The 72,089-nt window shown below is 37.6% G+C and overlaps 2 protein-coding genes and 1 pseudogene across 2 annotated transcripts; all 3 read left to right on the forward strand.

Annotated features, from left to right (window-relative positions):
• Positions 1-18,690: 18,690 nt before the first annotated feature.
• Positions 18,691-19,403, forward strand: LOC123594586 (annotated as a pseudogene).
• Positions 19,404-35,957: 16,554 nt separating this feature from the next.
• On the forward strand, positions 35,958-37,497 carry LOC123594572 (melanoma-associated antigen B10-like). Its single transcript, XM_045471378.1, has one exon. It carries the CDS (start codon positions 36,010-36,012, stop codon positions 37,054-37,056), a length of 1,047 nt encoding a protein of 348 aa, XP_045327334.1. The 5' UTR covers positions 35,958-36,009; the 3' UTR covers positions 37,057-37,497.
• An 8,490-nt stretch (positions 37,498-45,987) lies between these two features.
• Positions 45,988-47,641, forward strand: LOC123594563 (melanoma-associated antigen B10-like). Its single transcript, XM_045471363.1, is given in 3 exon segments — positions 45,988-46,104; positions 46,478-46,760; positions 46,763-47,641. Coding segments are annotated over 2 exon segments (1,113 nt in total). The 5' UTR covers positions 45,988-46,104; positions 46,478-46,526.
• The last annotated feature ends 24,448 nt before the right edge of the window (positions 47,642-72,089 follow it).

Below are 72,089 nucleotides of genomic sequence, written 5' to 3' on the forward strand. Positions count from 1 at the left end.
GAGCAGGTGATGGAGGTACTGTGAGAAAGGCAGTCTCTGGGAAGAGCGAGGGCGGGCTGCAGGAATGGGAGATGGAGAGAGGTGTTAGAGCCAGATCACGCGATCAGCTCCGGTATTGTAGGCTTGGAATAAGTGTGATGGGCTTTTGAGAGTTTTCTTTTTTGCTTTTGTTGCTTAGCTTTGTTTCTTAACCAGAATGTCGTATTTTTCATAAACAGTGCACAGCGTCATTATATTTAGGACTGACAACTTAATCTCAAGGCATACATACTGAAGCATAACCAGGTCTCATTTGCATTCTGAATTTAATAAAAATAGGATGAAATATAAATAAAGTGTATAATTTTAAGACTAGCAGTTTATAGCACATGAATTTGGTCACAAACATGTATTTCACTTAGAATATGCCGCACTCTATATCAAGCAAATAGGCAATTTCTCCAGCCTTTAATCACATTGCCTGACAGGTGACAGACATGTTCTGTAAAAAATGTAATAAAAAACCTTTAGAAAACATATTTTTCTTAAAAAAGAAATTTTCGAGTCAGTGTAGTTGGTGCTGAAGAAAGATTTAGGTTCAAAGATCTTTGTCCTAGTATGATAAAAGAAAATTTGACAAAATGTAAATGCTCAGCAATAAGGCAATAATCAATATATTGTGCTATTTTGTATCATGAAGTATTACCGTGACAGTGAATGTTCAATATTCAACATTCGAAGTTTAAAATAAAGGAATGAAATCTCTGTGTTTTTTGTTTTCCCTTTCAGGTTAACCAAGCTGTCAAGTTTGATTCTTCAAAAAATTCATCTTTTAACTTGACAATTCCAACATTTGCTTTTTCCAATGTTACTATTATTGATCTTAAATTCAGAAATACCAACACTAGTCATTGATTCATTTGAGGTCTTTTAGGATACTTCCTAGATTACTTTTGTCTACATGTACTTCATTTTATTTTATAACTTGGAGAGCTGAGTAAGCAGTCACAAGGACTTCCTGTCCCCGTTAAAGCAAAATGTACTATTAGTCCTGTCTTTCCCTCAACATTTGTGGATATATGTATCCAAAAAGCATGTCAAGGCCACATATTTCTGAGTTTACTCCCTTCTGATTAAACAACAGAATATTCTTTCAATAGCTCAGTTTTGAAGGGAGAAGATCTCACTTGTTATCAGTTTTATTTGCTCTTACTCGATTTTTCCTTTTTTCCAGTTGTCAAGTCATATTATATTGAAGATATGAGTGCCATGCCAGTCTCTGGAAGTACTGTTCTACCTTATCACTTCATTCCAATATTATTTTTTTTTTAAATTTTTTTTGAACGTTTATTTATTTTTGGGGCAGAGAGAGAGCATGAACGGGGGAGGGGCAGAGAGAGAGGGAGACACAGAATCGGAAACAGGCTCCAGGCTCTGAGCCATCAGCCCAGAGCCCGACGCGGGGCTCGAACTCACGGACCGCGAGATCGTGACCTGGCTGAAGTCGGACGCTCAACCGACTGCGCCACCCAGGCGCCCCCATTCCAATCTTATTTTATCTCCCTCTCTGTATTAGAAGTAAAATTGCCAAACATCCATTTCTGAAATTACCACTATATTTAACCATTGATAAATTTATAATTTAATGATAATTTATAATTATAAACTTATAATTTTATTTATAGCATAAATGAAAGTTACATATTTTCTTAGATGTTTGTATGTTATTGGTAGTAGAATGTATGGCTCTAAGAAAAACAAAAGATAAATTTTAAGTTTTCTTTCTCTGAAATGAATAGTAAATTGACCATTCAATATCTGTGTAAACTGTAAATATGTTATTGCTAAATTTGCCTGCATCTGTGCCATATGTTCTGGCATTAAATCTTGGAGTGATAAAATCAAAAGACTAAAGGTTATAATATTTAGTAGTATTACCTACGAGAAATGCACTAGGAAATGAAACAACAATGAGGAAAATCGACGTAATTACTTCTTTTTCTGTTTTGGGCAGTATTTCACAAAAAGAAGGACTATAAAGTAGATGTAAGATCTCAGCTCTATAGATATCTGTACCATGAAGACTCAGCTATAATTAGGCATCTGCACCAGAGAAAAGTCAGAGAGATTCTTCACGGCAGAATATTTCCTATGTAATGTATAATTTTAATTTTCCAGTAACTGCTTAAGTGACAATGAAAGGTAGTATGTGTTATAATGGTTAACAGAACAGCCTTTGGAGCCAGCCTTCCTTAGTTCAAATCCAGGATCTGTCATTCACTAGCTGTTTGACCTCTCTGCCTCAGCTTCTCATCTGTAAAATGGGAAAGGCAATAATATACTTTTAAATGTTTCTTTGTTTTTGAGAGGGAGGGAGACAGAGGATGAGTGGGAGAGGGGCAGAGACAAAGGGGGACAGAGGGTCCAAAGAAGGCTCTGTGCTGACAGCACAGAGCTCGATGTCGGGCTTGCACCCATGGGCCGCAAGATCATGACCTGAGCCAAAGTTAGGATGCTTAACCAACTGAGCCACCCAGGCGCCCCTGGAATGACAATAACATTATGCATTTCATAGAGTTTTCTCAATGTTAAATGCGTTACTAATGTGTATGAGCACTGGGAACTATGGCTGACAATGATAGTGTTCTTTAAATATGGGCTATTATTATTATGACCCCTCTTTTTGTCACCCATTCATTTTTCTCATATTTCAGGAGTATTACCTCATGGTGTGCTGGAGAAAATTTCAGAAAACAAATCAAACAGAAACACAAGAAAATATACTGCTGTAACCAGACATTAGAAGATTTTACTGACAGTAGAGAATTATTCTTATATCCAATTCCAAAAGCATCTAAGCAAAAAGGCTAGCTTTTGTTTTGTTTTAAAAGCTCAGTTTAATGTAAATCTGGTCAGAATAAAGATGAAAGAATATAGATTTGGTTAAACTACAAAAACACTAAAATGTTTGGTCTCCTTTCCCATTCATCATCTAGAAGTAGATTATGTCATGATATGCCTTTATTCAATGCTCTTGAATTTTCTCCAGTCTTTTTATACAATCTAAATTTCAATATCAGGGATTATTTTTTTTTAATTTTAATTTTTTATTTATTTTTGAGAGAGAGAGAGAGAGAGAGAGAGAGACAGTGTGCACGTGGGGGAGGGGCAGAGATAGAGGGAGACACAGAATCTGAAGCAGGCTCCAGGCTCTGAGCTGTCAGCACAGAGCCCAACATGGGGCTCGAACTCACAAACCATGAGATAATGACCTGAGCCAAAGTTGGATGCTTAATCAACTGAGCCACCCAGGCGCCCCTTGACTGGGGATTATTTTAATACAGGCATAGCTATAACTGACACATGATCTTATTTTGTGTTTTTAAAAGTTCTTGGGACCCCAAATATAAAGTAATTTCTCATTTTATCAATTAATATGCCAAACCAACAAAGATAATTTATGTGGTGAGCTTTATTCAAAACATACTGCCTAAATAAGGTATAATGTTACTTTCATCTGACATGATGGAAAGGGAATATGTCACATCAACTGGTTTTTTAAACCATATATTGTATGCATCCTCATGGAGATTTTATTCTGGTGTCCAAAGTTTCCTGAAATTTGATATGCATACTAAAAAATAATTTGTTAAAATTGAGTAAAATGAAATCCCATTGTAACAACTTTACATTTTTTATATATGTATTTGTTCACTCTAATTTAAAACTAATAGAAAATCACAGTAAAATTTTTTGAACATTGCAGCCACTATTTCGAAAAAAATAACCCTAACCTAAAAATCACCTTACACAGAAAGCAACTTATTGGCAGTAAATTTATTTCTAGATTATTGATCTATCCATTAATTTCTCTGAATATTCATATTGCTATCTCATCTTGGGTTCCTAACAACATATAGTCATTTCCCCCTGCTTTTCTAAAATTAAATGTTATTCCATGACTATTTCTATGCTATTCTTTATTCTCAGAAAACTAGATTATATGGGTTCCGTGATAATTTGAGACTCCAACCTTGTGTGCTTTTTCATATTTCTTGGACTATCTCCTTCTTTCACTTTCTTGGGTGGTGGACAAGCTATTCCTTCCTCTTTTTTTTGAATTTGCATGAAACAGTACATTGTGAAGAGCAGTATCCAGTTTCCAGAGTGTGCACCAAATTAGCAGGGGATTAGCTACCCTTTGGTCAACTTTGGCCAATAGGAAATAAGAAACAGAAGAGAGCAGGGCATATAAGTACCCCTTTTTTCTGTCTTCAGTGGGCTATTCTCAGGACTGGTTACCCTTCAAGAGAGGTCTCATATGCTAAGTGAACATGCCTCCAGAGCTATTTGATCTCTTTGTGGCTTAGCTGAACCAGCAGCAAAAGCAGGAATGTACTGTTTGACATTGCTTTAGATCTTAACTCATTTCCTTTTTTTTCCTTACCCCCACTGCACTGGGCTGACACCTCCCAAGTGAAATTTAAGCAAATTAATCCTTTCTTCAGATTCAATTTTCTTAAGAAAATTAATTTTTCTTAATTTATTTAAACCTTTTCATTTTTTTTTTTTTTAGAAAATTTTTTTTTCAACGTTTATTTATTTTTGGGACAGAGAGAGACAGAGCATGAACGGGGGAGGGGCAGAGAGAGAGGGAGACACAGAATCAGAAACAGGCTCCAGGCTCTGAGCCATCAGCCCAGAGCCTGACGCGGGGCTCGAACTCACGGACCGCGAGATCGTGACCTGGCTGAAGTCGGACGCTTAACCGACTGCGCCACCCAGGCGCCCCTAAACATTTTCATTTATTGGAGATGCTATTTCTGTTGTTTTGCTGTTATAAATTTTTAGCATAATAACATAATGGTTATTTTGTGCATGTCATTGACTGCATTTCTTTGTATTTCACAGGACTGATGAGAAATGCCCTTGTTAAGGCTCTTAAAATATTCATTGTAAATGGATATTTCAAAAAGGTTATGCTTTTACATATACATACCCACAAAAAGTCAAAAGAATGTTCATTGCTGAAAATGTGTTTTTAACTTTAAAATTTGCTAATCCAATGTTCCTAAGTGGCATTTATTACTGAGACTGAATATTTTTTCATATATTTCCTGGTCATCCATATTCTTTCATAAACTGTGACTTCACATTCCAATTATTTACATGAAAGTTAGTTTCTGTTGCTTTATAAATATTCTTTGATAATGATAGCATCCTTTACTGATTTTGACAAAAATATATTTCATATGTTTATATTTGCCCTTTTTATGGTATTTAAAAATAATTACATTTAACAATATATACCATTCTGTCACCTCCCATTGTGCTCACATATAGAAAATTTTTCCTCACATACTAAATATGAATATTTGCATATTTTTCATGAAAAATAGGTCTCTATTTATTACTTTTCTAAGTATCCTGGCAATTTTTACTTAATAATATTTCCTTTCCCTACAACTCTTCTAGTCTGTGTCAGGAACTTCTCTTTGTCATAGTACATTTGTTCATCATTGGACTGGTATACACTTTAATTAAGATAGTTTTAGATACATCTAGGTTCAAACCTTATCAAATTATGTTTTATTATGAAGATAATAAATGTACATGTTAAAGAAATTATTACAGAAAAGACTAAAATAAAAAAGTAAAACTCTTCCTTTCACTCACACACAATTTAGAGTCATCCACAGTCAATGGTTTCTGAGTTTAGTTCTCATGGTAATTATCATTCTAACTTCAAAAATAGTTTTATTTACCAAATATAAAATATGTACAGTTTCTATTGTCTCTTCTCCATTGAAGTAGAGGATGTATGACATTTACATTACTTCCCACCTGTCTTCAGACTATTTTTAGTTCTTCTGGTGGTCTTGTTTTTTTTTTTGTTTGTTTGTTTTTTAATTTAAATCTGCCTGAATTTGCATTTCTTAATATCTCACCTCTAGAAAATAACTCCCTGTTTTAATTTTTATTATTTTTATTATTTTTTTAAATTTATTCATTTGAGAGACAGAGAGAGAGAGAGGGGGGGAGAACAACGGGGGAGGGGCAGAGATAGAGGGGGAGAGAGAGAATCCCAAACAGGCTCCGTGCTGTTAGCACAGAGCCCATTGTGGGCTTGAACCCACAAACCGTAAGATCATGACATGAGTTGAAGTCACAAGTTGAATTCTTAACTCACTGAGCTACCCAGGTGCCCCAATAACACCCTGTTTTTTAAAGAGAGAGTTATAATTAATATGTTTCCTCCTTTGTACCCCTCTTTTCCATACTTTATAATTTTTGTTCATCATGTATTTTTGATGTGACATTTATAACATTTACACTCGTTTCTCTATAATTTTAAAAGACTTTCTCTATGTGTTGATATTAAAGCATAAAAAAGCAATAAACAGTACTTTCCATTCAAATATCCAAATGTATATCATAGAATTAAGTAGTACAACTGACCAGTCTTTGAATCTATTATTATTTTCTGTGAAAGGAAAAGAAAATACAATGCACATTTAATGGGTTTCCTTTAAATTTATTTTTAATTTTCTTTAATTTTCTAGGTCATACTCTGATGTCAGTGTTTTTTATATTACGTGTTGCCATTTTTCTTGGATATCTTGTTTTGCTGAAATGTCTTTTGGGCAACTTTTTCATAGGTATTACATTTCTCTGTTCTTAAGTGTCTGAATATATATTTATTTTACCTTCATGCCTTGGTGAATGATATACTGGGTATAGAATTCTAGTTTCAAATATTTTTCATAAAAAATTAAAGATACTGCTTCATTTTTTTGAACATCTTGTGCTTTTTTTTAATATGAAATTTATTGTCAAATTGGTTTCCATACAACACCCAGTGCTCATCCCAAAGGGTGCCCTCCTCAGTACCCATCACCCACCCTCCCCCCCCCCGACCCCGCATCAACCCTCAGTTTGTTCTCATTTTTTAAGAATCTCTTATACTTTGGCTCTCTCCCTCTCTAACCTCTTTTTTTTTTTTCCTTCCCCTCCCCCATGGACTTCTGTTAAGTTTCTCAGGATCCACATAAGAGTGAAAACATCTTGTAGTTTTGATGAAAAGTTACCTCCCTACACTTCTTTCTTTGCAAATAAAACTTCTTTTCCTCTATTAAAATCTGTAGGATTTTTATGTTTTTTAATTTCTATTTATTTTTTAAATGTTTATATTTTAGAGACACAGATCACGAGCTGGGGAGGGGCAGAGAAAGGGAGACGCAGAATCCTAAGCAGGCTCCAGGCTCTGAGCTGTCAAAGAGTTCAATGCGGAGCTCAAACTCACAAACCGCGAGATGATGACCTGAGCCGAAGTCGGACGCTTAACCGACTGAGCTACAGAGGCACCCCTGTAGGATTTTTATTTTTAATGTTGATGATGAAATTTTCTAAGTGATGTCTTATTTTATTTATCCTACTGGGAAGCGAGTGGACCCTTTATATCGAAACATTTATATCCTTCCATAATTCTTTCTTCAGTTAATTAGTTCTTCCTTGCTCTGGAGTTACCGTTTCATACTTTTCCTTCACTTTGTCTCAATTATCCTGAGAGTTTTCTAGATCTACAATTCAAACATAAGTTATGTACATTTATAATTTACTCAGTCCATTGAATTTTAAATTTCCAAAAATGTAGTTTACATCTCAGATCTTTTGGTTTTCATGGCCAACTATTCTTGTGTCACAGAAGCAATCTCAGTTGTCTCCCAGGATGTGAATTAGATTTAATTTATTGTCTGAATTATTTTTCCTCTGAATTTTTTGATCCTTTAATTCTGTTATTCTGTTTGTTCTTTTTTTGTCCATCTCTTCACGTTTTGTGTTTTCCTCAAGTGTACTGTCATAAATGTTGATCTATTAATATTTGTAAATGAAGTAATGCATTAATTGGCATCGGTACATAGCATGCTGGGTTCCACAATGGTGGTGGCCATATTTCTCCAATAGAACTTTTCCATAATTAAGTCTGACCACTGATTCTGTAGAAGTAAACATGTTTTACTCTGTGGCACTTATTGACCTCTATATGGATGGTGAGCAGGCAAACAGGCCCAAAGTCTTCCTTCCTAATTGCTAAACCAAAGAGCTTTACTATGAGAACGAAAATCACAAATAATATTTCTAGTTTTTGTCCAACACCTTCTTTTTCATAACCCCTCGAGGACTGTCTCAACTTCAGTTTAGCTTCCTTCCCAAGTCACAAAATACTTACTAGTAACCTCATCCCAGAACAGACTATTTTATCTAGAATTTTTCGTAGGCTTCATTCTGAGGGCAAAATTCAATAAAGCCAGCTGTTGTGTTTATGAGCCGTAGACAGAGGAGCACAAACATCCCGGGTGTTATCAATAAAGTTTCCTAAAATAATTATCTTGAGGATTGACCCACAGCTCAGCCTGGCTTAGATTGTTGTTGACTCTTAGCTTAGTCTTCCCAGGGTTTCCTTGAGAAGATCTGCTTATTTGTGGTGTCAGCTTTCACTTCTGGCACTTCTGAATTTGCTATCAGTCTGAGCTCATTGGCTTTCTACCTACCAATAATCACCTTATCTAAAAATATAAAGTCGTCTTAACTGACAATTTTGTTATGATTTATATACAGTATATATAATATATAATAGCAGAGACCCTGGAAAATGGTGGTATAATTCAGTTAGTCTTGAGGCCCGAAAACCAATGGAGCAGATGGTATAAATCCCAGTTTAAGGGCCAGAGACTACGAGATGAGATATTCCAGCTCATGCAGTGAGGCAAGTTTGGGGAGGGCAAGTGGTTAAAAAGCTGAATTCCTACTTGCTTTGTATTTTGTTCTAATCAGGTCTTCAACTGATTGGATGATGCCCACCCACACTGGACAGGACAACTACTTCACTGAGTCCACCAATTTAAAAGCAAATCTCATTCAGAAACACTCTCACAGACATACTCAGAAATTATAATTAATCTGGTCAGATAACTTGACACTTAAATTTAACCATCACAAGCCTGATATGAGTCTCTATTACTCAAGTCCTTAGGTCTCAACATAAAGTTGTATAGAGTTTTTCATGAAGTTCACATTCATTTTTTATAGTCATACCCAAATATTACCAATTTTTTGTTATTGTTATGGATGGAGTGTTTTTTCATTATATTTCTATAGTATTTTTGATGATATATAGAATTTTTCATAATATTTACTCATTTTTTGCTCTCAGTAATAAAATGCATTTTAAGTCGTGATAATTTTTTTCAGATAATTTTCTGAGTTTTTGTCTAGACAATAATACCTTTTGCAAGCAATATAATTTTCTTTACTACTTTCCAATAGCTATATTTCATTTTGTTTGTCCACATTATTCCATAGGCTAGGACTAGCAGAGCAATGCTAAAAAATATAGTAGGAACATCACCTTTGTATGGCTTCAGAATCAGAGATGCAAATTCAGTGTTTTATAGTATAGATAATACAAAGGTATTCACTCTTGTGTTAAGCAAAGGTCTTTATATTTTCAATTCAGTCATTTTTAAAATTTTTTTTAAATGTTTATTTAGTTTTGAGAAGAGAGAGACAGAGCATGAGCAGAGGAGGAGAGAGAAAGAGGGAGACACAGAATCTGCAACAGGCTCCAGGCTCTGAGCTGTCAGCACAGAGCCCGACGCGGGGCTCGAACTCACAGACCGTGAGATCATGACCTGAGCCGAAGTCGGACGCTTAACCGACTGATCCACCCAGGCGCCCCTTAAAATGATTTTCTAATTGTTTACTGCTGTCCAAAGGGGGAATCAAAGACCCCAAACTTCATGCCTGTTGGTCTCTGTCCTTCACTTCAATCAGATATCTTTGGCCTTCAAGAAGGTATGTTCAATAATTTTGCCCTGTATGTTATTTTAAGTTAGGTAAAGTTTATTTTTTAAAGTTTATTTGTTTTGAGAGAGAGAGAGACAGAGAGACAGAGAGGCAGTGTGTGCTGGGGGGGAGGAGAGGGGCAGATAGAGAAGGAGAGAGAGAATCCTAAGCAGGCTCAGTGTTGTCAGGGCAGAGCCTGACCAAGGGCTTGATTCCAGAAACCGTTAAGCACAAATTAATTTTAATTACCTACTCCACCGTTTCTACAAGACTGTTACCTCATTTGTTACATAGCAATATCAATATAAAGAACTTGTAGGATCATACATAATTTTCCATCTTGTATCATACTAAATCTACTTTATTTAAGGCCATCCTGTTTTCCCCAGTTTGAAGCTCCTATATTTCTGTACTCAGTATCATGGAGCTTCCCAGCTGCTGATTTTTCATTCAATACGTGACATCTACTAAAGCCAACCAAAAGGAGAAAAGAAGCTCAAAGTAGAAAGGTTACTAGAATCAAGCTTCTATCAATATTTCTGTTCTCTGGGCCAGTTGTTTTCCCTTCTCTATGCCTGATTCTTGTCAGATTTTATTTGTCAAATAAACTCACCCTACTTGGCTTTAAATTGGGCCCCCTCAACACAGATCTTCAATTTTTTCCTTCCCTCAATTATCCACAAACATCTTGGAACCATCCAAACATTCCAAATATTTTTGTCTTCTAGCCCTTCTAGGACACTGCCTTCAGTTCTACTGGTCCAGGGAACCATAAGTTGAAAGCAGAGACAGCAACATTTCCTTCTGCTCCTCTTTATATCTAATAATTGCATCATCCAACTTAAAAAGCACCTTAATATCTAGTAAATGAAATAACATTATAAAAAGGCAGATTCACCAGTTTGTATATAATGATTTGTGTACCTTAATTCTCAACCTGAAAGTTTAAAGTGAATTGTCTCACACATACCAGAAAAATCATTTAGCTTAATTCTGTTTATGTTTAGTAAACAATATATAATCAGTAGTAACAAAAGAACACTTTATGAGGCCATGAGTGTTAAAAAACCTTTCCTACTTTAAAAGTATGTATTTTCATCAAAAGCCCTCAGGATATATGAGTAAACACAGAAGTATCATATAATAAAAAAAGTAATTCTCTACCATATTATTTTTTTACTTTTAATATGTGATCCTATATTTTTAATATGCTTTTCTTAGATTAGTCATGTTAACTTTTTAAAAGGCCCATTTTCATATTTTATGGGGAAGGCAGACTGAAATTAACAAATGGAAGTGTATTTTAAAATCAGATTCATTTGCTAATACTTTTCGATGAAGAATCAAAAGAAATTATCATGTAAGAATACATGGATAGCTGGATTATCAGCATTGTTTAAGTGAATTAATTTTGTTTCTTTATTTTTCAGCACAGGATTACAAATAATTTGGTTTCATATCCCTTAATTTATTGAGCTAGATTCGTTTTGCATCTGTACTTTCTTTCAAACATTCGCCTTTCATCTTTATTTAAATAATCAAAGACTTTTGCTAATATATCCAACTTATCTAGGACTTAATCTCATGTCTCTGCTTTCAAAGTATATTTTAGTCTTTTCTTGTAATTATGACTTTGGATGATTTTTTGTCCAATCATCTCATACTTCATAAACCTTTGAACAGAGGTAATACCGTAAGTTAGTTTACCTCAGAAAACTTACTTTTATTTGAAGGTTCAATTTAAGAGAATTTGGATTTATGATATTATGTATTATAATAATAAACTAAATATCACGAATTACAGTTTTTTAATCAGTAATTTTTTAAGTGGGGTCAGCATGTAACTTCTCATAATATGTGGAAGGAAATAAAATCTGAAATATTTCAGAAGTGTATTTGAAAGTTACTTTGACGATTGTAAGATTGCCACAAAAAAGAAACAATCGCTGCATCTCCTTGAAGCATAAAATGCATTATTATGCATTATTCTTTCTTAGGTGATTTTTCAAATATATATATATATATATATATATATATATATATATATATATCAGAAACTTACAAAGAAGGGAACCTGAGTGGCTCAGTCGGTTGAGTGTCCGACTTCGACTCAGGTCATGATCTCGCAGTTCATGAGTTCGAGCCCCGAGTCGGGCTCTGTGCTGACAGCTCGGAGCCTGGAGCCTGCTTCGAATTCTGTGTCTCCCTCTCCTTCTCTGCTCCTCCTCCACTCATGCTCATTCCTCTGATGAGGAAATAGAAAGCCATATCTTGGAGAAGACAGAAATTCAGAGTTGAAAGCAATACTTGCAATGTTGTATGTGACCCTTTGCAGGTGGCTAAGAGGCCAACAATGGCTGAGGTAGTCTGAAAGGTTAAGTGATCAAAAGATGAATTTAATTTCAGATCCTGCCAAGATGTACAACAGTTTTGTAACCTGTCCTTCATTTAGGTTAGTTCCTGGGATCCTGTAAACTAGGACTAACCATGAACCAGAAAGAAACCTGCCCTTGCATGGACCAAAGCAGTTTTAGGTCATCTAGTCCCTAGAAAATCTCAAACTCTACAATTGGATTATGGTGATCTTAGATTACTAATGCCTCCAAACACTTGGTAGTAGAGGGGAAAAAGTTCCCTGGAAGCTGTAGGCACAAATACATAAAATCATCATATCCATGTCCAGAACACAATAAAATGTCTAAATAGGTATCCAAACAAATCATCTGTACACAATAAAAAATAACCCAGTACATGGGGAGACACGATGATTGACAGTCCCACAATAAGAATAGATACCATATATAACCGACACACAGAGACTATAAATCAGCTATGCCATCCATGATCACGGAGGTAAGTGCTGAACTTAAACTATTCAGCAAGAAACAGCAAAGTGTAAAAAGTAGCAAGACAATTTCAAAAAGAACCAATCAGAAATTCTAGAACTAAAAGATACAATGACCAAAATTAAAAAGGTAAAGGGTAGATTTTACGGCATATTTAATTCAGCTGAAAAACAAAACAAAACAAAACTATCGTGATTTGTAAGATGGGTCAGAAGAAACTACACAGAATGAATCAGGAAGAGAAAAAGTAAATGAAATACAGAAGAAAGGCTAAGAGACAGAGAATACAATGAAAGATTTTAAATTCATTTAAAGGGAGTTCAGAAAAAGAGAAAAAGAAAATGTAACTAAAAAAGGGCTATAAATTTTCTAAAACTAATAGAACATATCAACCCACACATTCAAGAATCCCAAAGAAACCCACAAAAGATAAAAGATATTCAAGAATATGTACAATATATCTGTGGAAAATCAAAGCAAAAAATAATAACATCTTTATAAAATTCACGGGAGTATCACATTTAAAGGATCAACAGTTTAAAGGGTAGCTGTCTTTGTGACAACAATGAAATCCAGAAGCCAATAGAATTATAGCTTCAAAGTATTAAAATAAAATGACTACCAACATAGTATTAAATGTTCTATAAAAATACCTTTCAAAAATGAACAGGAAATAAAGACATAGACTGACAAAGAGAAATCACGATAATCCTTCAGCAACCGTATCACAATAAAGAAAAACATACAAAGTGTTTTTAAGCTGAAAAAAAGAATCCTAAATGTAAGGTCTTGAGATGCAGGAAGGAAGCAAAACTGTAAATATGATTAAATCTGAATCAACATAGAGTACATGAAATAAAAATAACAATAGCTGCCAGAGCTAAAAATTAAAGAATGAAACCCCACAGAAATAATATATACATAAATCAAAAACAGAATTAATTGTAGTTAAAGTAGACTACATTTCCCACATTTACTAAGAAGAGGGTAAAAACCAACAAATATTAGTCTTTGGTAATTCAGTGGTGCATGTTGTAATTTCTAGAGACAGAGGAATTGAAGAAATAAAGAATATTAAACTATAAATATCATAGAAAGGGAAAAAGAAATAACAAAATGTTCAACTCAAAAAAAAAATGTAAAGAATGAGAAAAAGAGATTCATCAAACATCTGGGACAATATGAATGCAAATAATAAGCCAGTATTTGTAAACCTAAATATACTAGTTTATTAAAGAAATGTAATGAAAGTGCTAATTAAAGGAAAATAGATTCGGACCTGATTTAAACAATCAACCGTATGCTATTTACAAGGGAGTTATCTGAAACAAAAGGATACAATAATGTTGAAAAAGCTTAGAAAAAGTTTTACCATGTGAATGCCAATAAAAATAAGTCAAGCATAGCTATATTAATATTAGATAAAATATATTTTAAAAGCAAAAAAGCAATTTTAGATATAAAGATTATTTCTGAATGATCAAAAGTTTGATTTCCTGGGAAGATGCGAGCATTTTAATCATTATACCTCAAATAATATGTATTCTGCGTACACAGGCAAAAATTGACAAAAATATAAGAAGGCATAGAAAAATCTATAAAAATAGTGAAAGATTTTAGTATACTTCTCTGAACTGATAGATCAAGCAGGTAAAACATTTATAAAATACAGAATATTTTAAGATTTTTAAATTTGATGTTTAGGGTATACAGAGAACATTTTACCCAGTGAATTCAACACACACATTTTTTCAGGCACACAAGGAACATTTAAAATCACTAACCATATATACCAGGCCACAAAATAACTTTAAAAATTTTTCAGAGAATTAACGAAAATCATAGTCACTAATCATAATGTAATTAGGTGAAAATATCAATAATAAATACATCAAGATCTCCCTTAACTTTAGAAATAGATAAATACAGCACACCTGGATGGCTCAGTCAGTTAAGCATCTGACTTCAGCTCAGGTCATGAGCTCACAGTTCCTGAGTTTGAGCCTTGCATCAGGCTCTCTGCTGTCAGTGCAGTCTGCTTCAGAAATTGTTCCCCCTCTTTCTGCCCCTCCCCCTCTAACCCCACCCCCCTCCCCCCGCCCCGCGCGTGCTTTCTCTTTCTCAAAAATAAATAAAAACATTTTAAAAAAAGAAATTGAAAAATACATTTTTAAATAAACCACGGAGAAAAGGAAAAAAAACAAAACAGAGATTAGAATGTATTTTGAAGTGAATGAAAATAAAAATACAGCATAACATTTTGAAAATACTCAACATATATTTATAGGGAATGTTACAGTTTAAAAGCCATATTTTAGAGAAGAGGAGAGGGTAAAAATTGATAAGTTAACAAAAGATAGCATCCATCTCAAGAAAATAGCAAGAGAAAAGCAAAATAAACCCAAAGAATAAAAAACAAAATAAACAAGAAGAGAAAAATCAATGAAATGGAGTTCAAATACATAATATAGTACCAACAAACTAAAAGTTAATACCCTAAAAAGACTAATTCAGTGGATAAATTCTTGGCAAGAGGGATCAAGAAAAATAAAGTGAAAGCATAAGAAAGCCACCGTTAGAATGAAAAAGGAATATCACTACAGCTCCAACACACATCCAAAATACTGTACTACAGAAAACTTATTAAACTAGATGGATTCCCAGAGAAGTGCATCTTTCTAAAATTTACATAAAAATAAATAGAAAATCTGAATAGTAATGAAATTAAACAGAATCAATAATTTAATTTCCCTCAAAGCAAATTCCAGGACCAAATGGCTTCATTAAGGAAGAAAAAACCCAATATTACATAAAAACACTTCCAAAGAATAGAAAAACAGGGGACATCTCAATTCATTTTATGAGAGTAGCCTAACTGTAACACCAAAACTTGACAAGGACATTATGAAAAATAATATTATAGGTAATTAGCTTTCATAAGCACAGATGCAACAATCTTAAATCATCAGAAAATTAAATACAGTGATAAATAAAAAGGTAAATTAAATAATAAATAATAAATAAATCTAGGTAAAAAAAAGGTAACACATCATGATCAGTTGAGGTTTATTCCAGAAAAGTAAGATTTCTTTCACATTAAAAATATCAAATATTTTACTCAAAAAATGACAGGACCAAAAGGAGAAAATCACATATATCAATGAAGAAAATGTATTTGACAAAAGTTAATAGTCATTATTGATAAAAACCATTAATCTAGAAAAGGAAATTTCCTGAATTGAATAAAAAGGATCTAAATTCCTACAGCAAACATTCTAGTTATAGTGAAATATTGAAAGTTTTCCCCTTGAGATCAGAAACAAGACAAAATAGGCCTATTAATAACACTGTCATCACTTATATTTAACCTTTTGAAGGCCACCCTAGCTACTGTAAGGAAGCAAGAACACATACATAAATACATACATTAATGTGTAAGGATCTAAAAAAACAATTAAATGTTTATTAATTGTCATTAATAACCATATAGGGTTCTACATACAATTTTAAAAGTTATCTATAGACAAAATATTTAAAATTAATAAGTAAAAACATCAAGGTTGTGGGATACAAATTGATACAAACAAATTGGCTGTATCTTTATATTATGGTTTATAAACAAAAATGAGATTAATAAAAACATTTACAAAGTTACCTAAAAACATAAAATACCCAGAAATAAGTTTAATAAATATGTACAATATGTCCTTACAAAATATAGCTGAGAGAAATTAAAGAAGAGCTAAATACAAAAAAAAGATGAACTAAATAATTATTCATTGATTGGAGAACTGAATGATTTAAAGATGTCAAGTCTCCTCCAACTAAATATGAGATTAAACGCACTCCCAATCAAAATTTCTGCAGTTTTTTTAAAAATGGAAATTGACAAACTGACTCTAAATGTGTATAGAAACCTGAAGGGCCAAGTACAGCCAAGGCAATCTTGAACAAGAGCAAAACTCGGTAACTTATACCACCAGCTACCAAAAATGATTACAAAACCACAGTAACGCAGACAATACGGTATTTGCAAAAGAATAGTAAAATAGGCCAACAGAGAAGACTGAAAAGTTCTAAGATGACCCACATATATATGACCACTTGATTTATGACAACTGAATGCAGTAGAGAAAGAAGTGTCTGTTTGTAAAAGGTCCTGGATGAAATGAACATTTATGAGAAAAAACATAACTCATCATTTCTAACACATATAATAGAAAAATCAGTTCTACATGCATTGCATACCTAACTGTGAAAGTTAAAACAATGTAGTGTTTAGAAGAAAATGTGGTAGAACATCTTTATAACCATGGAATAGGCAACGATTTCTCAAACAGGACCCCAAAAAAATAATAATCAAAAATGAGAAAACTGACAAAATAGACTGACATACTTTTGGTATTGAAATACACTATTAGGAGAATGAAAAAGCAAGCCAAGAAGCAGGAAAAGATAAATTCAGCACAGACTTCCAACAAAGTTCTTATGTCTAAAAAACATACAGAACTTCTATAGAACATTAAAAAAAGGGAGACAACCCAGTAGAAAAATAGACAAAAGACCTAAATAAGCACTTTCACAAGAGGATATTTAAATGGTCAATAATCATATGAAAAGCAGTGATTTTATTGCTTCAATTTATATAAAGTTCAAAAACTGGCAAACTTATCTTTTGGAACTTTTAAAATTTACAAGTGGTTATGTTTTAGAAAGAATAGCAATTGGAAGGAGGTACTTTGGGGGCTTCGGAGTTTTAAAACCAGATGGCATGTCTGCAACGTTTTTTTTCACAGTACTGTCTCTGCTGTAGTTCTTTTTCTTGATCTGGATGACGGATACATGGATGTGTTCACTTTGTGAAAATACACAGAGCTGTAACTATGATTAGTTCATTTTTTTTGTTTTTATGTACATTATACTTCAAAAATAAGTTTATAAACACACACGCTGATGAACTGAAGCAACAACAACAAAAACTTCACTGTGTGAATAAAAACAATTCCAGGCAAAATCCAAACTATAGACCAACTGTTTATGATTTTGCCTAGTAAATATATCGGACGTTAAGAGTTAAAAAAACAGTGGAAGAATATTAAGGTCATTTGGGAGAAAGAACGACCTTTATAATATGACTCCAAATTCAGAAAACATAAATAAATGATAAATATGACAGATTTAACTACAAAAAAAATAAAATTCTGTATGTAAAATAAATGAACAAAGTAAGAATGTAGACTGGGAAAGTGCAACAAATACTAAAAATAACATTTAAAACACTGTAAATAAACTTTAAAAAATATATCTAATAGACTCTTTCTTATAGTTAATCCTTTATTTTTCTTTACTTTTTAAGTTTATTTATTTATTTTGAGAGAGAGAGAGAGCAAGGAGAGAAAGGGCAGAGAGAGAGAGAGAGAGAGAGGGAATCCCCAAGCAGGCTCCTTGCTGTCAGTGCAGAGCCCAACACTGGGCTCAAACTCACAAACCGTGAGATCATGACCTGAGCTGAAATCAAGGGCTGAACACTCAACTGACTGAGCCACCCAGGCATCCCTTAGAGTTAATACTTTAATACTGTTTTCTATTCAACATGTTCTACTTATGAGAATATAATTACTTTCTTTCTTTCTCCAAATTTTTATTTAAATTCTAGTTAGTTAACATACAGTGTAATATTAGTTTCAGGTGTAGAATTTAGTGATTCATCACTTACATGTAACACCCAGCGCTCATCCCAACAAGGGCCCTCCTTAATCCCCATCACCTATTTAACCTATCTGCCTGCTCACTTCCCCTGCAGAAACCCTCAATTTGTTCTCTACAGTTAAGAATCTATTTCCTGGTTTGCCTCTCTCTTTTTTTACCCCCCATGATTATCTGTCTTGCTTTTTAAATTCTACATATGAGTGAAATTATATAGTATTCAAAGGGATACATGCACCCCAATGTTTATAGCAGCATTATCAACAATAGCCAAATTATGGAAAGAGCCCAAATGTCCATCAACAGATGAATGGATAAAGACGATGTGGGATTCCAGAAGAAACAAGAGTGCGGCGTGAACATGGGGAAGCAAAAGAAAGCAAGAAAGTATGCAACCATGAAGCGAATGCTTAGTCTCCGAGATCAGAGGCTGAAAAAGAAGGATAGATTGAAATCTAAAAAGAAAGAAAAGAAAGATCCAAGTGCACGCAAAGGAAGAGAAGTCCCCCAACATCCTTCCTGCTTATTCTTCCAATATAACACACAGCTGGGCCCACCTTACCACATCCTGGTTGATACCAACTTTATCAACTTTTCCATTAAAGCCAAACTTCACTTAGTACAATCAATGATGGACTGTCTGTATTCCAAGTGTATCCCTTGTATAACTGACTGTGTAATGGCTGAAACTGAGAAATTGGGGCAAAAGTATCGAGTGGCTCTAAGGATCGCCAAGGATCCAGGATTTGAATGATTACCATGCACACACAAAGGAACCTATGCAGATGACTGCCTACTAAAGAGAGTAACTCAGCATAAATGTTACATTGTGGCCACAGTTGACCGGGACCTTAAACGAAGGATCAGAATCCAGAAGATCCCTGGAGTTCCCATCATATACATTTCTAACTATAGGTACAACATTGAGCAGATGCCAGATGATTATGGAACCCCTCGGTTCTAATTCTAACACTCTAAAGATAGAGTTCCTCTTCCTTCCTTTACCAACTTTTTCTGTTGCCAGTTCATGTAGCAATATGCTATAACATTAATTATGCTCCTTCTTACCCATTTGCTCTGTTATAAGCTGAGTATGGTTAAATACACTCACTTTTGATGTTGTTTTGAAATTGATATTTTGTATCATTTGAATTTTGTTGCATCTTTTTATAAATCAGATGATTGCACACATAAAAAAATAAAGATGATGTGGTACATATACACAATGGAATATTACTCAGCCATCAAAAAGAATGAAATCTTGCCATTTGCAACGACGTGCATGAAGCTAGAGAGTATTATGCTAAGTGAAATAAGTCAGAGATAAGCTATCTCTTGAGAGGAAATTATGGGTGATTTTTATTTCTTTTTGGGACAGCTCCTTACTTTTAAAAATAAGTGTGCCTTGTGTTAATGTCTGAATAGCATACAATGAATATTTTAAAAGTAGGTTTTAATCTAGAAATCAAGAAATCAAGAAATCTCTACTCCCCCTCAAAAGTATTCTTATTTCTGAACACCAGCTGATTTTTATTTCACAAAATATCATTTCTGTTCACCAATTATCATACCCCATTACTTCACACTATCATGCTCATTCTGGATAAGCATATCTCTCGATACTCTTATTATTGCCTTCTCAAGTACTTTGTGAATCCCTGAAATCTTAAATATATACATTACTAACATCTTACTAAAAATACTACTTTTTGAATGTTTATTTTTGAGGGAGAGAGAGAGAGTGAATGGGGGAGGACAGAGAGAGAGGGAGACACAGAATCTGAAGCAGGCTCCAGGCTCTGAGCTGTCAGCACAGATCCCGATATGGGGCTCAAACCCATGAACCGTGAGATCATGACCTGAGCTGAAGTCAGATACTTAACTTATTGAGCCACCAAGGCGCCCCTAAAAATATTACTTCTTATAGTCAACAAATGAGCAGCAGACTTTCTTGTAAAAAAAAGTCTTTTAAAGTGATAAAAAGCAGTTACTTTAATCACATGCCATAGTAAAAATCAATAAAAAGATGTGCACGCCTGGCAAACTGCCTTTTTAAAAAAAATCTTTTAAGTTTCTTTGTTTATTTATTTATTTTTGAGAGAGTAAATGAGGGAGGGTCAGAGAGAGAGAGAGAGAGAGAGAGAGAGAGAGAGAATCCCAAGCAGGCTCCACAATGTCAGTACACAGCCTGGCGTGGGGCTCGAACTCACTAACTGTGGTATCATGACCTGAGCCAAAATCAAGTATCGGATGTTTAACTGACTGAGCCACCCAGGTGCCCCTGAAAACTGCCTTTTTGATCAATTTTATGTAACATGTGAAACAAATTCAACTAAAAAAGTCTAATCTTTCTTAAATGTTAATATCATAGAGGGATAATAATCTTATATCTTAGAGTCTCTTATAGTCTTGTGAGTTTTGCCTCATTGTGACTGTCATCAACTGAAATATTGACACCTCTGTGATTGCAGTATTTAATTGTCCCACCATTCAAATATTAAGCCATGAACTCTTACTATTTGTTTCTATACCAAGTTAAAGACTTTGTTTCCTCAAATATTTTTCAAGTTATTTTCATAATACTTTCTTATTATGATTGTTATATTCCATGAACCAATACGAGCTATGTACCCATAGCAAAGCCTTCTTCCAATGTCTCTTGAGACATAATCACCTACACACAAACTGTGTTTACCATTTGTAAACAAGGAAATCATTACCAATATGAAATACTTTAATGTGGAGTTCTAAATCTCTGAAATTAAAGATTAGCATCTTTCTTTGGGAATTGATATGGGGGGGATTACATAGATCATGAGTTTAAACCAGACATTCATGTATCAAATGAACTATGAAAACCACAAAGGGTAAGCATTTTAGAAATAGATGTTATGTCTGCAACATTTTTCTTACAGAACTATATCTGCTGTGGTTTCTTTCTCAGTTATTAATGTCACCATGATACTCAGTTGACATTTTTAAGTTATTAATAACAGAGCCACATGCCAATGGACATCTTTTTGTCAGGGTATCGACCAAAACTAAGAATGTGAATAATTGGATTCTAACCTGGCTTTTTTCCTTCTCCATTTTGTTCTACCCTCTTTTCGAGATCTTAGATTAAGTACTCTAACTTGCTGAATTAAAGCTAGGTCATTCAGTGTTGTCTTTCAGTTGACTCTAGCTCCCAATATGTAAACAACTCAAAAAGGAAAATTAGTGTGAGAGTAAAATATTGGAGTTTCATAAGCTAATAAACATCCAAGTATGCATTCTATGTAATGGATGAGGGTTATTCCCTAGTGCCTTCCAGAAGTGCTAAAAGAACTTAAAGACTCGACGGTCTGCTGGTGGTATTTATAATTCTTTTTGTTCTAACAATGTTCTATTCGACAAATATTTATTACCTGCTTAATATGTGCAAGACACAGCTATAGATATTGTAGAGAATATAAAGGTGAGTAAGGTATAATTCTTAAAGTCTAAGAATGCGAGTGGACATGCCAATTTGGTTCTTACATGAAATACCTCTTCTAATTATTTTTCTTTCAAATCAATGGTGTAGTACCTTCAACATATTTATATTTTTGGAACTTGAGATAGAAATGAGAACCAGCTCCCCTAACACATTCCTGTCATCCAACTAATTTATTATTTAAATAATACCTTTAATTAGCAAATGAATATTATGTCCATATTACATCAAATATTTTGTCATTTCCAAAATTTTAATTCTTAATCAGTGAGTTGTTAACTTGTTTCCAAACTACAAGCTGTTAAGAAATGTAAGTACTTAGAGGATAAAAGGACAGATTAACTATTAATGTAATGTGCCTGCAATAGTTGACACCCTACTTAGCATGACCATTATGTACTACAGCCTACAAAATTATTCTTCATGCTCCCACAGCAGAGCTAGAGTGCCATATGGCTATGCTTGTTTTTCGTCAAATAATTTTTACATAAACAGCTGGTGAACTGTTTTTATTGTAACAGTGCACATATTTTTTGAGACAGTTGGGAAGGATTGATGCAACTCTCGACACTGCCTGCTTTTATGTCCACATTAAGGAGAAATTCAAATTCATATTTTTAAAAGTGCGGACTTTTGTATTCTTGTCACCATGGTCAGTTCACAAGAAAGAATTTTTTAATGTAGTGCAGGAATTATTGGCATGTTTATAAACTTGCAGCAAGAAACAGAAATTAATCATAAGGGATCTCAACTTAGATGGCATATTCAGTATTTTTATTTTTACACCCTCATGAATTTTTAGAGGCAGAGCTGATATGTTTTGGACTATTTTATAGGCAGTTTTAATATGACTATATTTGGTTTTGAAACATAGCGTCAACACATTCTGATAAGTGATATAATAACCAGAAGATTTTTAGCAGTTTTGTATGTATCTGTGATTTGAGTTGATTTAAAGACTATCTAATCCAGAAGCAATCCCCATCCTCCTTGACAAGAAACTTCATTTATTAAAACACTAGTGGTTTCAAAAATGCAAGTAGAAACATTTTCTTTTGAATTCTAAGGTAATGATGACCATTCTGCAGGGTTTTGTAAGGAGATTATCCCGGTGCTTAGAATGTTAAATGTTAAATCTTTAAATATAATTTTATATTTAATACTTCAAAAATGTCCCTATAACCAGAAGTTACTCCCATTAGAACACTGGTAAGGATTCGTGTATTATTATATCTCACTGATTCCTTATTCACAGGATATTAGAGACTATAAAATATGTTTCATTAGAGAAGGAAATGAATGCTTATTATTGTGCCATTGAAAAGCTTAGGACCTTGGGGTCAAAACAGTAACATACTAATGATAAGTGTGTGTAAAATATAAGAGGAAGGAAGATTTTTCCCAACCCTCCAGGTTTATTATGTCCATGTATGTATCTTTTCTATCTTTGATTAATTCCATTTGGGGGCACATAGATGTTTTCACAGACTTTTATTTTGATAAACAAAATGGAAAAACAGAAGATCTTTTTCATTTTGCTTAAGCCTTAACTTTCCATTGGAGAAACTCACCTGGAATAAGCTTTACAACAGTAAGTGTATTTTGTGAGTAAATCGTCACTTAAACATATAATACATGAAACCAATTTGTTTATGTGGACTTTAATTTATGTCCTGCTGCTTATTTTTCTCCCAATAAAATATGCACCAGATGGATGTTGAGAAAATGGATTGAGACAATACATTTTTGTAAGGGTGTTTCTCTTCTGCAAGTAAATCCATTCACATTACTTCACCAAAGGTTTAGGTCTAAGAAGGAGTAAATCAACCGTACAAATGACTTTAACTACTAATTAGAATATGTAATGGCTAGGGGACAATTCTCTATGGATCACTTGCATTTCTGTTTATCATGTGAGGCACTGGTTGCCCTTTGTTCCAGATGATCTTGTCAAGAAAGTCTTGTTGCAAATGGCCTCAGAAGATATCTATCTATAGATACAGATATAGATATAGATATAAATATAGATATACATATAGATGTACATAACATATAGATATACATATATACACATATATAGATGTACATATATATACATACATATACATATAGAAACAGATATATAGATATAGATAAAGATATAGATATAGATATAGATATAGATATAGATATAGATATAGATATAGATAGATATACAACATCTCCAGAGCAAGGGAGAGGGCATGCTCACTGCCCACTATACAAGATTCAGGTTACCTAAGCACAGAGCTCCTCTTCTGCACTGCAACTCACAGCAAGTTTTGGTATCACCTGGTCCTCTTTATACCAGTCTGTGATTACTGGGGTTTGTGATGCAAACTGCAAATGCAGGTACTATGGCAACTACTACTGCTATGAGAATAAAGTTCTTTGTCTCTTACCCAAGAGCCTCATGTTTTTTTGCCAGTATCCATGAAAGTGCGACAGGCTAACTTGTTAGCTTCCAAGAAGGATAAAAACCTTAGCCTCTTCACAGTTCTTGACAGCTACCACATATCTCCATTTCTCCTATTTGCAAAACAAAAAGCAAATAAAATCAGTCTATAAAATAGCATTTAAAAGGTATAAAAATGGATAGCATTTAAAGTTTTCATTTTGCCCCGATTTTGTTCTGTGATAAATTTTAATATGTATCACCAGTTTGAACTTATTCAGATCATTTAAATAGCTTCACATATATCATTAAAAAGTGAGATATGTAATATGACAAGGAGTGGAAGTACATCAAGGAATATACTTTTGATATTAGTTATTTATCAAAGTGAATCTACAGCCACTTTAACTTATCTACTTGGAGCACTGCATTCATTTTTTAACAGAATATCAAACTCACTGAGTTTAAGTAATGATGATAAAAATAAAGTACATATTGTCACATACACATTATTTTTACTTGTTTATGTTCATATTTTTTTACTTTAAATTTTGTCAGAGCTGTAAGAATAATATATACATGTATGTGTTATATACTTATATAATATATATATCAATATAAATTTAGATGTATTTATATTTCAATATTATTTATATATTTATGTTAGATATAAATTTATATATATTTTACACACGGATATATTTCACTCACATATGGAGGAACACGTGAATATTTAAGCCACATCACTATAATCTCCTTTGTTAAATACTTAACTGAATGTCTTTTGTATTTAAGCAGCATGAACAATAAAAAAGGTAAGAAACAAATTCATTCTACACACAATTTGCATATTTATCTTATATAATTATTTAAAATAGTTGCATACAATGTTTGTATGGGAGTGTATACAAGAATATAGGGGAAACAGAAGTATTTACTGAAAATATTCATGGCTTTCTGTCATAGGCTCATGTCTGATCTCCTTCCTCATGTCTTCTTTTTTTATTTGTTTTCATGGAATCGTAATTACCAGACAATATTATATACTAACAGATGTATAATATAATGATTCAACAATTCTATCTTGCCATTTGCAAATCATGTCTTTTTTATTTTATTTTTTTAATGTGTATTTATTTATTTTGAGAAAAAAGTGCATGCGAGCAGGGGAGGGGCAGAGAGAGAGGTAGAGAGAGAATCACAAACAGGCTCCACACTGTCAGTGCAGACCCCGACGTGGGGCTTGAAATCTTGAACCTTGAGATCATGACCTGACCTGAAATCAAGAGTCGGTTGCTTAACCGACTGAGCCATCCAGGCGCCCCTTTTTTCTTTTTAATTTTAACTATTGCACAAACACTTCAAAGAAGTACTCCCGTGGTGGAGGGAAGACATGCAATTTTACACCCAGGTGTGATGCTGCAGATAGCATCAATGAGCTCTGCAGACACGTGGCAGCACTATTACCAACTCTATGTCATAGTTAGCTATACTAATAGTGTGCTTGCTAGAGCAGGGAACACATTCTCCCTAGATTTCATCAGCATGATTAATTTGTTGGCCCCAGTGTTGACCAGAATACTGGTGCTGGTGGGGCTACAGCTCTGAACAACGTTCACCAAGTTATTTCTCTCACCAAGAACAAGGACTAGCCTGAGGAATAGGTACAGCTTTAGTCAATCATTTTTAATACAGCTGCAAATGTCATTATGGAAAACTTGGAGACTAGAATTAAAATACATTTTTGAATTTTTAAGAAACTTTTCTAGCTCAGTAGACTATGAATGCTGTTAAATGTCCTTCAGATATAGTACCAGCATGACTCCATGCTTAGGATTAGGCCCTAAAAACCCAGATAGAAGTAGACATGAAAAAGAGACTTCTGGACATTTGCCACATTACTATTAGTTTGAAGATGCTTGAAGTCTATGCTTCCTCTTTCATTATTCCTGTTTTTAGACCTAGAAACTCCGAAGAGTCAATGTTACCATTTGTCCCAAATTGCTAAGCAGTATGCTCAAAAGTACAGATAAGTAAAAAATTAAAACAAAAATGTTGATGGCTGTTATATCTAAGCTAGATGACAATGGAAGTATTTATTTGTTGTTCAAAACTAATTCTATATTGGGGCATCTGGGTGGCTAAGTCAGTTAAGTGTCTGACTTCAGCTCAGGTCATGATCTCGTAGTTTGTGAGTTCTTTTTTAATTCAAGTTAGTTAACATATTGTGTAGTCTTGGCTTCAGGACTAGAACCCAGTGATTCATCTCTTACATATGACACCCAGTGCTCATCCCAAAAAGTGCCCTTCTTAAACCCCATCATACATTTAATCCCTGCCCCCACCCATCTCCCCTCCAGCAACCCTCAGTTTGTTCTCTACATTTAAGAGTTTCTTATGGTTTGCCTCCCTCTCTTTTTTCTCTTATTTTTCCTTTCCTAATGTACACTGGAATATTACTCAGCAATGAAAAAGAACAAAATCTTGCCATTTGCAACAACATGGATGGAACTAGAGGGTATTAGGCTAAATGAAATAAGTCAGAGAAAGACATATCATATGATTTCTCTCAAACGTGGAATTTGAGTAACAGAACAGATGAACATAGAGGAAGGGAATGAATGACATTCTTTTTATCAGTATATTTTCATTTTCATTTCCTAGAATCTTATATAAATGGAATCATACAGTATGTGCTCTTTAGCCTGGCTTCTTTCATTCAGGGTAATTACTTAGACATTCATGCATATTATAGCATGTATCAATAGTTAATTCCTTTTACTGCTGAATGATATTATATCATGTATATACTACAGTTTGTTTATCTGTTCACCTGATGGTGGATGTTTTGAGGTGTTTCCACTTTTTCGCTATTACAAATCAAGATGCTATGAACTTTTGCATAACACATCTTTGCATGGGTATAAGCTTTCATTTCTCTCAGATTAATACCTGGTAGTATAATAGTTAGGTCATATTGCAGGTGTATGGTTCACTTTTTAAAAAACTGCTAAACTGTTTTCAAAAGTGGATGTACCAATTTACATGCCCACCAACAATATATAAGAGTTCCTTCACACCCTTGGCAGTACTCAGTATGATCTGTCTTTTTACTGTGTATATTCTAGTATGTGTGGAGTGGTATCTCATTGGGATTTTAATTTTTATTTCCCTAATGATTAATGATGTTGAGCATCTTTTCATGTGCTTCTTTGTCACTCATAAATGTCTTTTGATGAAATGTCTGTTCAAAACTTTTGACCTTTTATATTGGGTTGTTTTCTTATTATTGATGTGTTGTTGTTTTTTGTTTTGTTTCTTTTTTTTTTTTTTTTTTTTTTTAGAGAGAGAGAGAGAGAGAGAGCACGAGCAGAGAGGGGCAGAGGGAGAGGGAGAGAGAATCTTAAGCAGGCTCCACACTCAGTGCAGAGCCCAATGCAGGGCTCGATCCCAGAACCCTTGGATCATGACCTGAACCTAAATCGAGAGTCAGACATTCAACCGAATGAGCCACCCAGGGATCCCTTACTACTGAGTTTTGAGAGTTCTTTATACATGTGGCATACAAGTCTTTTATCACATATATGTCTTGCAAATATTTTATTCCACCCTATGGCACTCTGTGGATTGTCTTTTCATTGTCTTAGCACTGTCTTTTGAATAACATATGTTTTTAATCTTAGTGAAATCCACTTTATCAATTTGTGTTCTTTTTTGAATTGTCTTTTTGGAGATGTTGCTAAAAAATCTTTGCCTAGCATGAGAACCCAAAGGTTTTCTCTTGTTTCCCTCTAGCAGTTGCATAGTTCTGCATTTTACATTTAAATCTGTGATGGTTTTTCTCTTAATTTTTTTATATAGTGAAAGGAATGGATCAAAGTTGGTGTATGTGTGTGTGCATGTGTATGTATGTGCGTGTTTCCAATTGTTTCAGTACCATTTTTTTTTAAAAAAGACTATCTTTTTTTCACTGAAATGCATATGGACCACTGTTGACAATCCATTGCCTTTATATGTTAGGGTCTATTGCTGGTCTTCCTATTCTGCTCCATTGATCTATTTGTCTATATTTTTAAAAAATCACACTGTCTTGATTATTGTAGTTTACACTAAGTCTTGAAATAAGGTAGTGTTAGTCCTCCATATTTCCTTTTCTTTTTCAAAATCATTTTGGGTATTATTGTCCATTGTGTTTCCATATAAATTTCAAAATGTATAAATTTCTTTTTAAGATGTCCTGTTGGGATTTTGATGGAAATTTTATTAAACTCAAAGATCATTTTAGGGAGAACTGACAACTAAAGCATCTTACTTTCCAATCTCTGACTCTTACTTCATTTGTTTCCTTTTATGGGCTGGCAGGTACCTGTATTACAATGTGGAATAAAAATAGTGATAGCAGCTATTCTTATCTAATTCCCAATTTCCATTCTTTCTCCACTAAATATGGTGCTTGATATAGGGTTTGTTTGTTTTGTGGCTAGCCATTATCTACTTTGATAACATCTCTTGTTTTATCATGGATTAATACTGATTTTTATAGAGCAGATATATACCATCTTGGATATTTTTCACATTTAATTTGTCAATGTGGTATATCTGTCCTGTACTTAATTTTTTCCTCATATTCATTCTTTACTCTTTCCTTCCTCCGCTTTCTAGTGTTCAGGAGATAACTCCTGCATGCTCCAATTCCTAGGTTCTCCAATATTTGGCTGCTCTCATAGTTCAGGCAATAAGGACACCAGCAGATTATCACCCAGGAGGGCAGGAACAGCCATGGTTTTTCTCCTTCTGCCTCTGCATCGGGTGGTTTCTCCTTCAATGGCTGTTTCTTCCCCATGGCTCTAGCTCCCATCATATTGGTTAACTATGGTTTTAGATTCTGTTGACTCCAATTACCAATCTCTAGTAACATTATCTCTTTCTTCTCTTTGTCCCTCTACACTAGAGATGAGAGTGACTTCCTCAAGTTGCTAAGTATTGGTTTGCCTGACTCTACTTGGTTTGGTTCTCCATCATGTGAATAACCAGTAATTTCCATTAAATTCTGTCTGAGTTATAGAATTAGAGTAATTTCTGTTTTCCTGAATAATCTCTGACAGTTGCACTTAGCTAATTATATTGTTTTGATTTTCTAGCTGTGGATCCCTCTTTTCATTCCTAGAAAAAAACTCAACTCAGTCACAAGCAATTAAATGCATTCAAGTCCCTTATGTCACATATAACCAAAACAAACAAACAAAAAACAAAAACAAAAACACCCCTGGGACTCTGATACTTCCTCTAAATAATTCTGTTTCTCTCCTCTTCTTCACATCCTTATCAAAAATAATTTTCTGCACTTACTAGTATTTTTTTGTGTGTATGTATTCAAAAAATTCTAAGATAAGGAATATAGAAGCTATTCATTCAGCTTGTAAAAAATTCCAGCACTACACATAAAACTCTATAGAATTACTTGTGGGAAACAGCCCAAGGGTACTCACAAGGATATTTATAGTCTTAAGTAGATTTATTAAGAAAATAGTGCAGCCACTATGGAAAACAGTATGGAGGTTACTGGAAAAATTCAAAATAGAACTACCATATGGTCCAGCAATTCCACTTCGGGGTATTTATTGGAAGAAAATGAAAACAATAACTCAAACAAATATATGCCCTATGTTCACTGCAACATCATTTACAATAGCCAACATATGGAAACAACCTAAGTGTCCTTCCGTGGATGAAGGGACAAAGATGTGATATACACACACACACATATCTCACACACAAATATGCATATACACATTCACAGTAGAATATTATTCAGCCAAAAAAATGAATAAAATCTTGTTATTTGCAAAAACATAGATGGACCTTGAGGACATTACACTAAGTGAAATAAGTCAGAGAAAGACAAATACTGTATGCTCTCATTTATATGTGGAATGTAAAAAAAAAAAAAAAAAAAAGAGCTCATAGATACAGAGAACTGACTAGTGGTTGCCAGAAGCAAGGGTGGAGGGTGAGTGAAATGGGTGAAGGTGGTCAAAAGGTACAAATCTCTAGTTATAAAATAAGTAAGTCTTGAGGATGTAACATATAGCATGGTGACTATAGTTAATAATACTGTACTGTATATTTGAAAGTTGCTAAGAGGATAGATTTTTTTAAATTTTTTTAAAACTTTATTTATTTATTTTGAGAGAGAGAGAGAGGAGGGGCAGAGAGAGAGGAGAGAGAGAATCCCAAGCAGGCACCACACCATCAGTGCTGAGCCTGATGTAGCGCTCCATCTCACCAGCATCAGATAATGACCTGAGCCGAAATCAAGAGTCAGACCTTAACCAGCTGAGCCACCCAGGCACCCCCTAAGAGGATAGATCTTAAGAGTTCTCATCACAAGAAAAAAAACTGTAACTATGGGTAGTGATGGATGTTAACTAGACTTACTGTGGTGATCATTTCACAATATATACAACTATGGAACCATTATGTTGTACACCTAAAACTAATATAATGTTGTATGTCAATTATATCTCAGTAAAAAATAAAGTCCATTAAAGAGAAAAAAGAATTACAGAGATCATAAGAACAACAAATTGGAAAAAAAAGAAGCTAATTTGAAAAAGAACTAAAATAATATCTAGAAATAAAAATATAGTTATTGAAATTAAAATCTCAGTAGACAAAAAATGAAAATATTTATAACATGCAAAAATTTCAAGAAACTAGAGAAATACTAAAGAAATAGAATGTAGGAAATAATAAAGTGCAGAAAATGATGAATTAGAAGACAATACAGCCAACAAACAAAAGACTGTTCTTTGAAAAGACTGATATAACTGACAGTTTTATAAGTATCATCACTTAACAAAAGAAACAGAAGTAAGCGATATTAGTTAAATAATGTACAAAATATGGGTGCAAAAGGAATTTAAATATTATAAGAGAACATTATAAATATCATTACTAAATGGTGCGCAAGGATAGGTTTTTGCATAAAAATTTATTTCAACTAATAAACTCAGAAAAAATGATAGAAATACAAAATTAACATCGTGTAACCCTTAATTAATTAATGGATAAATATGTTAATCTTAAAAGATTGCAAACATCAACACAAAGGGAGACAAACATTAGGTTCCTTGCAATAAAAATTCACAATATCACCATGAATGTCTTTCCAAACAACAAAAAGGAGACAGTAAAAAGTTACACTTAATCTGGTAAATCTTCTAGTGATTTAAAGAAATACAGAAGGAGAAGGACACCAGTGTTGCAATCAGAAAAAATCCATGTCATGTGGAACTGGAAAAAACATGAGGTTATTTTTTTCAACAAAGAATGACACGGCAAACAGGTAATGTATATATGTGGGAGGGTGTAGGATCTATAAATTAATGGGCATAAAAAGCAAGGACAATGAATAGACTTTATTTGACCCAAATTAAAGAAAAACATTAAAAGGATGTCAGTCAGGTAAATTTGAAAAATAACTGGATATTTGAGTATATTATTTTTTTAAGTATTGAACATTTGTTTCACAAAGGAAACTTGTGTTTTAGAAATAGATACTTAAATATTTAAAGATGAAATGGCATGATATCTAGGATTTGTTTCTCATTACTTCAGTGGCAGAAATGGGGGTAGATATGGGTATAAATGTAAACAGGTAGGTCATGTATTGATGATTGTTGATTCTGACGTCAGGTCTATCGGTTTTACTACGCTATTCTCTTTACTGGGGTGTATGGATGAAAATTTCTACAACAAATAGAATATATATGTAGCCACTAAATTTCAAACTCCAAATGATAATAGAATATTATTCAGAAAAAGTATTAATTACTCAAGAGGTTCAAACAGAATAGAAAACTGTTACTGAGAAATACAAACGTAAACCATCCTCAAAGCTTCAGTCACCTTCAAATGTTTCAGGACAAGGGCAGTCAGGGACCAGTTCTACCAAGTAACAAGCAAATAATTAATTGCCATCTCATGTAAGCACATCCAAAGCATCCCAAAATGGGGAATTTTCCAACTTATTTTCCTAGGCTAGCTCTCCTTGATAAGAAAACCAGCTGAGGACACTTTGAAAACAGAACACTTGAGCCAAGCTCACTCACCTACAAGCAAAGATCCTAAATAAATTCATATAAGTTTCAATATAGCAGTGAATGAGAAGGAAAAAAAAAAAAAGAGGCTGACTCCAAGAAATGTAACGATGCTATAACATTAGAAAAAACTGCCTAAAATATTACATTAACAGATAATATTTAAAAGGGCATTTGATCATGTACTGAAGTACAGAAAAAACTTCTGAAAAAAATTCAACGTGAATGCATGATACTACCATTTGGCAGACTAACATTAGAAGACAACTTCCATTTCCTCACATCTATAGGAAACAAATTTAAATGTGAAATGTCTGTAGCATTCCCATAAATGTAAGGAACAGCACATAGCAGTATGCTACCAACTCTAACTGTTCAAAACTGGATCAGAATGCATAACCCGAGAATAAGCACACAGAAATAAACGTTAGGAATAGTAAAAAGGAATAGAAATTATTTGCTTTAAATATGAGCATCATTTACAAAATCCAAAGGAAAAGGCTATGGATTATTTAAGTAAATAAATGACTATAAAAAAAAACTGGTGTATAGATAACTACAGTAAATTCAAGAGCCTTGCCATACAATACAATAATTATTAGGACATGTATATATGTATTATAAATGAGAACCAAAAGTAAAATGAATTTCACTACACTGTTCAATATTAGATAAGATAAAAATACCTGGGTCTCACAAAATTATGCAGATCTGCCTCTTTCCTATAGGAAGTAGATCTTTTCTAACAGAAATTTCCCAAAAGTCTGTTTGAATAGTGATGAAAGCCTATCGTCACTATGCATTTTCTCTGACATCTCAGAAACTGTTCTGGCCCCTCCTACCTAGTGCTGCAGTTTCTCAATCTCACACCCTGCCTAGGACACTGATCCGCCATCTGCAAGGGTTTAAGTTGAGAAACTGTCCAGAGTTTGGGGGGGAAGGTGGGGGGAGGGGTGTGGGGTGTGGGGGAGGGGTGTGGGAGGAGGGGCAGAGTGGAGGGGAGGTGGGGGGGAGGGATGTAGGAGGAGGGGCGGGTGGAGGAGGGGTGGGGTGGTGGTGGAGGAGGGGTGGGGTGGTGGTGGAGGAGGGGTGGGGTGGTGGTGGAGGGGGGGTGGAGGAGGGGGGGTGGAGGAAGGGGGGTGGTGGAGGAGGGGGGAGGGGCGGGGTGGGGGAGGCGGTGGAGGAGGGGGGAGGGGCGGGATGGGCGAGGAGTGGGGTGGGGCGGGATGGGCGAGGAGTGGGGTGGGGTGGGGTGGGGGAGGAGTGGGGGGAAGGATGGGGTGGTAGAGAGGGGGTTATTTCTCAGGGAGCCTTTAGTCAATGCACCAGGAGCCAAAATGAGAACCTACTTAGATATGACTTTGAGCACTACTGACACTTTAACGGGGGGGGGGCACCACAGAGTCACTCTTTATCGCCCGACTTCTGCAGTCCCCCCTTGTGAGGCCCCAGGCAGGAGGAGCCGGATGTGCCCACACTGACTTCCGTTTCTCGGGTCCGCGGGAGGTGCGCCTCTGTTGTGAGAGGATCGCGGCGGATCAGTGGAGGGGGGAATCCACGTTCATCTCTGGTAAGATAAGAATATTGAGTAAGGTTTGAGGAACCCCCGCCTCCACTCCGTCCCTACAGACATAAGACTCCGCAGTCCTGCCACTGCAGTTAGCCCTAGGTGGTTCCAGGCAGGGATTACCCGATGTACTGCTGGGTGAATTCTCCTTCGGAGAACTCAGATAAATAATAGCACCGAACCAGGGTGTTAGTATCAGAGGAGTAAGCGGAGGACGTAGAGTGAACTCAGTGGAACTTCCCCTCCCCCATAAGAGAGGAGCCCCCTCTGAGCCGTGCCCCTGCTGTCAGCCTTAGGAGACCCCAAGGGGTGAGGATATTTGACTCCAGTGTGTGCCTCAAGCGATCAGAGGACCGAGTCTCAGGCTCTGCCTGGAGTTGATGAACGCCCCTATTTGTGTTCTAGGAGAAACCAGAGCTCGAAAGAGCCCCACCCCTGCTGTGTGCCCTTGGAGGCTCCTAGTGTGGCCGCCATAAGGCTCGGGTGCCCCCTTGCTTCATCTTTTGGTTAATTTCGGGAAGAGGTGTGCTTAAGAGCCTTGGTCTAAGGCTATTCGACTCAGGTTAGCAGATGGAGGCCTAGGGGTGGTTTTGAGTGACGTTCATAACCTTGAAAAAGGACTGAGGGGACTTCGGGGCGCCTGGGTGGTGCAGTCGGCTAAGCGTCCGACTTCAGCCAGGTCACGATCTCGCGGTCTGTGAGTTCGAGCCCCGCGTCGGGCTCTGGGCTGATGTATCGGAGCCTGGAGCCTGTTTCCGATTCTGTGTCTCCCTCTCTCTCTGCCCCTCCCCCGTTCATGCTTTGTCTCTCTCTGTCCCAAAAATAAATAAACGTTGAAAAAAAAAAAAAAAAAAAAAAAAAAAAAAAGGACTGAGGGGAATTCCTCCCTCAAGACAAAAGGGGCCCCAAAGAATACTTCCCGTCTGTAAGCCGTGGTGGATCCTTAGCAGGGCTGTGAGGCTAAGATGCCTCTCACTTTATCCTCAGTGGTCCCAGGGAGACAAGAGCCCTATTATAAGGAGATAACTTGGTTACTTCTAGGGGTCAAAGTGAGAACAGAGGGGGATGCACAGAGTCAGGACCTTCCTCTGTGATCAGCTCTGGAAAACCCTGGGGATATCTATCATTTTGGGTCTCCTCCCACTCCTACCCCCCCCCCCCCCCACTGCATATTCTAGGATATCTGGTGGATGACTGCCTTGGTCTGATTATTATAGCCCTCAAAGTCTGCAGAAGGGAGGATAACTGGCAGTCAAGGAGAGGATCCATAATAAGGAACCTGAGCATTGGGCAGACCACTCATCACAGAACAGAGGCTTTTCACAGAGCCCTCCATGTGATATCATCCCTCGAAGGGGTCCCTGGGGAAGATACGTTAGACTGAGTCCTCCCCAAACTCCTCAAATTTTTCAAAAATGTATAATTCTTGCTCTGAGGGGATAGGTCTAAGATCAGCCAAGAGACAGTCCTAGGCCCTGCAAGAAGCCAAGTTGTGGACTCTAAATGCGAAGTGAGAACCCTAATTATCCTAGGATGAAGAAGGTCCCACATAGCTTTGCCATTTCTGTCATCTTAGGGCGACCCTGGGCAGATATGCTCAGATATAGTGCCCCTTCAGTTCCTCCTCCAGGACGTCAGTTGAGGTGAGGGCTTTGGAATGAAGAGGCAGCATCAAATCGGTTAATCAGAGGACCACAGGTCCTATCAGAAGTCAAGGAAATGGTGCTGAATGTGAATGGAATGTCCCTTACTCCACAACAAAGGAGGCTCCATAGAGCCTGGACCTGCCAAACCCTGTATCAGCTCCCGTAGACTCAGGTAGGGGTGGAAAGCTTCAGCCCAAGGTGAACTCTGGCTACTTCCAGAGTCCTCAGAGGAAAGGCTAATCCAAAAAGAGGAGTCTTGTGGGATCCTAGAGCAGTACCCTCAAGGAACCTGAAGAAATGGCTGTTGATAAAGCCCAAGGTGGTATCTCTCTGCCAAAGGATATCACACTATTTCATCTTCTTTTCTCCAGGTCACTGAATCATCTATCCTCTTTTCCACATTCGTGCCTGCTGTCCCTGACCAGAATCATGCCTCGGGGCCAGAAGAGTAAGCTTCGTGCCCGTGAAAAACGCCGCCGGGCTCGAGAAGGGCCAGAGCGTCTGGTGCCTGCTCAGACCACTGCCCCAGAGGAAGAAGAGTCTCCTTCTTCCCCATCTCCTCATTTCAAAGATGCTCCCCAGAGCTCCCCTGCCACGGGAACACCCGGGAGTCCTAAAGTTCCTGGAGGAGTCTGCTCCACCAGCACTACTGCTGCAGCTGCTTCAAACACAAAATTTAATGAAGATGCCAGCAATAAAGTGGAGGAAAAGCAAAATACCTCAAAGGCCAGGGATACCACTGGGCAATGTCGCAGAGGCCCTATAGAAGAGAAAGTTGCTCTGTTGGTATACTACCTGCTGTACAAGTATCAAGTGAAAGAGCCAATTACTAAGGCAGATATGCTGAGAAATGTAATCCAGATTTATAAGAATCACTTCCATGAGATCCTAAGGAAAGCCTCTGAGCACTTGGAGCTGGTCTTTGGCCTTGATATAAAGGAAATGGATCCCAACAGGAACACCTACATCCTTGTCAACAAACTGGAACGGAGCTGCGATGCAAAAGTGAATGATAATGGAGCTGTGCCCAAGACAGGCCTGTTGATGACTGTCCTGGGTGTGATCTTCACAAAGGGCAACCGTGCCACCGAGGAGGAAGTCTGGGAAGTGCTGAATACGATGGGGTTATATGATGGAATAAAGAATTTCATCTATGGGGATCCCAAGAAGCTCATCACCAAAGATTGGGTGAAAGAAAAGTACCTGGAGTACCGCCAGGTGCCCAACAGCGATCCTCCACACTATGAGTTCCTGTGGGGCCCCAGAGCCTACGCTGAGACCAGCAAGATGAAAGTCCTTGAGTTTGTGGCCAAGACCCATGATACCGTCCCCACTGCCTTCCCAGGCTGGTATGAAGAGGCTTTGAGAGATGAGGAAGAGCGAGCCCGAGCCAGAGTTCTAGCCAAGGCTGGTACCGCTGCCATGGCCAGTGCACGTGCCAAGGCCATAGCCAGCAGTTTTTCCTGCCGCAAGTGAAGGCTGAGGAAGGTTATTTACTATCTGTTTGAAGAGAACAGTTAATGTTCTCATTAGTGAAAAGTCAGGGTGGGGCTGGAGACCAGAGAATATATAACATGTTTGTGTTCTATGTAGGAACCTGGATATTTGTTTAAATGTTGCTCCTTTTAACAGAAAGTTTAAATAGCTTCAGAGTATGAGTTTATGAATAAGTAATTCATTTATTGATGTTCATGAGTTTTAAGAGTAAGAGTTTTACAATTTTATAGAAAAAATTGGGAAATTTTCCATTTTATTTAGTTACTTGGAACATAACATCGTAGCATTTCCATGAAAGAACTCAGCAGTAAAATGCTGGGATCAAGAAATAGAGAGTGTAAAAGATGATGAATTTTTTACATTCCTTTATCACCGTTTGGTCTGTTCTCTCAAGTTAATATAGACACACACACACATACATATATACACACACACACACACATATATACACACTTAGATGTGCTTAGTTTATTCAATAATGTAGAATTAATTATAGCATAATAAATTAGACGTCTTGCACACTGTCTCGTTTATTTCTCAAACATTCCTTGAGCATCTGCTCTTTGGGAGTCTTCGTGCTAGTACTGGGAGTGTCAGGATAATCAAGACCCACTGTGCCCATAGAATTTGAGAGTGTAGAAGTAGCTGTCAAGTAGGACAGAGGATGGGATACACCCACTGGCCTCAGGGCACTTATCACTTCACTTCTCACATCCTCCCATGGGGAGGATCCAGATGTGAGAAGTCAAGTGTAAGGTGCCCTGAGGCCAGCGGGTCTGGGGCTTTGGGCAACTGCAAGTCCTTTGGTGTGAGTCAGTTTTACAAGAAGCTGGGTGGTGGGTCAGATGAGGCTGTGGGGGCGGTGGGTAGGGGCCAGACCCCCAGAAATTGTGTCCAGAGTTAAGAGACGTAAAGCCTGGAATGGCAAACTATTTAGCAGCTACTTTAAAATCATGAATTAACCAGAGAGAAATCTCCTGGGGAATGTAAGGTGTCCTGCATCCTTCCCCCTGGTTCTTTTCCCAGTGCGGTTCAACACAGCACACAAACTGTGTTTTAGGCATATCATCCCCAGGGAGTTTCTGAGAAATAGAGGTGATACTCACATGACATGGGTATGCTTAGAAGCCACTGTGCTAGCAATCTTTGCTCTGGCCTCGAGAGACCTCCCACTACATTCAAGTTCATCTTATTAAGTTATGCGTAATTTGGCAAACTCCCAAGTGAGGGATAGATTTTGAATGGAACTGAAATAAATGAAAAGAGAAGTGGTTTGGATGGAAGGACAGTTGGAGGGAGTTGGTTCTTGACCCCAACGACTCTTAACTTCCACCTAACTGGGAAGACTCTCCCCAACATGCAATAAATAACATATCCTGAAAAGCACGCATAGTAAGTAATTTAGCTTTACTTGCTATGCATCATGTTGGCTGATTTGTTGTGCTGTCTCATAGGGTGCTGCATATTCTCTGATACCTCTTGGATTAAAAAAAAAAAAATCAGAGCAGATTTTAGTAAAGTCTGGGTCAAAAAAGTAATAGTCATTACTGCAAATTATTAAAAACAGAATACATGCTAGACATGTGCCGAGTGCTTTCATACATTATATACATCCCAGGAGTCCTACAGAATAGGACCTCTCTAGCTCATTTCACAGAAAAGTCTTACAGAGCTCTGCAATTTTCCTGACTTCATCTGGCTCATAAATGTCAGAAGTGGGACTAGACATCTGATCTGACTTCATTTAGGGTCCCTCACTATTCCACTCCTTCTTGAATAAAGCAAATGTTTTGTCTCTTAATTCATTTCTACTCTCACTACTCCACAATGTCTCAGGAAATTGAAATGAAGGACCCTGTGGCCAATGTATTAAGCCCAGCTGAAATAAATAAAGAAGAAAATGAGAATTAAAAAAAATTTCAGGAGAGTTGGTGGGCTTAATCTACCTAGGCTCCTCCTGCTTCTACCCGCAGGGTTCCTTGAGAGCTGACTCCACCCAGGTCCCAGAATTTGGGACCAGTTCCAGCGCTTCCTGAATTACATCACTCTTTCCCTGGGTCTTCCCAGTATGCCCTCATGTCAAAATCTCTATCCTGACCAGCTGTCCAATTTCCTTTCATAAGGCTGCACTCTGTTCACAGTGAAACAGAAGCCCCAGAATCACGTGCCTTTCCCCTAACTTAGTGCATTCCAAACTCCTGAAGGTGTCCCCTGTCTGTCCCATGCCTGACCACGGAATCCCTCTGTGATAACAGTAATCCCATTCATGTGGTTGTTTACTTTGGCAGTGAAGTTTAGACTGCTCATCTGCTCTTGGTGCTTCTCTCTCACTCAAAGTTTTTTTTCCAAATTAGCTTGTGAGCAGTCTGATTTGGCACAGGATCTACTGATTCTTGAAAGAGAACCCTGAAGTTAGGGAATATTTTTTAAATTTATTTTTTTATGTTTATTTATTTATTTATTTTTATTTTTGAGAGAGGCAGGGACAGTGTGACAAAGGGAGGGTCAGAGAGAATCTTAAGCAAGCTCCGGGTGTCAGCACAGAACCCGATGCTGGGCTTGCAAGACCGTGACCTGAGCGAAAACCAATAGTCAGATGCTTGATCAACAGAACCACCCAGGTGCCCCTAAAGAGTTTTTAAAAAGCAGATGGGATTAGTAAGACAAAAGAACTTAATCTGATAAAATATTTGAGACTGGCCACTGAATCCATAAATTGACGAGCAAGCTTAACTAAGTGGTCAGGAACCAAAGCCTACCTCCTAAGTGGTAGATGATGAAGGTGTGAAGAAATCACTATATAGCAACAATCAGCAGAAGCTGGATCCTAAAAACTCAGGTGTCCTTCCAGGAGAATGTAGTAACTTTCTATTGCCGACAAATTGTCATAAATCAAGGCACTTAAAACAACACACATTTATTATCTCACCTTTCTGTAGGTAATACATATGAGTTGGCTGTGCTGTTTTCTTTGTTCAGGGTTACACAAAGCCCAAATCAAGCTGTCAGTCTGGGTTCTTATGGGGAGATACTGAGAAGAATCTCATTCCACACTTGCACAGGTTGCTTTAGGAATCCAGTTCTATGAAGAATTCAGTTCTCTGTAATGTTAAGACCTAGGCCACGTTTCCTTGCTGACTGTCAGCTGCAGCTACCATAGCTCCTCAAGGCCTCTCTCCACTCCTTGCAAATGGGCCCCTACTTCAGAAACAGCATGTTGACTCTGTCTCATGTGGAAACTCTCCTACTCCCACTGTGCTGCATCTCTGTTCTGCCTCTGGCCAAACAAAAGTCCTCTGCTTATAAGGGCTTATGTCATTAGATTGAGTCTGCTCAGGTAATACATTATAATCTCCCTCTCTGAAGGTCCATTCCTTAATTTTTTTTTTTTTTCAACGTTTTTTTTTTTTTTTTATTTATTTTTGGGACAGAGAGAGACACAGCATGAACGGGGGAGGGGCAGAGAGAGAGGGAGACACAGAATCGGAAACAGGCTCCAGGCTCTGAGCCATCAGCCCAGAGCCTGACGCGGGGCTCGAACTCACGGACCGCGAGATCGTGACCTGGCTGAAGTCGGACGCTTAACCGACTGCGCCACCCAGGCGCCCCCCATTCCTTAATTTTAATGGCATATGCAAAGTGCCTTTGGCCATGTGACATAACATATTCACAAGTTGCAGGGATAAGGGTATGGGCATCTTTGTGGAACAATCATTCAGTCCATCACCAAGACAGAAAATATCTCCCTGGCAGACACACCAGTTTTCATAAGAAAAGAAAAAAACTTCACCAGCATACTCCTGACTCTTGTCTTTATCTGCCTCAGAGGAAAATCCTACTTTTTCAGTGTGCTTAAAGATACCTGAAGAAGTGTTTAGCCACATTCTTCAGGTAGTGGATAGCAGAGACTCACAAATTATAGGTTTTCCATGCAGCAAAAGGAATCAGGAAATTCTGAGTGTATTGAGATTATAACATTATTATAATCCGTGGTCAGAGCAGAAAGGGGCTATACAGTGAAAAGGGGTGACATCTGCCTGCTGAGATTATTTCCAGTGCCCTTTAGAAAACTGGTGTGATCTTGTATTTGAAAACACTGGTCACACATGGGCACTAGAAAAAGTTGTTGAAAGGCAGCTACATTTGATCTTCTCAGAAAATCCTCCAGGAATAAAGAGGGCTAATGTCATAGCAAATTGTAATAGTTGCTGTTTTCTCAGTGCCTATTATATAACAGTTAATGGGAAGGTCTGCAGATGCTCAGTTACTTCATGTCTTGTTCTCTATTCTTGGAGGCTACTTGACAATCTACTAGTAGTTAGGAAGGGTCAAGTGACTATCCTTGGCGCTGAAATATGAGCAGAAGCATGCCTCTCACCTCCAGACAAAGGTATCTGAGAACTAGTATGCCACTTGCACGCTTTTTGTTTTATCGAGCAGCACACATACAGAGCCTGTGTTGGGCTGGGGAAGTTCATGACGGAAGCACCTGGATCCTGGGATCACCTGACAATTGAAATACCTTGCCAATGCTCATCAAATGTTATGTACCTAAGAAACAAAACGTTGTCATGTGAAGCAATTCTAAACCACGTTTTCCCATTATATCTCATAAATACTTTATCTGAATAATACGTAGATACTATTTCTGTTCTCTTATGTATTTTAATTACAAAGAAAATAGGGCATATATTCATGTTGCCAAAAAATTCTAATAATAGGGATGGATTATAATTCTGCTTCCTTACTATGTTCCTCTAAATTTTATCCCATCCCGGAGGTAACTGCATTAAAAAATCTTGTGTTGTAGTATTTTAAGATTTTTTTCCAGGACTATTCTTGCATACATGTATTGGAAAAATATACCGTGGATTTAAAAAAAAAATACATGTATAACAGTGTACATATCATTTTGCTTCTTGCCCTTGTCACTGAATAAAATAAATGCAGGATCTGAGAGAGCACAAACAGATCCACCTCACCCTGTTAACCACTTTCTAGAATTCTAAAGTGTGTATGTACCATAATTAATTTAACCATTCGCCTCTTGAAGGATACACGAGTTGCTTCTCATGTGTCGCTATGATTAAGAGAACTGACATCAACATCACTGAACATCAATTCTTGGGAAAATGTGGATGTTTTGTTATGGAGAGATGTAGAACAGTGCAATTAAAGTGGAAAGAATCTGACGACAGTAAATTTTTACAAATCTTCTTGATATTCTGTTTTTTTAAATTTTTTTAACATTTATTCATTTCTGAGAGACAGAGAGAGACAGAGCATGAGCGGGGAAGGTGCAGAGAGAGAGGGAGACACAGAATCTGAAACAGGCTCCAGGCTCTGAGCGGTCAGCACAGAGCCCGATGCGGGGCTCGAACTCACAAACCACGAGATCCTGACCTGAGCTGAAGTGGGACGCTTAACCGACTGAGCCACCCAGGAGCCCCAATTGATATTCTGTTCTAATAATGCTATATCAAATTATTTTTCATATATTTATGTATGTGAATAAATTAGGCTCTCATTGGCATTTTATTTTATCAACTTTTTAAATTTTGGTCAACTTTTGATCAAAAGTATATTATCTCACTGCTAGTTTAATTTGTATTTCCCTATTTCCTAAACAGATTAAGCAGAAAATTAATTTAATCACTCACCCATATAAAGCAGGATTTCTGCAGTGTAGATTAAGTACTAGGATTCTTCTGGGTACATAGTTTAAAATTCTATGTCCAAAAGATTTTCCCCTTTCCTTTGAGAACATAGGATTTGTCAGAATGACCAGGTACCAGGAAATGGGCCTGGACAGGAAAACATCAATAAGTGAGGAATATCAAGAGGACCAGGGGTGAAGGAAGTAGAGCAACTTCCAGAATCCATGAGACAGCCCAGGGCAGCTGGTAGTCAGGGACCTGAACGTAGGCTTCAGCAAAAATAGACAAGGTGCCAGAAGGAGAGAACGTGGGGAATCTGGTAGAGGGTACCAGATAGCTGGATAGGCTAGGGAATCTGTATCTTCACTGCCAGCCCAACGTTTTAGAGTGATGTGAGTGAGTAGATCTGCTGGATGAAAGGACCCTAGAGGCATGCCCGATAGCCCCCTCACCCCAGAGTGCCCCCTGCCCACCGTCGGGCAGCATATAGCTGGCTCCCCCTGTGTCACCCACCAAGTAATGTTACTGATGGAATCTGGAAGAGCTACATCTCTTCACTACTCTAATCATTCTATGCATCCTTGCCAGTGTACCGGAGCCGTGAGTGGTCTTGACGGACCACTAGCCTGACGGACAAGGCTAATTCTTCCCCTGTGCTGTGGCCCTCCTGACACTGAGATTGAGGCTCTGCAAGTGGCTGGGCTTGGTTGGTGATTCAGAATGTTTCAAAAAGGGCAAGTATTACCAGTGAGTGCTGGAAGGAGGTGTGTACCTGCAAGGAGGGGAACTGGAGGGGGAGTTCGCTGAGGCTCATTACCCCAGTGACTCTGGGAAGAAAGGGCTGTGTATAGACCTGTCTTGATAAATAACCCAGGTGTTATCCTCAGCTTAGATTACCTCCCGTGCTTCCTGACTTCTTTGCACACCAGAGGGAAGATGTACTCTGGCTGTGTCTTGTGGTCTTTGTTGCTACCAGATGCTGACTGGAGTGGGGAGTGGGGGTGGGCCCACAATGGAAATACCTACAGGTAGATGGAGAATGACTGTAGTTGGTGTAGTTCCTTATTAAATTGACTGGTAGTGACAGATATATTGTGGAGTCCAAAGCTATATTTTTTGTGTAATAACTCCAATTTGATTGAATTTTTAAAAAAAAGTCTCTGCTAGCCACTCTCAAAATCATCACATGATCTGTAGTAAATATAGAAAATCTAAAATTTTGAAGTGAGGACAGTTGATCGGCCTGTCAACCTCAGGCCAGCAGACAGAGGAATCCCAGACCCTAACAGCAGGAAACGTGAGGACTCTGAATGAGATCAGAGGGAACAACCCATACCAGAATGGAAGATGCCACCACACAGCCCCATCCCTGTTGTCAGCCTTGGGAAATTCCAGAAAAGGGGTGGATGGAAATGGCTTCCCCTGAATTCTGTCTCTGGTGTCTCAGGGAAATGAACATCTTGATCTGTGGTGGGCAGTGTCAGGTTAGCAAAAGGAAGAGTCCAGTCTCTGCCTGGATTTGAGACAAGGTCCTGGATTGAGTTTAACAGAATCCCCACTCCAGGAGAGTGTCAACCCCACAGAGACTCACCCCTGCTTACAGTCCTAGCAAGCTCTGTGCAGGGATTGCCTAAGGAGTGACCTCCAAATTTCCCCACTGGGGACTCAAGGACTTGAGGGCATTTGGAGGTGGGTGTGGCCTCAAGGCTACAGAGAGGGAGGTCCCAGGTAGTAACAGAAGTAAAGGTGAGGACTCAGTCTGATTTCTGTGAGAATTGCCCACCCCAACAGATGGGCAGCACAGTGGCCAGCTTCTGCTGTCAGCTCTGGGAGGCCCTGATATGCTTGTGATGAAGGTCAGAAGCCCTTTCACTTTATCCTCTAGAAACTGGAGAGTGACCGGGGAGGGCCTCAGTTTAGGGCTAACATGGAGGGGAGGATACCTAGGATCAGTCAGAAGTAAAACTAATTAAAAATTTCTTGAAACCCTATGTGACAGAGAACACCACCACTGCGACACCCCAGGCAAAGCTGGTCAGAAATGGTATACTCTGATAGCCGCCTTGGGGTCTCAGGGAAGTGAAGGCATTAGTCTGAGGGCAGTGGTGTGACATGTCCACTGAGGGAGGACCTGTGGGCTCTGCCTGGAATTAAGTAAGGTAAAGATCCTGAGTTAAGTGTGATGGTACTGCCCATCCCAGACTGGGGAAGCTCCTCCCAGAGAGTCCCGACCCTACTATCAGCCCTGACAGAACCCAAGCAGGAATCAATGGTCTGATGTAGCAAACTCTGAGAACCTTCTAAATTTCCCAAGGGGACTGATGGGGGTGAGGGTGTCAGCTTCAGAGCAGCAGAAGAATGGTCCCAGGCCCTCACAGGAGTAAAGGTAAGGACTCGGACATCTGAGGGAGCCACTCCCCTCAACAGAACAAAGGAGGCCTCACAGAGCACCACCTCTCCTATCCAACCTGGGATGTCCCACGGGGATTTAAGAATGTGATGCACCCTGACTTCTGCCTCTGGTATCTGAGGGCAGCACTAGCTTTGGTGTTATTGGGCAGCATCAGAACAGTCAAGAGAGGAGATCCAGGCCCTGCCTGGAATCAAGGGAAAACCGTGAGTTAGGTGTGAGGGGATCAGCCACTCTAGATTAGAGGGGTTCCCAGTCAGTTCTGTCCCTGCTATTTGCCTTGATAGAACCTAGCCAGGAAGCATTTGACATATGGACATCCGACTACCTTCTAAAGTTCCCCGGAGGGGAATGAGGTAGGTGAGGTAATCAGAAAAGTCTGTCAACTTCAAATCAGCAGAGGGAACAGTCTGAGGCTCTAAAGGGAGTAAAGGCAAGAACTCTGAGTGACATCTGAGGGAACCACCCACTCCAGAACACAGGGGCTTTGTGGAGTCTTGCCCATACTTTCTATTCCAGAGGCTGCAGGCTAGGTTGGATTAATGTAAGGCATCCTGACATCTGTATTTGGTGTTTCAGCTTCAGTGAATACTTTAGACTAGGAGGAGGTAGGTGTTAGGTTAGGGGAGGGAGGAGCCCCCAGGCCCTGCCACAGTGTAGTGAAGACACTGAATGAGGTATAAAGGATAAACCCACTGTCAACAAAGGGTACCTCACAAAGCCCCACCAATGAGGTCAGCCCTGGGAGGCCTTGGTAATGATGTGAGGCTGAGGCACCCCCTCACACCCTTGGGCAGTCAGGAAGATGAAATCTGGTCGAGCGGGCAGCATCATTGTCATTACTGGAAGGATCAACGCTTTTCCAGCTTGAGTGAGGAGAACCCTAATTACTTTAGAATGGAAAGGATTCCTCAGAGCTCTGCCTGTGCTTTCTTCCCTGTGCATTCCCAGGCAGACATAGTAAGATGAAGTTCCCCTCAGTTCCTCCTCTGAGGTCTCAGAGTGATTGAGGGTTTTGAGACGAGGGGTAAGCCTCTGAAAAGCAGAGCATGGGGACCCCAGGTCCTGCCCAAAGTGAAGTGATGACCCTTAATGTGAACTGAAATGCTCCCTAACTCAGAGCAACTGCTCTAAGCCCCAATGAGCTCCAGAAAGATCTGTAGGTAGGAGCTAAGGTCCACAGGGTCCTCAGGGCAGAGGCAATCAAAGAATAGGAGCCTTGTGGGTTCCTCGAGCAGCGCCCTCAAGGAAACCTGCAGAGTTAGCCTTCAATAAAGCCAAGGCTGTATTTCTTTGTTGAAGTGGCCCTACAATGTCATTCTTTCCCTTTCAGATCACTGAGTCCTCTGCCCATTTGTCTCCTGCTCTTATCAAAAGTCATCATGCCCCGGGGTCAGAAGAGTAAGCTCCGTGCCCGTGAGAAACGCCGCCGCCAGGCTCCAGAAAAGCCCCAGGATCTGGTGAGTGCTCAGGCCACTACAGCAGTGGGAGAAGTTTTCCCCTCCCTTTGCTGTCCTCATTTCAACAGCTCACCTACTGCTGGGTCATATCGTGCTCCCCAGGAGCGTCAGAGAGCCACAGCCACCACCACTACTCCTGTGGCTGTTTCATACACAAAACGAATGAAGCTGCCAACAACCGAGAGGAGGAAAGGCCAAGATCCTCTCAGGTCCAGCCCACCGCTCTGCCCTTTCAGAGAGACCTGCTAGATGAGAAGGTGGTTTTGCTAGTGCACTATCTGCTGCGCAAATATCAAAAGAAAGAGCTCATTACCAAGGCGGGAATGCTGAGAAATGTAATCCAAATGTACAGGAACCAGTTCCATGAGATCCTCAAGAGAGCCTCTGACCACTTGGAGCTGGTTTTTGGTCTTGACTTGAAGGAAGCAGATCCTAACCGGCATATCTATGTCCTTGTGAACAAACTGGAACCAAGTTACGATGCAGTACTGAGTGATCATGGTGGTGTACCCAAGACAGGCTTGCTGATGACTATTCTGGGTGTGATCTTCACAAATTGCAACCGTGCCATGGAGGAACAAGTCTGGCAAACATTGAATGTGATGGGGTTATACGAGGGGAGTCAGCACTTCAACTTTGGGGAGCCCAGGAAGCTCATCACCAAGGATTTTGTGAAAGAAAAGTACCTGGAGTACCGGCAGGTGCCCAACAGCAACCCTCCGCGCTATGAGTTCCTGTGGGGCCCCAGAGCCCACGCCGAGACCAACAAGATGAGAGTCCTGGAGTTTCTAGCCAAAGTTCACGATACCGTCCCCAGTGCTTTCCCAGCCTGGTATGAAGAGGCTTTGAGAGATGAAGAAGAGCGAGCCCGAGCCCGAGCCGCAGCCAGGGCTCATACTGCTGCCATGGCCAGTGCATGTGCCAGGGCCATGACCAATGCACATTCCAAGGCCACGATCAGTGCCCGCTCCAGGGCCAAAACCAGTGTGTGCACCAAGGCCATGCCAGCAGCTCCTCCCACCACTAATAAAGTCTGAGGCAGATTCTTTCCTTTGTTGTTAAAAAGAGAAGTCTATATTTTAAGGAGTAGAGGATCAGGGTGGGGCTGGAGAAAACACAGTGTACAATGTATTTGTTGTTTCTGTTCTATGTGGTAACCTGGATAATTTTGTAAAATATTGTTCCTTTTAATAGAAGGCTTAAGTAGCTTAATAATCCAAATTTATGAATGATACTGCTCAAATATTTATTGGTGTGGATGAGACTCAAGAGTAAGAGTTTTATTATTTTGTAAAATTGGAAAACTTCCATCTTATTTAGTAATCTGGAACAAGATAATGTGGCAGTAGATGAGGCATTTCCTTGGAAGTGTGAAAAACTCAGTAGTGTAATACTTGGGGTCCAGAAATGGAGAGATAGATAAAAAATGATAAATTCTTAGTTTCATTTATCACTTTTAGTCTTGTTTTGTAACTATATACATATATATATATATATATATATATATATATATATACACACACACACACATATACACACAACTGGATATATTTAGTTTATTCAAGAATGAAGGATAAATAATTATATTGCAATAAATTCTTTAAATTTTTTAAATATGTATTTACTTTTGAGAGAGAGAGAGAGAGAGAGACAGAATGTGAGGGGGGAGGGGCAGAGAGAGGGAGACGGAATCCAAAGCAGGCTCCAGGCCCTGAGCTGTCAGCATAGAGCCTGACGTGGGGCTCAAATCCATGAACTGCAAGATCATGACCTGAGTCAAAGTCAGACACTTAACCTACTGAGCCATCTAGGTGCCCTATGTTGTAATAAATGGTACCAGTTTCTCAGTGGCCCATTTTCTTTTCTCCAACAATAATTGAGCATCTACTCTTTGCAAAGCTCCATGTTAGTACTGGAAATGCTAACATGAACAAGAACTATCCCTGCCCACAGAATTCTGAAGTCTCAGAGCAGCTATGATACAAGGAATATTGCAAGATACTCCCTATGACAAAAAACACAAATCAAAAGATGGTGTGAAGACACGGAGGTTTTAGGTGTGAGCAGTCAGGTGTAAAAGCCCTGTGGCAAGGGGTTTTGAGACCTTGGGAAACTGAAAGTCCTTCAGGGTGAGGTACTTTGAACTAAGCTGCGTGGTGGGTCAGACGAGTTTGTCTGAGTGCTGAGCAGGGTCCAAAACCTCAAATGATGTGTCTCACAATGAGACCGAAGCCTGGAATAGAAAAGCGTTTTTAATACTTAAAGATCATAGATAAAGCAGAGAGAAATCTTCACCTGGGCCAGGAATAGAAGAGGTGCTATGGTCTTGTCCCTGTGCAGAACACAATGCACAGAATAGGCAATTTGTGCATGTCATATTAAAAGAGTGGCTGTGATACTCACAGGAGGTAGAATGCTCAGAAGTTGGTGTGCTGGCGATCTTTGCCCTGGGATGGAAGAGGCAAAGCCCATCCACTACATGAGCATTTTTTTTTTTTTGAGAGAGAGAGAGAGGACACAAGTGAGCAAGGGGCAGAGAGAGAGGGAGGGAGGGAGAGAGAGAGAGAGAGAGACAGAGAGAGAGACAGAGACAGAGAGAGAGAGAGAGAGCAGCAGGGCTCATGCTCACCAGATTTGGGGCTCGTGCTCACCTGAAGCGGGGTTTGTGCTCACAAAGCAGGGCACGAGCTCACCCTATGAGGGTCTCAAACTCACGAACTGTGAGATCATGACCTGAGCAGAAGTCAGATGCTTAACTACTGATCCACCCAGGTGCCCTAAATGGGCATTTTAATTAAGTTATCTGAAATGTAATTTGGTAAACTCTAAGCTAGAATTATATTTGTGATCGGGGTGAAATAATTGCAAATAAAAGTGTTTCAGATGGAAGTCCAGAGGGAAGGAAGAGATGGAAACAGACTTTAATACAAATTCCAGGAGGTTTGATATGCATAAAACTGAGCAAGATTTTCCCACAACAACAATAAATAACATAGCCTCAAAAAAGTTATATAGCAAGCAACTTAGTTTAACTTGCTTAGCATCATATTGGCTGTTTTATTGTGCCATGTCCTAGAGGGGTATGAATTCACTGAAATTTCCTGGACTAAAAAAAAAAAATCTCAGAAGGGAGGGTGGTAGGTTTTAGGGTAAAAATGATAGTAGCAGTAATAACTAAAATTTATCAAAATATAATACATGCCAGACACTATGCCCGAGTCTTCCTTAAGTTAGATATATCCTACCATTCCTACTTACAAGATATATGTAAGCCAAAAACAAGAGGACTGCTTATAAAACTCAGTTCATAGATGAAAGCTTACGTAACTGAAATTTTCCTGAGTTCACCTGGCTTGTAAGTTACAAGGCTGGGACTAAGGGCCCTGATCTGATTTCTTCTAGAACACACACTGTTTGGCTTCTCCCTGCCTGAGGTGGACCTGTGTCTCTTACTTCATTTCTCTGCTCCCTACTCTTCAGTGTGTCCCAGAAAGTAAAAGGAAGCAAGATGCAGCCAATGTATTAAATTCAGATGGATTAATAAGGTGAAATGAGAATTAAACATTACGTGGGGAGTATCTCTGGGCTGCATTTGCATAAGGTGCACCTGCCCCTAGCCCCAGGGTTCTTTTAAAGCTGACTCTGCCCAGTGCTAGTACACAGGATGAGAACCAGCGCGCTCCCAGTTATGACTCTTGCCCTGGGTTTTCCCCAATGTGTCCTGGTGTCCAAATCTGGATCCTGACCTGCTGTCCAGTTCTCCCCTGAATCCTTTCATAAGACTGCACTCTGCTCTGGGTGGGGGGGGGAGGCGGAGAGGGTACAACAACCCAGAATCACCTTTCTTTTCCCTGCCTTAGAGCATTCCGATTCACTGCAGACAATTCCTGTCTGTGTCATCCCTGACCATGGAACCCCTCTGCTAACAACAGCCCAGTATATGTGGTCGTTTACTTTGGCAGTGATGTTTGATGTTTGCTCATCTGATCTGGGAGCTGCCAGCACACTCTTAAAAGTATTTTCCAAATCAGCTCCTGAGGTAGAATCTGATTTGGCACAGAATCTACAGATTCTTGAAAGATAGCCCTGAAATAAGAGAGGAGATTTTATAAAGCAGATGAGAAATCTGGTGACTTATCGGAGACTGGCCACTGAATCCATACACTGATGAGTGAGCTTAACTAAGTCATGAGAACCAAAGCCTCCGTCCCTAAGCAGTAGATGAGGAAGGATGGGGGAAGTCACTGTGTAGCAACCATCAGCAAAGGCTGAATTCTAACAGACCCTGTACTCCTTCCAAGAGGCTGGACTAGTATTCCACAACTGCCATAACAAATTACCACAAATTTAGCAGATTACAACAGCACACGGTTATTATCTCATATGTCTGTGGGTGAGAAATCCAAGTTGCTTCTCTTGAATTCTCTCTTCCGGGTTTCACAAGGTCCAAGTCAAACTTTCAGCTGGCAGGCCTCTCATCATGAGTTCTGGGAAGAGTATCTTTCCAAGATCATTCAGGCAGTTGGCACAATCCAGTTCTTTGTGGTAATAAGACTGAGGCACTGTTTTCCTGCTGACTGTCAGCTGGAGCTGACATAGTTTCTCCAGGCCTGTCTCCAATCCTTGCATCTGAGCCCATATATATTTTTTAAACTTTATTTTTAAAACTTTATTTATTTTTATTTTAGAGAGGAAGAGCATGGGAGCAGGGTAGAGAGGGGAAGAGGAACAGAGAATCTTAAGTAGGCTCCAAACTCAGCACGGAGCCTGACGTATATCTCGATGTTAGGACTCTGGGATCATGACCTGCGCTGAAATCAAGAGTCGGATGCTCAACCAACTGAACCACCCAGGTACCCCTGAGCCCATATATTCTGAATCAGCAATAAAACCTTGTGTTCTTCTCACGCTTGGAATCTAACTGCCCCTCCCCCAACTGTGCTGTATCTCTTTCGTATCCACCCAGAAACAGTTCTCTGCTTATAAGGCCTCATGTCATTAGATTGGGCCCACTCTGATAATCCAGTGTAACAGCTTTATTTTTAAAGTCACTTTCATAACCTTATTACATCTGCAAAGTGTAACATACCATATTCACAGGTTCCAGGGATAAGATATGGATATCTTAGTGGAACAATTATTCAGTCAACAACTATTCAGTAGAAAAGGTCTTCCCAGAAGATGTGCCAGCTTTGATAAGAAAAGAAAAGCTAACTGACCACCATTTTCCTGACTCTTGTCTGTATCTGCTGCAGGGAAAAATCCTGGTTTTCAGTGTGCCCTAAGATATGTGTGCAAGTGTTCAGTTGTGTTTATCACGTGGTGCATAGCAGAAACTCAAAAGTTGTGATTTTTGACCATGTAGCAAAAGGAAGAAGCAAAGTGTCAGTGTATTGAGATTACAGAGGTTATTGAAAAGGTCAGTACAGGAAGGTCCTTATAGCATGAGGAAAGGTGACACCTCCCTGCTGAGATTTCCAGTGTTCTTTAGAAAACAGGTGTGCTACTATATTTGAACACCTGTCACACAGTAGCACTTAGAAAAATTTGGAGTGTTGCAAGGCAATTCTGGCCTTCTCCGAAACTTCTCCAAGAATGAAGAGGGCTTTTGTCATGCAAATTCTAAGTGTTGTACATTACTGATAACTTGCTCTGTAACTATTTATAGAGAGACTGTAAGTGCTCTTCCACAGCTGTCTTGCCCTCTTTCCTGGGCTCATAAGCTATACTATATCATCAAATGCACTTGTATTAGAACAGGTTTTGTGACTATCCTTGCCCCTGAAATATGAACAGAAGCAGTGTTTGTCATCTGCAGACCAACACATTTGAGTCAGTAAGCTACCTCCATGCTTTCTATTCAATGAACAGCAAACACGCAGAGCTTCTGCTGAGATGTGGGGACACATGATGGGAGCAGCCTGGATCCTGGGGTCACCGGACAGCAGAGGTATTGCCTACCTTTGTCAGATTTTATGTGCATGAGGAAGAAACTTTCACAGTGTTAACTCATTCATATTTCAGGCTTCTTCCATTACATCAGATAGCAGTTACTTCATCTGGATAATACACAGCTACTTTTTCTGTTGGGAGCCTTTCTTAAATATACTAATTATAAAAGAAATAGGGCACATATCCTTGATGCTAAAGAAATTCTAAAAACATGGATAAATCAAAAATCTCATTCCTTACTCCATACCCCAAAATTCAGCCCTCCTCAGAAGTAACCACAATTTTAAAATGTATATATTATATTAAAATATAGTCTGGGCTTTTTCTTACATAGATGTCCTAGAAAAATATAATTTGTTTTTTTTTTAATGTACTTGGATAATGATACACATATTGTCTTGCCTCTTGCCCTTATCCCTAACAAAATGAATGCAGGATCTTTCTGTGAGAGCAATATAGGTCCACCTCACTCTTAACTACTGCCAAGAATTCTAAAAAGTGCAGATGTACCATAAGTAATTTAACCATTCTCATCCTGATGGACACGTGTTTTTTTCCCATTTGTTGCTATAACTAATAGAACTGATACCAACATTATTAAATATAAATTATTAGGTAAACATGGATGTTTTCTTACAGGAAAGACATAGAAGTGAACACTGGGTTAAAGTGGAAGTAGTGTGGTGACTGCAAATTTGTATGAGTATTGCTATATTCTGTTTCAACAATGCTGTACCAATTTATGTTCTCACATAGTAATGTATGTAAATATCCTGAACTCTCACAAGCATTTTAAATTGATCAATTTTAAATGCTGATCAATCTTTTGTGTCAAACTTATTCTCACTGTTATTTTATTTGGTATTTCCATGTTTTCGAATTATGTTGTTCAAAAATGAATTCTTCACTAATTAATTCCTCATCGGTAGCAAGCATGATATTTGCAAGGTATCTTGAGTACCAGGATATCTATGGGGGAGTGTTTTAAAATTCTGTATCAATAAGATTTTTTTCCATTTACTGTAAGAAGCAAGGATTTGATCAGAATGACTGAGTCTCAGGAAATATTCTAGGTAGGATGCTGTCAGCTAGTGAGGAGTATCAGGAGGTCTGGAGAGCGAAGAAATTTCTAGAGTCCGTGAGAGAGACCACATACTAAATGAAGCCCAGATAGCCCAGGCCAGGCTGGCAGTCTGGGTTGTGAATTTACAGCTCAGCATATAAGGGAAAAGGGACCAGAAGGAGAGAGCATGTGGAATCTTGGAGGGTCCTAGACAACTTCTAGGAAAAGGCTTGGAATATCTATGAATCATTATTATCAGTCTAAAGTTGCACAGCAATCTGAGTGGGCAGATGTATTGGATAAAGGACCAGAGGCATGCCTGATACCCCTCCCTACCTTAGAATCCCCCCCGCCCACCTGTCAGGCAGAATATAGCGAGCTCCCATGCATCACCCAGTGGTAATATTAATGAATTTTGGGAAGCCTCTATCTCTTCACTACTTTCATGGTTCTGTGCATCCTTGCCAGTGTACCAGGGCTAAGAGCTGTCTTGATGCCTGTTGGGGAAGGCTATTTCTTCTGTGTATAGTGCCCTTCCAGCACTAAAGTTGGGGCTATATCTTTAAAAATGATCTAGATGCTAACTCGACTTAGACCGCCTCCTCTGTTTCCTGAGTTCTTCGCAGCCATAGCATAAATGTCCTATGGCTCTATTTGCTGGTGTAGGTTGCCACCATATACGTGCTGGGGTAGAGGGCTGACTCCAGGCGTGTAAACCTTTTACAGAATGGAAGGAGAGAATCATTTTAGATAGTGCAGTTCCTTGTTAAATTGACTGGAGGTGACGATGATGTGGTGTTCAAAGCTCTTTATAATTGTAGTAACTCTGGCTTGATTGAATTAAAAAAAAATAAAATTCTATCAGCTATACTCAACATTTTCACATGGTCTGTAGCAAATACTATTACTTTTTGAATGAAAGGTGATGTCATTGGACCAGAGTGTCAATTTCAGGACAGCAGAAGCGTCTCAGACCTGAATAGAAGTGACGGTGAGAAGCAGGAGGAAAACCTAGAGGAATTGTCTACCAGAGAACAGATTGCCTCACATAGAGCCTTGCCTCTGCTGTCTGTCTGCCTTGGGAGCACTGGGTATGATTGTTAAGTGCAGGCACTATTTCACTGCATCCTCTTGAGATTGGGATTTGGGGTGGAAATATAGGAGGGGGTGAGGATTTGGCTTTGATCTAAGGCTGGCCAACTCAGCAGAAGGGTGAGTCCCCGGTCCATCTACAAGTCAAGTTTAGAAATCTGACTGAGGACTGAGGATATTTCTTCCTGCAAACCAGAGGGACCAGCTTAGAGCCCCAACCCTGCTGTCAGCCTGGCAGGCCCTATGCAGGGATCTCAGTAATTGACTTCCCTGTACCTGTGCCTCTGGTGTCTCAGAGTAGTGAAGATTTTGTTATGAGTACGGAGGAGTCAAGTCAGCAGATGGAAGAGGAGCCCAGGCCCTGCCAGGAGGTAAGGTAAAGACCCTGAGTGATGCTTGAGGGGACTACCCACCCCAGATCAAAGGGTATCCCACAGAGTACCAAGGGCTTTCAGCCCCAGTAGACCCAGGCAGGGACTATCTGATTTCACCCTGCTAAATTTTCCCTGTGGGTTCTGGCTGCTGAGAGTATCAGACCAGGGTACTGACCTCAGGCCAGCAGAGGGAAGGTGCTCAGGCCCTAAAAAAGTGAAGGCAAGAACTTCAAGTGAAGTCTAAGGGAACCACCCACAGCGGAACAGAGGGATCTCCACAGAGCCCCATCCCTGTGGTCAGTACTGGTAGGCCCCAGAGAGGGTGGCTGAATGGGAGAATTGGACACTGATAGACCCTAAGTAAGTACATCACAATTGCAGTGATCATGTTTATTTAAAATCATTTATTTTTAAATAAGCTTGCAAAAAATAAAATAAAATAAGCTTACAAATTAAAATAGTTCTATATTTACAGAAAAGTTGCAAAGATGGTATAGAGAGTTCCCTTACACCTAGCACTCACTCTCCCCTATTGTTAATATCATATATTAATATGATACATTTGGCACAGATAATGAACCACCATCTACACATTATGATTAATTAAAGTCTATACTTCTTTCATATTTCCTTTATTTTTTCCCTAACATCCTTTCTCTGGCCGAAGATCCTATCCATGATATCACATTGCATTTGAGCATCATTTCTCCTAGGCCCTTCTAGGTCGTGACAGATTCTCACTTTCCTTATTTTTTATGACCTTGACAGTTTGGGGAAGGTATTTAATAGTGTCCCTCAACTGGGATGTGTTTGGTGTTTTTCTCATGATTAGACTGGCACTATGGGTTCTTGGGAGAAATTTCCTCTTGGGAGGAAATTCTCAGGACTTAAGGGGCTATTTTCATTGCATTCCATCAAGGGCACATATTATAAACATGATGTAACTGATGATATCACCTTGATCAGCTACCTAAGGTAGTATTTGTCAAGTTTCTCTCCTGTAAAGTTACTCTTCCCCCCTTCTTTCAATACAGTACTCTATTATCCCTGATTTATTTATTGATTCAGTCACTTATGTACAGCAGTATGGGTTCATGGATATTTATTTTATACTTAGGTCATAACCCAGTATTAGGTTATTTATTTTCCTGCTTAAATTATTCCATTACTACTAGAATCTTAGTAGAATCTAATAAGCCCCCTTAGAAGACAAAGCTAAGAAAATGTCTGTATACTACCCCATGTATGCACATGTATCTATAATTTCTATATTTCTCCATCTGTATCTATACCAAACTAAACATGAGTCATACTGATTTCTCTAACTCTAACCTTGCATCACATTATTCATTCCAGCCTTCCCCCTTTGCTTATCTCCATGAGAAAATTGGCTCCAACTATCCACCATTCATATACTTATTTATTCAATCCCAGTAAATATGTATATTGATTTCAGATTATTAGCCCATACCTTTCTGAGAAACTTTACTAACTGGAATACAGTTCCTTTTTCTTTAGTCATAAATTATCCACTCATTTTCAAAGTCACTTAGGTCAGCACCTCTTTTCCTTCATCCTCTTCACTGATATTATTTCACACATTTGTAATACAGCTAGAATTATTTGGTCACAGTCTGCATTCCATCCTGGGACACCCAGGTCTCTGAACTGATTTTCATTTGCATACATTAAGGTTCACTCTTTGTGATCTCATGTTCTATGAGGTTTGAAAAATGCATAGTGTTGTTAGAGTATTATAGAGGATAGTTTCACCATCCTAAAAAATCCCCTGTGCTCCAATTATTCAACCACTCCCTCCCCCCCTGCAAAACAAAAACAAAAAGAAAAACCAACGAACAAAACTGTTGTCTCTTTAGTTGTGTCTTTTCTATCATGCCATATAAATGGAACCAAACAGTATGTAACATTTGTGGACTGGCTTCTTTTGCTTAGCAACATGCATTTAAGAGTCATCCATGTTAGGGACACCCGGGTCGCTCAGTCAGTTAAGCTTCTGACTTGGGCTCAGGTCACGATCTCATGGTTTGCTGGTTTGAGCTCCACATCAGGTTCTGTGCTGGTGGCTCAGAGCCTGGAGCCTGCTTCAGATTCCGTGTGTGTGTGTGTGTGTGTGTGTGTGTGTGTGTGTCTCCCCCACTCACACTCTGTCTCTCTCTCTCCCTCTCAAAAATAAATACAATTTTTTTAAAAAATTAAAAAAAGAGTCATCCAGGTTATATCATAAATCGATAATTTATTACTTTTTATTGTTGAATAGTATTCCATTGTTTGTATGTACCACAGATTATTCACTCACCTATTAAAGACGTCTTGGTAGGGGTGCCTGGGTGACTCAGTCGGTTAAGCGTCCAACTTCGACTCAGGTCATGATCTCGTGGTTTGTGAGTTCAAGCCCTGCATCAGGCTCTGTGCTGACAGCTCAGAGCCTGGAGCCTGCTTCAGATTCTGTGTCTCCCTCTCTCTCTGTCCCTTCCATTCTCGTGCTCTGTCTCTCTCTGTCTCTCAATAATAAATAAATGTTAAAAAAATTTTTAAAAAAGACATCTTGGTTTTTGGTGATTATGAATAATGCCACTATAAGCATTTATGTGCAGTTATTTGTGTTGAGATGTTTTCAAGTCAGTTGGAAAAATATCTAGGAGCACAATTTCTGGATCATATAACAAGACAATGTTTATAAAAAACTGCCATTGTTTCCAAAATGGCTGCACCATTTTTCATTTTCAACATCACTGTGTGAGAGATCCAAATTTATGCTCGCTTAATGGTGTTCTTTGGTGTTCCTTGGCTTGTGAATGCATAGCTTCAGTCTCTGCCTCCAAACCTGTCTTCACATGGCCTTCCCTTCTAAATGCTTCTGTCTCAATTTTCCCTCTGTTTTTTTTTATTTTTTTATTTTTTTATTTTAAGACCTATCTTTGGAAACACGGCTCACCCTAAATTCAGGATGATCACATATTAATATCCTTCACTTAATTACATCTGCAAAGACTTTTTCCAAATAAGATCACATTCACAAGTTTCAAGGATTAGGAAACAGACCTATCTTTTTAACCTTTTTTATTATTATAATTTTTTAAAGTTTATTTATTTATTTTTGAGATAGTTGGGGAGGGGCAGACAGAGTAGGGAGAGAATCCCAAGCAGGCTCCGCAGTGTCAGCTCAGAGCCCAATGTGGGGCTCGAACTCACTGGCCATGAGATCATGACCTGAGCTGGAATCAAGAGTCAGATGCTAACAACCTGAGCCACCAGGCCCCCCAGACATATCTTTTTACAGACACCATTCAAACAACTACTGGTTGCTTGTTTTATTATTGTTGAGTTTTACAAGTTCTTTGTACATTCAGATACAAGTCATTTATTAGATATGTGACAGACAAATATTCACACCTTGTTTTTCACTCTCTTAACAGGGTCTTTCACAGAGCAAAATTTTCTAACAAAGTCCAACTTATCATTTTTCTTTTATTGATTGTGCTTTTGGCACTGTGTCTAAATCTAATCATCACACTCAAAGTCACAGATTTTCTCCTGTGTTTTCCTCTAGAAGTTGCACAGTTTTGCATTTTACATTTAGATCTATAATATATTTTGAGATAATTTTTGTGGAAGGCGTGAGGTTTGTGTCTAAGTATCTAAGTTCATTTTTCTCCCATATAGACATCTAATTGTTCTAGCACTATTTGCTGAAAAAATATTAGTTTTCATTTATTTGCCTTTTCACCTTTGTCAAAATTTAGTTGACTATATATTTGTGTGGGTCTATTTTGGGGCTCTCAATTCTTTGTTCCATGATCTGTTTGGTTATTTTTTCAGCAACACTATGCTGTCTTGATTGTTACAACTTTATATTGAGTCTTGAAATAGGGTAGTGTGAGTCTTCAAACTTTGTTCTTCCTTTTCAATATTGTGTTGGCTATTCTAGGACCTTTGCCACTCTATATAAATGTTAGAATAAGTTTGTTGATATCTACAAAGAGTTGCTAAGATATTGACTGGGATTTGCATTAAATCTATAGATCAAGTTAGAAATAATTGACATCATTTTTTTAGATATAATTTATTGTCAAGTTAGCTAACATACAGTGTATACAGTGTGCTCTTGGTTTCAGGGGTAGATTCCCGTGATTAATTGCTTACGTACAACATCCAGTGCTCATCCCAACAAGTGCCCTCCTCAATGCCCATGGCCCATTTCCCCTCCCCCTATCCCGCATCAACCCTCAGTTTGTTCTCTGTATTTAAGAGTCTCTTGTGGTTTCCCTTCTCTCTGTTTGTAACTATTTTTCTCCTTCCCTTCCCCCATGGTTTTCTGTTAAGTTTCTCAAGTTCCACATATGAGTGAAGACATATGATATCTGTCTTTCTCTGACTGACTTATTTCACTGAACATAATATCCTTCCAGTTCCATCCACGTTGTTGCAAATGGTAGGATTTCATTCTTTCTCATTGTCAAGTAGTACTCCATTGTATATATAAACCACATCTTCCTTATCCATTCATCAGTTGATGGCCATTTGGGCTCTTTCCATAATGTGGTTATTATTGAAAGCACTGCTATAAACATTGGGGCACATGTGCCCCTATGAATCAGCACTCCTGTATCCTTTAGATAAATTCCTAGGAGTGCTATTGCTAATATTGATAATAGCAATGAATATTGCTATTAATTTTCTTTGAGGAACGCCCACACTGTTTTCCAGAGTAGCTGCACCAGTTTGCATTCCCACCAGCAGTGCAAGAGGGTTCCCGTTTCTCCACATCTCACCAACATCTGTTGTTTCCTGAGTTGCTAATTTTAGCCATTCTAACTGGTGTGAGGTAGTATCTCAATGTGGTTTTGATTTGTATTTCCCTGATGATGAGGGATGTTGAAAATCTTTTCATGTGTCTATTGGCTATCTGGATGCCCCTTCTTTGGAAAAATCTACAAAGAACTTACCAAACTCAACACCTGAAAAACAAATAATCCAAGGAAGACATGGGCAGAAATAATTGACATCTTAATAATAGTGAGTCTACCAAGGCGCGTGGGTGGCTCAGTCAGTTAAGCTTCTGACTTCAGCTCAGGTCATGATCTGGCGGTTTGTGATCTCGAGCCCTGCATCAGGCTCTGTGCTGACCGCTCAGAGCCTGGAACCTGCTTCGGATTCTGTATCTCCTCTCTCTGCCCCTCGCCCGCTCATGCTGGCTGGCTGTCTCTCTCTCTCTCTCCCCAAAATAAATAAATATTAAAAAACTAAAAAAAATAATGGTGAATCTACCAATTCATGAACAGGGAATAATTTTTTCCATTTACTTAGATCCTCTTTGATAAGTGTTTTACAGTTTTCTGCAAATGGATCTGGTATATATTTTGTTACATTTATCTAAGCATTTAATTTTTGTGTAACTGTAAATGTTTTTGCTTTTTAAATTTCTAATTTCAATTGTTTATTGCTGGTACATAGTAAAGAATTATACTTGGTTATTAGTTCCAGGAGGTTTTCTTTGTAGGTTCTTTTTACATAAACAATCATTTTCTGCAAAAATTAAAAGTTTTATTTTTCTCTTTCCTGTATGTATACATTTTATTTATTTGTTATTGCTTGTCTTGCACTAAATATGACTTGCATTTTGATGTTGAATAGGAATAATGAGAAGATATCCTTGTTTCATTTTCAATCTTAGGGTGAAAGCATTCACTCTCAGATCATTAGCCATAATGTTAGCTATAGGTTTTCTTACATACCCTTTATCAGGTTAAGAAAGTTCCCTTCTAATCCTAGTTTTTAAAGTTTTTATCATAGGGGCGCCTGGGTGACTTAGTCGGTTAAAGGTCTGACTCTTGATATAACTCAGGTCATGATCTCACAGTGTGTGAGATTAAGCCCTACATCAGGCTCTGTGCTGACAGCATGGAGCCTGCTTGGGATCCTCTCTCTCTCTCTCTCTCTCTCTCTCTCTCTCTCTCTCTCTTCCTCTCTCCCTCTTCTGCTCTCTCTCTCAAAACAAATAAATAAACATAAAAAATAAAGTTTTTGTCATAAATGGATATTAAAATTTTCAAATTATTTTTTTACATCTACTTATATGATCACATTTATTTTCTTATTCAGTATGTTATATGATGAAATACACTAACTGATTTACAAATGTTGAATTAGGATTGAATTTTGGAAATGAGTCCCTCTTGTTAATGATGTATTATTCTTTTTACATACTGCTGGATTCTATTTGCTATTATTCTGTTAAGGATTTTTCCTTGTCTATATTCATGAGAGATATCTGTCTGTGCTTCTCTTTTCTAGTAATGTATTTATCTGGTTTTGGGCTTAGAATGCTGTTAGTGTCACAAAAAGAACTGGGAATACTTCCTTCTCTCTTTTATTTTCTGAAAAAAATTATAGATTATTTTTATTATTTTGTCCTTAAATGTTTGATGTAATTCACCAGTGTAACTATGTGGGCCTAGTCATTCCTTTTTTGGGAAGACTTTAAAACTATTATTTGAATTTCTTTAATAGATATAAGGCTCTTCACATTATCTGTTTCAACTTAAATGAATTTGTTAGTTTGTGACTTTCAAGGAATTGATCCATTTAATCTGTTCTCAAATTTGTACAGATAGAGTTGTTTATACTAGTCCATTTTTATCCTTTCAATGTCTCTGGAATCAGTACTGGTGACCCCTCTTTCATTCGTGATACTGGTAGTTTAGATCTTCTCTCTTTTTTTTTTCTTCATTATTCTAGCTAGAGACTTACCAAGTTTACTGATGTCATTGAGGATTGTATTGATTTTATCTGTTGTTCTCCTGTTTTAAACTTTATTTATGGTCTATTTAATTTTTTTTTAAGTTTAATTCTTTATTTTGAGAGAAAGAGAGAGAAAGAGAGAAAGAGTGGGGGAGGGGCAGAGAGAGAGTAAGAATCCCAAGCAGGCTCTGCACTGTTAGCACAGAGTCCTACCCGGGGCTCCAACTCATCAACCATGAGATCATGAGATCATGACCTGAGCCACAATCAAAAGTCTGATGCTTAATCAACTGAGCCACCCAGGTGCTCCTGTGGTCTATTTATTATTATTATTATTCCCTTTCTTCTACTCAGTGTAGGTATAATTTGCTCTTTTTTCTCTAGTCTTCTGAGGGAGAAACTTAGGTAATTTACTTTAGAGCTTTCCTTTTTTTCCCCCCCAGTACATGAATTTAATCCTCTAAATCTCTGTGTAAACACTAGTTTAGTAACGACCTAAAAATTTTGGTAATTTGCATTTTCATTTATTTCAAAATATCTTGAAATTTCTCTTGACATTTCTTCTTTGACTCATGTGTTATCTAGAAGTGGTTTAAATTTGCAAATATTTGGGAACTTTCCACCTACCTTTCTGTTATTGATTTCTAATGTAATCCTGTTGTGACCTTATAACATATTTTGTTTGATTTCCATTCTTTTAAAAGTGTTAAGATTTGTTTAATAGTGTTTTATGGATGAAAATATGGATTAAGGTGTGGTCTATCTTGGTGAATGTAACATGTGAGATTGAGAAGAATGTGTATTCTGCTGTTGTTAGATGAAGTACTTTATCATCTCCATTATGTTAAGTTGTTAGTATTGCTCATGCCATCTATATCTTTACTGATTTTCTGACTGCTTCATCTATCAATTACTGCTAGAGGAGTAGTGATGTCTGTCAACTGTGATTACATATTTCTCCTTTAATTCGATCAGTTTTTGCCTCGTATATTGTGAGGCTCCTTTGTTAGGTGCATACATGTTTAGGATTGTAATACTTTCTTGGATATTTGATCCTTTTATCATTATCATGTGTCTCCTCATCCCTGATACTATTCCTTGCTCTGAAATCTGCTTTGACTGAAATTTGTATAGCTACTTTAGCATTTTTTGACTAGTGTTACTGATGAGGGACCACAGGGCAAGCTGAGGGCCAAGCACAACCTAGCACCCCACCCCTTACCCCATGGGATATGTCTGATATTCCTCAGGCACTCCTGGCTGCCCAAGAACAAAGGAAAGGAAAGAAAATAAATGGCTAACTGATAGAGATCACAGTCATGCACGACAGGAGTCTCCATCAGTTTACAAATGTCTTAGTAAATTATAAGATAAAGGCAATCTTATCAATGGCCTAATCTCCAGAAACCTATAGACTCAGTTTCCTAGAGTGCCAACATCACCCTCCCCTCCATTGTGATGCCAGGAACAAAGGCAAGAAGGAAATGGCAGGTAACATTAAATTTCCTTATAACCTGCAGCCATTGACAAATACTTGAGGCAAATAGAGTACAACATTTCTCCAGGAACCCCTTGCCAGTCCTAATGTTAATGCCTTACTAGAGGAAAAACAACCTTAGCTTGACAATAGCAAGGCCTCAGGTATCTTAAGAGTCTTCTTAAGCATATCAAAGTCCTTTTGGAGGCCTCCCTTTTGGTTGTATCTCTCCTAACTCCATAGTATATAACTAGTCACTCTTCACAACCCCAGTGCAGCTCTTTCTGTCCATGGGTCCTGTCCCCGTGCTTTAATAAAATCACCTTTTTGCACCAAAGACGTGTTCAAGAATTCTTTCTTGGGTGTCAGCTCTGAATCCTGCCCCCTCATCACTCCAAAACCCCATCATTACTATGGTATATCTGTCTCCATCCTTTACTGACCTACTCTGAAATGAATTCTATTAAATTCAAAGGTGACATTCCTATATGAGATATGAAAAACTAAAATAAAGTTATACAAGATGTATCATAAGACAAACGAGTGAGGAGATCTGCTTAGACAAAATCAGACCAGACACTAGTTCATAGGCAGCCCTCATGAATGTGTTTCTATTTAAAAAAATCATACATTAACACAATGGCTACAGAATGAGACTATACATGTACTTGAATTTTAGTGACTTCTGGCTACGGTCTAACAAGTCTGCCTTTCTTTTCTTACCAGCTAAGTGAACAACAGAATTTATCTGTTAATGGCAGACACTTTAAAATTCTTTATTCACCTGGAAATGAGCACAGTTGAGGTCACAAATTATAGCTACCTGCTTCCTCAATTCAGATTTGCCTAGCAGGTTCATTTCAATATAACAGAAGGTGTCATCTGCTCGTCTGCACTATGCACTAATGAAAGGGACAAGTTTAATGCGTTTTGTGCTTAGGTTGCTAGGCTTCACGGCTGGTCCTGTCCTTCCCCGCACTTTGATTCTGAGCATTCTGAGACTTGGTCAGCTAAGGATAAATGAAATCTACCAGATGGTTAAGAGGTATGTTGCTAACAAGTTAATCCATCACATCATCTAAGGACTCTTTCATTTTCTGCAAGCGATCATTGCTCGAAGTGAAGAGGCCATCAGATACTTCCTTTAAAAAGACACCATTATGGAACACTGACTAGATGTTACCCACCATCACCCCCAAGTGACTGGCCTGATCTTGGATGTTTTAAGGTAACCCCTGGAAGTTGAACAGGAGTGTGTGTTGGCAGACAGCCTAGAGCTGCTGAGTTGCGTTGTGGGCAATAGCCAGAATATGGGAATTAACGTGCAAAAAAATAAGACACATTAAAGAATTAGCAGTGGATTCAACAGTGCTTTAGTTCAATTACAGTACAGATTTAGTTCAGTTACAGTTAGCTTGTTAAACATCCACCATATATATGGATTTTATTTGATTTTTTTTTTAAACAGACTTTATTTTTTAGAGTAGTTTTAGGTTTACAGAAAAACTGAGCCTAAAGTTCTAGTTCCATATGCTCCCACCCTAATACATACCCACAGATTTGCCCATTATTGACATATTGCAATAGTGTGGTACATTTTTTACAATTAATGAGCTAATATCAATACATTATTATTAATTAAAGTCCATAGTTTATATTAACATCCATTTTCTCTATTGTATGGACGGACCCCTATAGATTTTGACAGATGCATAATATCAGGTATCCACCATTATAATGTCATACAGAAGAGTTTCACTGCCCCCAAATCCATCATTCTTTTACTTTTAAACTGTCAGGAATCTTGATACACAAAATCAGTTTCTTGTAGACAGCATATAGTTGAGACTTTTTGAAATTTTTTATTCAATCTGACAAATGCTGCTTTTAACTGGTATTTACATTTAAAGCAATTATCGATATAGTTGTACTAAACTCTACTATTTGTGTAACTTTTTTCCATCTGGTGCATTTGTTCTTTTTTGTCACCTTTTTGTGCTCTCTGGTATTAATTGAGCATTTTATATGATTCCCTTTGATCTCTTCTCTCATATCATTTATACTCTTTTTAAGCATTCTCAACAGTTTTCTTAGGGTTTATAACATACATTTTAAAATAATCTTAGTACACTTCAGAAAGCACTATACTGTTTCACATGTAGTACAGATTCCTTATAACAGAGTATTTCCAATTCCTTGTCTTTTGTGACACTGCTCTCATTCATTTCACTTATTCATATGCTCTAATCATCTAATCCATCGTTACTATTGTTGCTTAAAACAAGCATTCTTTAAAAATTAGAACTGAAAACAGTTACAGTTTTTATTTTACCTCCATTTATTCCTTCTCTGATGATTTTCCTTTTTTTTATGGGCATTCAAGTTTCTGCCCTATATCATGTTCCTTCTGCATAATGAATTTATTTTAACATTTCTACATAGAAACAATTTAATTGTTGAGACAATGAATTGACTCATTTTTTTCTGAGAAATTTTTTATTTCTCTTTCACCTTTAAAGGATAATTTTGTTGGATGTAGAATTCTAGATTAGCATTTTTCTTTCAATACTTACAGGATTTCATTTCACTCCCTTCTTGTTTCCATGTTTCTGATGAGAAGTTTGTTATAATTTTTATTTTTCTTTCTTCTATTGGAAGCTGTTTTTGACCCCTCTGGCTTTCTTCACAATTTTACTCTTGTCTTTGGTTTTCTGCAGTCTAAATATGATATGCGTAGGTGTTTTAGTATTTATCTTGGTGTTCTCTGAGCTGCCTGGATCTATGATTTGCTGTCTGTCCCTAATGTTAGAAAGTGGTTGATTTATTTCTTCAAATATATTTTCTACCCTCATTCTTTCTTCCTTTAGTATTACAATGATTTATATATTACACGTTTTGATAATGTCACATAGTTCTTGGGTCTTTTGTTAATTTTTGTTCTTTGCTTCTTTTTTTGATTCACTTGGGGAGGTTGCTTTCCACCTATCTTCAGGTTTACTGATTGTTTCCATAACTGTGTCACATCTCCTATGAGCCTGTTAAAGGCACTTTTCATTTCTCTTACTGCATTTTTTATTTTTAGCATTTATTTATTTTATTTTTTATTTTTTGAGAGAGAGAGAGACAGAGAGAGAGAGGGAGAGAATCTCAATCAGGCTCCCTGCCCAGTGTGGAGCCCGATGCAGGGCTTGATCCCACAACTGTGAGATCATGACCTGAGCCAAAATCAAGTCAGATGTTCAACTGACTGAGTCACCAGGTGCCCCTCTAGCATTTAGTTTTGGTTCTTACTTATAGATTCCATCTCTCTGATGAAACTACCTATTTGGCCTTGCATGTTGCCTATTTGTCCAATTAGAACCCTTAAAATACTAATCATGTTTATTTAAACTCCTTGTCTAATAATTTCAAAATCTGTATCAGGTCTGTCTGGTTCTGATGCTTTGTCTTTTCAGACTACGTTCTTTCTTGCTTTATTGTATGTCTTATAATTGTTTTTGAAAGACAGATATGTAGGTACTGAAGGAAATATGCTTTTAGTACAAGTATGTATATTAACATGGCTAGGAGTTGGCCTATATTTAATGTTTATTGCAGCTATAATACCTGTAGTGTCTAATTTCTGTCTCCTGTCTTTGCTTTAGGGCTTCTCTTTGCATTGGTCCTCAGGGAGCATCTGTGTTTTTCACCTCTTTCAGCTGTAATCCATTGTTAGTATACTGGAGGTATATGTTGCTGTGGTAGTACTGGGGGGGGTGGGTGGTTAAGAGAATTGTTCTATAATCTTCTGATTAAATCAAAGTATTTTAGTTTGCCTGTTTCAAGGGAGTGTAGCCATCACAAATATTTCTGTCCCTCTTCCAGGAATATAGCACCCTAGCCCCCTCCACTTCCTTACCTGGGTGCATCATTCCCAGTCTGTTTCTTTGGAGACCTAGCTCTTGCTGATTATGTTTTGTTTTGCTTTGTTTTCCTTTGTTGAGACAGAAAGGCTGTGATTGTTCCTCCCCTCTCCCTGCCAGAGCCACTAGCTGATTTTCTGGGATCCTCACTGTGCCCATTTGGTGTAGTGCCTGGAGGGAAAGCCTGTAAATTTGGAGTCCCCTTTATGATTGCAGCCTCCGGGAGTTATGTAATCTCACACTAGTGGGCATTCAGCCTCCAGCTATTTGTCAACATTACTAGTGAAGTAATTGGTTCTACCTGTATAGCTTGTAGCAGCTTCTGCTCTAGGTAAGCATTTCACTGTATCTCTATGAATGTGGCTGTCCTGTGACCTCTGTGACCTCAGTTCCCTGTTGGAAAGTTGTTGATTTTCCATTTTTCCAGCTATTTCTTATTGTAAATATGACAGAAGTGATGACTTCTAAGCTCTTTATATGTTGGAGCTTAAACCAGAAGTCTTTAATCCCTTTATTTTGAAATTATTTTAGACTCATATAGGAATTGCAAACATAATACAGAGAGTTCCTGTGGACTATCTCTCTTATTCCTCTGAATATATCAAGTTATGTAATGATAGTAAAATTATCAGAAATTGGGAAGTGTTATCAGTACAATATTGACTAATCTAAAATCTAATTTGCTTTTAACCAGTTTTAACATGAAATGAGTGATTTTGTGGTTATTGCATTGTTTTGTTTCACGTTGTTTTGTTTTGTTTTGTTTGGTGTATAGTTTAGGAAATTTTGCCATATGTATAAATTTTTCTAACCATGACCACAGTCACAATACAGACTGTTCCAAAACTCCAAAGAAATGCCCTGGTATGCCTGTATATAATCATGCCCTCCCCGCAACCCTAGGGCTGGAAACCACTTTTTTTCTCCATTACATAATTTTATCATTTTGAGAAGTTTATGTAAATTGATTTATTCAGTAACCTTTGAATATTGCTATTTTCACTCAGCAACATGCCCTTGATGCCCATCCAAGTTGTTGCTTGTATCAATAATCTATTCCTTTTTATTGCTGAGTTGTATTCTACTGTATGAGTGTATATCACAGTCTGTTTATCCATTCATCTGTTGAAGGGTATTTGGCTTGTTTCCAGTTTTGTGCCTATTACAGATGAAGCTGCTATGAACAGTTTTCATTTCTCTAGGGTAAGTACTCAGGAAGAGTCTGGTGAATCATATACATGTTTAATTTTATGGAAAACTGCTAGTTTGTTTTCCAGTGAGCCTGCAACATTTTACATTCCCACTAATTTACATTTACCTAAAGGATAATGATGTTGGATACCTTTTTTTCAAATTTTTATTTAAATTCCAATTAGTTAACATATAGTGTAATACTAGTTTCGGGAGTAGAATTTAGTGATTCATCACTTACATGTAACACGCAGTGGATGTTGAACATCTATCTTTTAATCTGCTTATTTGCCTCTTTGGTGATGCTTGTGTTCAAATTCTATGCCTTTTTTAAAAATTTGACTTTTTCTTGCTTAATGTTGAGTTTAAGGAGTTTTTGCCTGTACAAATCCTTTGTTGGATATGTGACTTGCAAATATTTTCTTCTAGACTGTGGCTTGTCTTATTCCCTTAGCAATGCCATTCCCAGACCAAACTTTTAAATTTTGATCGAGTTCAATTTATCCATTATTGTTCTTATATATCCTGATTTGGGGGACAGGTCTTCTAGGTCAGCAAGATAGTCTCCTGTGTTTTGTCTAAGTTTTATATTTAGAACTATGACCCATTTTAAATAATTTTTGAATAAGGTATGAGGTTTAGACCAAAGTTCACTTTTTTTTTTTTAATCCTATAGAAGTCTAATTGTTCTAACATCATTTGTTGAATAAACAACCATTTCTTTACTGAACTGCTCTTGCTATGTTACCAAAATCAGTTGGCTATTCCGGTATGGTTCTATTCCCAGACTGTATTTTGTTCAATTTATCTATGTGTCTATCCCTCTGTCAATACTACAGTCTTGATTAATGTAGTTATACATTTAGTCTTACCATCCAGTGGTATAATTCCTACAACTCTATTAACCTTTTTAAAAATTCTTTTAGCTATTCTAGTTCCTATGTTTTTCCATATGAACTTTATTTTATTTTCTTCAAATTTTTATGTAAATTCTAATTACTTAACATATAGTGTAATACTGGTTTTAGGAGAATTTAGTAATTCATCACTTACATATAACACCCAGTGCTCAAAACAAGTTCCCTCCTTAATGCCCATCACACTTTTAGCCCATCCCCTGCTCCTTCCCCTCCAACAATCTTCAGTTTGTTCTCTATACTTAAGAGTCTATTTCCTGGTTTGCCTCTCTCTCTTTTTTCCCCTATGTTCATCTGTTTTATTTCTGAAATACCATATATTAGTGAAATCATCTGGTATTTGTCTTTCTCTGACTTATTTCACTTAGCATAATATATTCTAGCTCCATCCACATCATTGCAAATGAAAAGACTTCATTCTTTTTGATGGTTAATATTCTATTTTGTGTGTATGTGTATACACACACACACACACACACACATCTTCTTTATCCAAAGTTTTAGCTATTCTAGTTCCTTTGTTTTTCCATATAAATTTTAGAATCAGGTTATGTGTATCGATAAAACAGCCAGTGGAGATTTTTATAGATTTGTTAAACTTGCAGATCACTTTGAAGAGAATTGCCATCTTTACTGTGTTGATTCTTTTGATAAATGGATATAGTACTTCTATTTCTTTAAATCTTTGATTTCTTCCATTAGCCTTTTGCATTTTTCAGCTATTGTAAATGTACTGTGTTTTTTTAATTTCGGGTTCCAATTATTTATTGCTAGTATGTAAAAATATGATTTTATTCTGTGATCTTGCTTGTGTCCTGAAACCTTGCTAAGATAACTTATTAAGGGATTTGGGAGGATTATTTGCTTTCTTTTTTTACCCTTAGATTCCTTGGTATTACTTTAAAAAAAAATCAGTAATCTGCAAATAGGAACATTTTATTTCACTGTTTAAAATGTGCATGATTTTTATTTCTTTTTCCTGTATTATTGCACTGGCTAGGACTCCCAGCACTATGTCAAACAGAAGTGATGAGGGTGGACATACTTGCTTTATTCCCAAACTTAATGGAAAAGCATCTTCCACCATTAAGTCTAATATGAACTGTAAGGTGTTTTTTTTTTTTTTTAATAGACCCTCTTCACCACCTTGAGAGAGTCACCCTGAGAAAGTTCCTTTCTATTCTTAGTATGTTGTAAGGTTTTATGATGAGTGAGTGCTGAATTTTGTCAATTTTTTTTTTTGCTTCAAATGATACAAGTAGGTAATTTTGAATTCTATTTATTTAATATTTAAAGTATTTTTCAGGCTATTTTAACTTGGAAGAGTTCAGACAGTTTGTAGCTTTCAAGGAATTAGATCATTTCTTTCTGAGTTATCAAATTTATGTTTGAAGAGAGGTTTATAATATTATTTTATAATCCTTTTAATGTCTCTTGGGTTTGTGGTAAAATCCCCCCTTTCTTTTCTGATATTGTTTGTTCACTCACAGCCTTTTCCTTGTCAGTCATGTTAGATGTTTTATCATTTTTATGTTGTCTTTTGAAAGAACCAGTGTCTGGGGCACCTGGGAGGCTCAGTCGGTTAAGTGTCTGACTCTGGATTTCAGCTCAGGTCATGATTTCAGTTTTATAAGATTGAGTACCACGTCGGGCTCTGCACCTACAGCATAGAGACTGCTTGGGATTCTCTCTCTACCTCTCTCTCTGCCCTTCCCCAGCTCACGCGCATGCTCTCTCTCTCTAAGAAAATAAATAAACTTTTTAAAAAAGAAAGAACCAGTGTTTGATTTTTATTAATTTTCTCTATTGTTCTTCTGTTTTCATTTGCATTGATTTCTGACCTTACTATGACATATTTCCTAACATCTGCCTCCTTTTCCTGTTTCCTGAGAGGGAAGCTTGGATTATTGTTTTGAGATACATTTTTTTCTAACACAAATATTTACTGATACACATTTTCCTTAAAGCATTCATTTATCTGCATTCTATTGATTTTAAGATGATTTATTTCCATTTCCATTCAATTATATATTTTAAAATTTTTATTGAGAAATCCTCAAGGGCTTACATATGATTTAGAAGTATATTGCTTAATTTTGCATTGTTTGGAAGTTTTCCTGTTATGTTTCTGGTATTGATTTCTAGAGTAATTCCAATGAGTGCAGAGAACATAATTTATACAATTTAAGTTATTTTACATTTTAGGGCATGCTTCATGACTCAGCACTTGGTTGTTCCTGGTGAACATTCCACGTATGCATAAAAAACCATATGTATTCTGCTGTAGTGAGGTCAAATTTTTTATAAATGTTAACTGGATCCTATTGTCTGATAGTGCTGTTCAGTTCCACACCCTTGATTATTTTCTTCTAGTGGTTCTTTTGATTACTGATAGAGGCATTGAAGACCCTAAATATAATCATGGCTATTTCTCCTTTCAGTTCTGTCAGCTTTTTAGATATTTTGAAATTATACTTTTAGGTACATGCACATTTAAGATTATTATGTCTTCTTGGTGAATTGTCTCTTTTATTATTATTTAATATCCCCCTGGAAATTTCTTTATTCTGAATTCTTCATTTCTGCTATTAATGGAGCCAATTCTGTTTTGGTTTGATTTCGGTTTGAATAACATATCTTTTCCCATCCTTTTACTTTTAACTTATGTGTATCATAAAATTTGAAGTGAGATTTTTGCAGACAGCATGTGACTAGGTCATATATTTTTTATCCATTCTACTAACCAAATCTTTTA

This window comes from Leopardus geoffroyi, chromosome X, assembly GCF_018350155.1.
Source record: "Leopardus geoffroyi isolate Oge1 chromosome X, O.geoffroyi_Oge1_pat1.0, whole genome shotgun sequence".
NCBI lineage: Eukaryota > Metazoa > Chordata > Mammalia > Carnivora > Felidae > Leopardus > Leopardus geoffroyi.

Bases quoted from the DNA above. Each gene is read 5' to 3' on its own strand.
- LOC123594572 (XM_045471378.1), top strand. From the start codon at position 36,010: ATGCCTCGGGGCCAGAAGAGTAAGCTTCGTGCCCGTGAAAAACGCCGC.